Source organism: Crassostrea angulata, chromosome 2 (genome assembly GCF_025612915.1).
Source record: "Crassostrea angulata isolate pt1a10 chromosome 2, ASM2561291v2, whole genome shotgun sequence".
In the NCBI taxonomy this organism is placed as follows: domain Eukaryota; kingdom Metazoa; phylum Mollusca; class Bivalvia; order Ostreida; family Ostreidae; genus Magallana; species Magallana angulata.
This window is the reverse complement of record NC_069112.1, coordinates 73,436,643-73,500,358: the sequence shown is the minus strand read 5'-3', so window position 1 is coordinate 73,500,358 and position 63,716 is coordinate 73,436,643. Positions and strand designations below refer to the sequence as shown.

The 63,716-nt window shown below is 32.4% G+C and overlaps 6 protein-coding genes and 1 long non-coding RNA gene across 8 annotated transcripts; 5 read left to right on the top strand and 2 right to left on the bottom strand.

Annotated features, from left to right (window-relative positions):
• Nucleotides 1-4,986: 4,986 nt before the first annotated feature.
• On the top strand, nt 4,987-11,260 carry LOC128172166 (phosphoserine aminotransferase-like). Its single transcript, XM_052837945.1, has 9 exons — nt 4,987-5,143; nt 5,653-5,713; nt 6,010-6,079; nt 7,075-7,280; nt 7,660-7,832; nt 8,342-8,511; nt 9,306-9,434; nt 9,680-9,817; nt 10,134-11,260. Exons 1-9 carry the CDS (start codon nt 5,090-5,092, stop codon nt 10,249-10,251), a joined length of 1,119 nt encoding a protein of 372 aa, XP_052693905.1. The 5' UTR covers nt 4,987-5,089; the 3' UTR covers nt 10,252-11,260.
• A 938-nt stretch (nt 11,261-12,198) lies between these two features.
• Nucleotides 12,199-17,030, bottom strand: LOC128172184 (calmodulin-like protein 4). Its single transcript, XM_052837967.1, has 5 exons — nt 16,961-17,030; nt 16,843-16,873; nt 15,172-15,309; nt 14,045-14,227; nt 12,199-13,150 (listed from the first exon to the last, which is right to left on the bottom strand). Exons 1-5 carry the CDS (start codon nt 16,961-16,963, stop codon nt 13,053-13,055), a joined length of 453 nt encoding a protein of 150 aa, XP_052693927.1. The 5' UTR covers nt 16,964-17,030; the 3' UTR covers nt 12,199-13,052.
• Nucleotides 17,031-17,167: 137 nt separating this feature from the next.
• On the top strand, nt 17,168-27,844 carry LOC128172168 (mitochondrial coenzyme A transporter SLC25A42-like). Of its 2 annotated transcripts, none has more exons than XM_052837947.1 (8): nt 17,168-17,319; nt 18,997-19,250; nt 20,297-20,405; nt 21,169-21,355; nt 21,591-21,707; nt 21,998-22,149; nt 23,718-23,840; nt 24,258-27,844. In XM_052837947.1, the coding sequence occupies exons 2-8, from the start codon at nt 19,110-19,112 to the stop codon at nt 24,470-24,472; spliced, it is 1,044 nt and encodes a 347-aa protein (XP_052693907.1). In that variant the 5' UTR covers nt 17,168-17,319; nt 18,997-19,109; the 3' UTR covers nt 24,473-27,844. The 2 variants fall into 2 exon arrangements, with proteins under 2 accessions (XP_052693907.1, XP_052693908.1); XM_052837948.1 differs by lacking the exon at nt 17,168-17,319 and adding an exon at nt 17,337-17,552.
• A 2,342-nt stretch (nt 27,845-30,186) lies between these two features.
• LOC128172182 (uncharacterized) lies at nt 30,187-32,092 on the top strand. Its single transcript, XM_052837966.1, has 4 exons — nt 30,187-30,298; nt 30,987-31,214; nt 31,485-31,626; nt 31,876-32,092. The coding sequence occupies exons 1-4, from the start codon at nt 30,293-30,295 to the stop codon at nt 31,956-31,958; spliced, it is 459 nt and encodes a 152-aa protein (XP_052693926.1). The 5' UTR covers nt 30,187-30,292; the 3' UTR covers nt 31,959-32,092.
• Nucleotides 32,093-36,733: 4,641 nt separating this feature from the next.
• LOC128172181 (perlucin-like protein) lies at nt 36,734-41,202 on the top strand. Its single transcript, XM_052837965.1, has 4 exons — nt 36,734-36,892; nt 37,235-37,323; nt 37,644-37,731; nt 40,967-41,202. The coding sequence occupies exons 1-4, from the start codon at nt 36,829-36,831 to the stop codon at nt 41,185-41,187; spliced, it is 462 nt and encodes a 153-aa protein (XP_052693925.1). The 5' UTR covers nt 36,734-36,828; the 3' UTR covers nt 41,188-41,202.
• Nucleotides 41,203-49,122: 7,920 nt separating this feature from the next.
• Nucleotides 49,123-49,654, top strand: LOC128172192 (uncharacterized). The gene is made up of 2 exons (XR_008242210.1): nt 49,123-49,262; nt 49,413-49,654. It is a non-coding gene; the product is annotated as an uncharacterized LOC128172192 (long non-coding RNA).
• On the bottom strand, nt 49,437-52,701 carry LOC128172175 (putative nuclease HARBI1). The gene is made up of 3 exons (XM_052837961.1): nt 52,296-52,701; nt 50,427-50,757; nt 49,437-50,152 (listed from the first exon to the last, which is right to left on the bottom strand). Exons 1-3 carry the CDS (start codon nt 52,503-52,505, stop codon nt 49,803-49,805), a joined length of 891 nt encoding a protein of 296 aa, XP_052693921.1. The 5' UTR covers nt 52,506-52,701; the 3' UTR covers nt 49,437-49,802.
• Between the last annotated feature and the right edge of the window lie 11,015 nt (nt 52,702-63,716).

Sequence of the window (63,716 nt, the reverse complement as noted above, 5' to 3'; positions counted from 1 at the left end):
ATTGGTTCACACCATTGTCCCATATTAGGAAAATTCCTCCAAATATGGAAGCCATGTTTATTCCTAATATGGCACCGTGTTCACTCATACGTGTACTTGAATATGGTAATTTGTGGCAATTTTAACGAAGAGGCTGACATTTTAATGGGCAGATAGATTTTAAATATACTTGTAGCATGATCCTAGTGATTTATTTTTTGTCTGAGGCACAAAGTTTATGCACTCGAGACGTTGCATCATCCACGCTGGCTTGTTTACAAAGTCCTAATATGGGACAGGCGACCTTCAGTTGACAGATTGCAGCAGGCGGAAATTCAGTTCAAATTGAGGCCAAGGCAAGGCAAAGATTCGTTTACGGTGTTCAATATGGCCAGATGTTGAAAGACAGCTATTAATGTAAATTGCATGGAAATGAGGCAAACAAAAAAGTGTTATCACTTTTTTGGGGCGCGGGGGGGGGGGGGGGGGTGTTCATAAATTTATTAATGTTGAATGCACACACAAAAAATAATTCATTTAAATATCAAAAAGATATGTTTGAATTAAGTTTATCTTTAAATTTTAAGGAGGCCGACTTTAGTTTGCATTGCGCATGTTTTTGCGCATTCTAATATAATACAGTTGATTTATACTTCTTATGAATTTTTTTCGATATCATTTATAAAATTGAACACAATAAACAAAATACAGATAAAAATATTTAGATTGTTAAATGAAATTTTTATTTTTAACACGATTTTTACGTTGTGCGGTAGGGGAGCATTGCCATTGCGCTTTTATGACGTTATGATAAAATGAAGCTTTGTAGGAGTACGTTATAAGAAATAATTAACATAAAAGAAAAAGTAAAAACTGTACGATGTTGAAATTTTATATACAGAATGATGCTATCCTCGAGGACATTTTCCTCATTTTTGGAATGAATCCATTATACCAATCATCATTCGTGATGATCCAAATATATAGCAAAATTTGGTGCATTTTAATATTTTGAGATGGCCCCCACTAAAAACCAGACGGTAGAATTTTGTGTTTTTTACATAGGCTATAAGGTTGGAAAAGCTATTATACTAATCATATATAACAATTTGAGAAAAAAAAAGCTATTGTAGTATTTTTTTTAAAACTGCTTTGATGTGCGGAAAATGCAGTTTACTATATATTCCTATAGTAAATGTACCTCTATTTTGAGATTGTCCCTAAAAAGAACCAGACGGACGATTTTCATGAACCTTCGCAAATAAACTAGAGTTGATTTAAATTACATATGGTTAAAAAATAAAGAGTTATGCTATTGTAGTTTTTCCGCAAAAAAACCCAAATCGGCCTCCTTAAATTGAATTGAACATCGTTCATTGACCACTTGAAACATGTCAGCAGGGCTGGACAGAACTGATTGGATTTGGCCATATTTTTAAAAATTTTACCAAAATACATTTGGGATTGGGCACAAGTTCCATAACTTTAAACCGCCCTCTCCCAATACAAAGATATAATACAATATATATGTACACAACATAAATAAAGGGTCAATGGATAAAATGGCAGTTTACATAAGTGCAACTGACATGGATATAATCAACAGTGGTATACTCGTAGTTTTAAGATAAGTTAAATCTTTCAGTGTTTTTAATATAATCATGAACTTATGAACTTTATTATTAAAATTTGTATTGAAGAGAAGTCGCAAAATGCACACGATGTTTATCACATGACGCACCTTGCATACGGCATCTGGACTTGTATGTGTATATATATACAATATTGATCCATTTATTTTTCCGTTAAACAATATCCATTGTTATCATTTTAAGTAAATGTCGGAAATATGGAAGGAAGGAAAATTAATATCATACACTTACTAGTATAAATTACTTTTGTATAGTAGGAGTATTATTGGTTAAAAAAAGAGGACCTTGTGCCTCTGCTGCAAACAACCCGTTATAATGTATTCGTGCAAAACGGAAACTTAAAATCAAATTTATTTTATAAGCATCCAAATGTTAGAACTAAAAACATTATCATATAGGAATATACAAATGTACTTCCACAACAGAGAGAGAGAGAGAGAGAGAGAGAGAGAGAGAGAGAGAGAGAGAGAGAGAGAGAGAGAGAGAGAGAGACGTAGAGAGAGAGAGAGAGAGTAAAATGAGGGAAAAAGAGAGACTGATAATAAAAAATTGAGGTAAAGAGAGGGAGAGAATTGAATGGTTTTGAAGTTCCCAATATAATACTTAATTAAGTCCTTTACTAATTTAATTTCACTCAGAAGTTTGAGATTAATACAGGACCATGTTTTTATTTAAATTAAAAATTAGTAAAAACTTGTTTGATTAGTTGGACCGAAAAGAATCGCAGAATTTTTTCACCTGTCCTAGTTTACAAGCACGTGAAAGCTTCGTGAACATCAGCTCCAAATAAGGTCAATGGATGTACTCCAAATATGGCGTAGGCCCGGGGCCATGTCTCATTCATGACAGCGACGGAGAAAAAAAAACCCCGCGTTTATGACCATAATTATAATGTTCAGATTTGGAATACTCTTTACATCCAACATTCCATTTTACTTTCTTAAATTTACTGAGAGAGAGAGAGAGAGAGAGAGAGAGAGAGAGAGAGAGAGAGAGAGAGAGAATAATGGCGCACGTGTTAGTGTATTCCAAAGTTCATGCGTAAATCTGGAGCATATGTTTTTTATGCAGCCCAAAAGTCCAATTTTACCAGTACCGTGGGTAAACATCAATTTTCTATTCAGTTTGTGTTTGGACAAATTTTTTACCCACGATCGCTAAATTGACTACAAATATGATAAAACAATTGCAATATATACATTGAATAGCGCCTGCACAAGGGTTTGCGTTACATGTGTATAACATTTAATTATTTACACCCGGATGAAATATAAAATGTTATAACATAGATCGGCTAGATCTACGTAAGTTGTGAATGTTTGTATATCTGTGTTCATCAAGGATATATCAACATATATATACATATTTTTGCAAATTTGAATTTTCCCAAAAGGGAGGGGGATATCTAGATCCGCGCAAGCATAATATACAACTCGTTTAGGAATAATGCCTGCTGTTCAACCTTGTTCAATTTATTTACATATCGTTATTATGATACTTCTTATACCCCATTTATACGACAAAAAAGTTGCGTACGTGTGCAAATTTGCACATGAGTAAATTTATACACATAAGTATAAAAGTTAATTTGCTAAACGTTTTGACGAGATTTATATACACCGTAAGTAAATCCTCAAATTGTCATTTAAAATAAGGAGATGGACCACTTCAGACTCGTGAAGTTTCACAGAGAAAGGGTATATATATTTCCTTACTTTATAGTATATATAACGTTACATGTATTTGGGTATACCACTAGCACTTGGATGTTCACAATCACATAAACTAAGAGACAACCTCCAATCCATTACCGTATACAGGGAAATACTCGCCCCCGTTTTATTTTCGCCCCCTAATTCGCCCTCGTTGTCAGCGTGCGAATTCAAGTCGCCGCATCTTCCAATGAATGTCTTAAATCATGCAGCTCTCTCAAAGCAAACTGTCTGTGCGATCGAATTCAAATAACTATAAGGGCGAAAATTACACAGGGCGAAAATAACACTGTATACAGTAATTGATACGACAGAACTATACTTAGTACCTCTGAGAGGAGGAATAATTTGAAATTTTTTACTGAAGAAGGAACACTTCTTAAAATTATTGTGTAAAGACTGGGGAAAATGCTTTGGTCCCAACACTAAAGACTGTGTAAGACTGCCGTTGTACGTTTAATAGGAAAAAAACTGGCTATTGCCATCTGTAGTGTATACTTAGCATCTTCAGCAGAATATAGGGCAATTGAAAGTAATTCTTTGGTGCATGATGAATACAGATATGCTCAAAAGTTAGCACCTAGTCCTGACCAAGTGAAGATTTATTCAAATGTGCATAATTTTCAGAGCAAATCATGCATATGCAGTTCGTATGGCAAAAATTGCATATATGCATGTAAGTAACGCAATATACAGAAGACTGAAATATAGGTATACTAGTAGTAATGCAATTGCAATTTGTGTTTTAGATGGCACGTATACGTGTGTACATAATTATGCGATATTAATTATATAACCGGTATATATATACATGTATATGTACACCGCGGATTAACTCGATCATCGAAGCCATGGGTCTGCACCATTTATATCTAAAAAAGTTTCATAATCATATATACCTATAAGATAACAAAGTAAAATAATATAATAATATACATCAAAATTACAACAAGTATTTAATACATCGCTGATTTGAAGCAACGATTTCAAATTGCAAGTCATATATGTGGACGCCTGCAGCCCATGCAGTGCCTTTCTTGGAAAAAAATAATTTTTAAAATCTTTATTCTAAAATGATTGTGTTTGCTGCAATATGATTACTTCAATATTAATTGATGTGATATAAATATGTTGCATGCTTATACATGTTATATCGATCACTTAACAGCTGCTTAAGATATCATCCTTCAACAGAAGGAATTTATTGCAATTTCATGTCTGCGAATGATCGATCGAAGATCTTTAGCGCATGTGCACAAAATATGCCGCCAATTATATCTCTCTACATGTAAAATTCCTTAATTAAATTCCTTGATTAAATATATGTAATATTCATGAATTATAAAATTCCGTTACAAAGGATCGGTAGTTTTAAAAGAGTGGTGGTTGGGGGTGGTAGTCTGCTCGGATGTAAGCTTCGGCTGTAATGTTTCATTATATAACTTTAGATCGACACCGATTCAAATAATTCGTATTGCAGTTGCACACATGACATTTAACTATTTTCAGATGACCCACATTTTCAATGTAGCGTAAAAACAACAAAAACATCATCCTCTGGTAACGTGTAGCGAGAAATGACCCCGGTAAAATGTCGATTCTGATTGGCTGACCTTTAGACTGACCAATCAAGTTGCAGATACACTTTTGCAGATGATATAAAAGCTGTAAGCAACCTTCTCTCTGCCTCACTCGTTTGAAATCAATTTGCAGAGAGGAAGTATTAGTGATCGGATAAATATAAACATGACAGACCGAGTCATCAATTTTTCCGCTGGACCTTCTAAACTTCCAAGGAAGGTAATATTTACTATTTTCTTGTATGCATGGTGAGGGGCCACAAAATGTGTAACGTTAGTAGATCACTATTTTTATTGTCACTTTGAGGGAATTTTCCCTACATGCAGAACACGTCTGATGCATTTTTTTTTAGAACTTCAGAAATCATGTTATTTCTTTTTAAAAGCAACAACGAATTATTAATCTGGATATAAATTTTTTTTTGGAAAAGTTTATTTTAATTAAGTTGTTAGGTCACACATATCTTTTAAATAAAAAAGAGTATATTTATTAATATTTTGATTTAATTAAAAAAAAAAAAACAAACACACACAAAACAAAACAAAAATTTACTGTAATTAAAACTTATTAAAGGTTTCTTCATGAACAGGTACATCATACACATATGTACATGCATATATTTATATATACATTAAACTGTTGTCAATTAGTTATAATTTTGATTATAAAAATATACAATAGTGATCTAATGTTACAGATGTATGTAAAAAACTTCATTTTTTTTTCAGGTCTTGCAAACGGCTCAGAAAGAAATGCTCAATTATAATAACACAGGGATTAGTGTCATGGGTGAGGAATGTTTTAAAGAGCAATTAACCATGCATGTATTTAATTAATTGAGTATCAACAATTATTATGTAAACATTGATTAAATAAAGCTGAAGCATAGTATAATTAGTATTTTTATCATGTTTTTATACATGTACTTAACTACTTTTGAAAATTTTGAATTTTGAAAATTTGGGAAAGTGATTTTTATCTTTAATAAAATAATTTTTTTGATTAATAATATAATTATTTATTCTTATGCATGGGATCGATATTAAAAGTTTTTTTTTTAATTTGTTTTGTTTTATTTTCTTCAGAACTTAGCCACAGATCTGCAGATTTCACCAAAATTATAAACACAGCCGAGAGAAATGTGAGGGAGTTATTGTAAGTGTCAAATCTAAATACCCAGTCTCTCTTCATGCTAATTCTGCTCTGCCCCAATCTTGGATACAATTTTGAAAAACCCAAATTTTGGAGTGAGCCTTAATTATATATTTAGTTTTTCTTTCTCGATATATATATTCTTGCTCTATTGGTAGGAAATATATTTGTCAATTTCAAAGTTTAAATAGCTAAGAAAAATGACTTGCCTCCCTCTTTCGACTTAAAAAAGTACTTTGCAGATTTAAATCAAGAGAAATTGGGCTTCGAATTTCATATTTTTTCTCAATGGATAGGGATTTAAAAATCAGTCGAGAAATATATGAATGCTTGTAAGAAGAATTGCGAAACCAAAATAATTGTTTAAAAGCAAAGATTCTATTGTAATTTAAAGAGTCGGAAACCTTTACACTGATTAATACTAAACAAAAATTTGTTTAAGCCATTTTTTCCTGACTTAATGCTTTTTATAAGCTGAAGAAAAAATTTGGGATGGCAGTTTAGGATTTATTTTTGAAATTGTGCATTGCATTTGTCTTGATATACCATTATTCATTTGATTTAAAAAGGAAAATAGATCCTCAAAAAGCTGAATATAAAACAGATATCTTGAGCTGGATAATTTTTTGTCAATTTGTGATATGTGGTGGTGTGGTTCAGTCAGAGGGGAGCAGATCAGAGATCAAAAGCTGACAAAAACAAACTCCCCATAGTTTTCTGTATGATCCCCAGGACCCCTAAAAACATAATGTGATGAATGTATACAAGTCTAGCTATTCATCAATTATTATAATTTTGATCTTAATTAATTCTATTAATTTTAATAATTATATATTTTCAAGGCAGCTTGAATAAAATTTTGCACATTTGGACAATCATGTTGAATAAAAAAAAAAGTTTAATTGTAGGAACATCCCTGGCAATTTCATGAAATTGTGTATTTTTGATTTGATCGCGTCTAGTTGATTTTATTTTTTATAAAATTTGCGTAATTTTAGGAACATCCCTGATAACTACAAGGTGATCTTCAAACAAGGAGGAGGGACCGGTCAATTCTCAGCCGTCCCCCTCAATCTGATGAACCTCAGACCAGAATGCAAAGCAGATTACATCATCACAGGAAGCTGGTCAGCCAAGGCAGCCATTGAAGCTGAGAAATACGGGAAAGTGAACCGTGTCGTACCGAAACTGGAATCCTATTCAAGTAAGTGCTTGCCAGAGAAAAGGAAATCCCCTTCATGCGCGGATCCAGAAAGGTTTTCCAGGGGGGATCCAACTGTTATGCAATTTTCCAGGGGTGGGGAGGTGGGGGTTCCGAGGCATACTTTTTGACGTAATCTTATAATGTAATTAAAAGAAATTTGAATTAAGCAGGGGGGTCTGAATAATATTTCATGTTGAACTTAGGTATATTTCCCCCTCCCCCCCCCCCCCCACCCCCCCCAAAAAAAAAATTTAGAAAATGTTGGTAACTTGAGAATTTTCAATCACGGCAACTCCTTTCCCTTATTAACAAAGTTTGAGCAAGAGATCACAATCTGGCAAATGCAGAACTTTCATATTAAGATATTTTTGCATTACAGCAATCCCAGACTCGAGCCAGTGGACTCTAAGTCCGGACGCATCATACGTCTACTACTGCGCCAACGAGACCATCCACGGCGTCGAGTTCGAGAACATTCCGGACACGAACGGCATCCCATTAGTCTGCGACATGTCCTCCAATATCTTGTCACGACCAGTCGATGTGTCTAAGGTGAGAGGTCAATGATTGGATTTGAGATATACACCATTACTTGGTAAAAAAATTTTTTTCAGTTAAATGACAAGGGCTTCAATTGCTCTTCTTTCTTATTCCATGATGTAAAGATCAGTGTTGTCTCTGAGACCTGGGGGGCAGGGAACTCCCATGCCTATAATGCATTACTTATGCGGCCATTATTGCATTTCAAACACAATCTAGCTATAAGCTAGACCCCCAGATTCTCCTTTTACTTGTAACAATGTTTATTTCTTCCTTCAATAAATTTTAGAGACAACCCTGAAAGATGCTCTTCTTGGGAAATATGCCAGTTGAGCAGTTGAAAAAAATATTATTTCATGATCGCTTAAAAATTGCCTGGTTTTTTTTTTCCTGAATGAATACTCTCTAATTCTTGTGTATTTCGGTTAAACATCCTCTATACATGCGCCTGTTGAGTAAACACTCATTAAACACGTTTGTTGATATTTCTCGCACTGAAAAATGTCATCTGTTGTCCACAGTTTGGGGTGATCTTCGCGGGCGCCCAGAAGAACATGGGGTGTGCGGGGGTCACGCTGGTCATCATCCGAGAGGATCTCCTGGGCAAGGCCAAGCCGGAGTGTCCGGTAACCATGGACTACAAGATCCAGGTCGGAAACAACTCCCTCTACAACACAGCCCCCACATACAAGTAAGTCACATATATACCGTATATATGTAACAGAAATAGATATGGACTCTGCTGGGGTTTGAACATGGGTCTTCTAGCATTCATATCCAGCAGTCTACAGATCAATCTAAAGGGAAAACCCATTATAGTCGGAGCTAGCAGAAATGTCTTGCACCTGACTCTTCCACATATAGGTGTCTGCAGAAATCATTGTAGCTCCCTGGCAAGTCGTGTCATACCCATACTGACCCTGTGCAGGAATGTGCAACCATACTTGGGTTTCATTTTTAGTCTACCAATCTCCTTTTGGAGATACTATTAAAAAAAAAATCAAGCACTCATAGTTCCTATAATATTGGGAGGGGTGGGGAAGGTAAACCATCCATAATATTGGCATCTGTATTTGAATTTAAGCATTTTTAAATCAAAAATATTATACATGTTAACTTCTCAAAATTTTGCAATAAAGATTTAAATACATGCTTGTCACATTCTGTACTCAAGAATTGTTTTTGCTTTAAGGCCACATACAATTAATTTTTAGATCATCTTCCCCGCTCTCTGAAAATGGCCTGCTCCGATGTATCTTTATTTTTTTAATTTCGGGAAAGAAATTGGGCTCAATAAACCAAAAAATCAGAACATTTTTAAAAAATCCCCCCACCTGCTCCATTTTTTTTTTGCAAATCAGGATCAGAAAATATTAATTTTATCTGGCTTAATACTAAAAAACAAAAAGATTTTTGTGATAGCTTAAATTGGTTGTAAAGTTTTGTGAGGTGTTGACTTATTATTGTCTTCTTTTGTTTTGACAGTATATACATCCTGGGACTTGTTCTACAGTGGGTCAAGGATGAAGGTGGTGTGGAAAAAATGGAGGAGAACTCCAAACTCAAGTCCCAAGCCGTGTACGAGGCCATCCAAAAGTCCAACGGATTTTACCAGTATGTATATTATGACGTGCACGCACAAGAAATCCACCAGTCCAGATGTATGAATTCTATTCTATAAAGAAAAATTCACTTGTCGCAATTAACTGCAGCTTACATAATGCTTATAATCTATTGATCCTTTTTTCGGAATCATAAAACTGGAAAAAGGAGTTAGGCCAAAATTGTAAAGTAGTGCCTTACTAACCAACATAGCTAATTTATGACATTCAGGTTAATGTGGTATTTCTTGTTTTCAGTGCTACTGTTGATCCACACTGTCGCAGTCGAATGAACGTCCCCTTCAGAATCGGGGGCCCAGATGGGGATGAGGCCCTAGAGAAGAAGTTTTTAGAGGAGGCCAGTAAAAGGGGGATGATTCAGCTGAAAGGACACAGGTGGGTCAGAGACCTTGGTTTTTCCATATATGAAGTGTGCAAGAAATTTGAATGATTTCTTTTTAAGGCCGATCTACTATGAATAGTATTATTTTCTTCTAAATCCAAGGCCTTGTGCCTGATATAAAATTTTGAAACTCTAATATTGCTCATTGATTCAATATTTTATCATAGCATTTCACAAGAATTTTCAGATCGATTCAGTACTGGTGTTTTGACTTGTATTCTCTCTCTCTCCTCTCTCTGTCAATCTTTGTATCTCTCTCTCTAAGAATATTTTTGGTGTGAATCTTGATGTATATTCTGTGTTTAACAGATCTGTCGGAGGAATTCGAGCTTCTCTATACAACGCGCTGTCTCTAGAAGAAGCCAACCTTCTAGTCTCCTTCATGCAAGAGTTCTACATTCAGCACAAGACTGTGACCTCATGTTAAGGTCAATGTAACACCATAACCTCATCTGACCTTGAGGTCAAAGGTCAATAAACCAAACAAAGCAGCAGCATGTCATCCAGAAGATGGATCAGCCTTGACCTAGTAGTTAAACGGGGTCAAGGTCTTCATGGGATTTTTTTTTACATGGATGTCTAGATGTGAGGGGGATGTGTGACAGTAGAACATGGGAGCTTCATTTTGGGCTCTGAATTTGCATGTACAATGTACATATCATATTTTTTTGCTATGCAAGCAACCAGCAGTGTTCCATGTATAAGACTTTGTATTATTGAAGTGAAAAATCTCTAACCAAAGACAAACATCATTTATTTTTAGTTTATATTTTATTTTAAACATATTGGCATTTTAGCACTTCATAATCTATAAGTGTTTTTATCAACTTCTGTCTTGTAATGTTGAAATACAATTTTAAACAAATGAATTCATTTATCATGCTTATATTATGAGATAGGCTGAGAGTTTTAGTCATTTATGGATAATGCTGAAAGTGGTTTTATTCTTACAAATTGTATGTATGTGTTTGTGTGTTTTAATGTGAGATTAAATTACATGTGTGTAATTGTGTAAATCTGTGAAATTGTAATAAATGAGACTTTTTGAATGAAAAATGACGTATGTGTAAGAATGGATACAAATTTTCATCTTTGTGTTTGTTATTCATTGATTCTTGATCTTGTCTTATGGTATTGCAAAATAATTGTATACTTGACAGATGTCAGATCTGACAATGAATAATTGCCACTAATTGTGTGTGCATACAGTTTATGAATTTCATTGGCTCAGTGCTAAAGATTAGTCAATTTAACATAATGTTGTTATCATAGACCAATATAATATATGTACGACGAACAAATATGAATTTTTGTGCACTGATGCATTATACACTAGGTTGTCTTATCAGTTGGGTTTCTATGGCAACTGTTTGAAATGCATATAAATGTACCTGAAATGTTCAGGACCAACAGCAATAAAATTTAGTTCAAAACACCATGAATTTTAACTTTTTTATCTACAGCTTGAATTCATTATATTTCATATGTACGGTAAAACATGGTTATAGCGAACAATATTAATGTGGTTTAAAGTATTCATTTTTAAATCAAAATACTTTCACCCATTTAGAATTTTCAACTTTTAACAATATTTGACCACAAAATATGGTTCAAAAATTTTGGAAAGGTAAAATTTTTATGAGTCCGAGTAGGATTCGAACTCATGACTTACAGATTTCAATGAGATTCGTAGTTTACGCTCTGACTCGTTGCACTATGCTGTTATAGGCAACAATTTTGAGAAAGAAAAATTTATAAAATTAGACTTGATTTTATTGTTGATTTCAATTGCCACAATATGGGGGAGTCCCATACCACCATAAGTACTCAACGGCAAGTTATTTGCAGAAAAATATCTTTTACAGCCCCCTGAAATACCATATATCAGTTAGCATCAAGTGCTGTAAAACCCACATCAGTAGAACATCAGATAAACATTTCTGTTAAACCCACAATTACATTGCAAAGAGATTTAAAAGAAGCAGCAGAGATATCTAGGGTTTTACCATATTATATGTTAAATCCTCACAGCAAGAAGGTCATTGCTCATCCCCACAGTTGACAAGAGTTGATCATTGGGTGGGACACCAGTCTATCACAGGTTAACCCCCAGCATTACCTTAGTACCCAGTTGCAACTGAGTGGACTGAGACAATGTATATATTTCATACAATGCCTTGTCTATATAAGTGCACAATACAGAACATCAAACGACCACAGCAGGGTTTGAACCAGCGACCTTTGAGTTACTGGCCCAGTGTTTATGACCACTTATTAATGGCCCATGAGTTCTCCACCTCCCAACAGATGTATCTGCTGTCTAGTATTCACAGTACTCCAAAGAATAAAGCAACACTCTCTCTGTAGCAATAGCTCGATTTCCATAATTTAATTTCATATATAATACTAAGCTGTAACAAGTTATGGATACAACAACACACAATTTTAATCACAACCATACACATTATTTTTGATAAGTGATATATTACAAATTAAACTATAATTGCATAACTGTCAATGATATGTATATTTGGAATACTTATATAATTTTCATGTCTTAAATCACAACCCTGTTAATTCAATACACATATATATAGTCTATAGTCTAAAATTATTCAAGGTAAAATTTGTATCAAAATATCAGATATATATGTAAGTTTCTTTTTGAAAATCAGATGGGCAACATAAATTATGATATATATCAATATACTATATCAGCTATAGTAGTTAGAATTTGCTCTGCACTATTCTTATTCTCTTCTCAATATGGTGAGAGGAGTTGTCCCTCTTGATCACAGTGAAATGAATATTATTTTCATTTATTCTAATTATGAATGTACATGTACTATATGAAATGAAAAACATGTTCTTTATATTGGACATTTATTGACTGTTTCATATTGTTTACGGATGAAAAGGTTAAATGCCTAGCTCCTACGCATGAATCAGATAATATTTTTTGGATTGTTATTCAAGTCACTGAAATTCACTTTTTAATAGTCTCTTTCACGACCGACTCCTCCAAAGTTATCATTATAAACATGTCAGTGTTGTAAAATATGATTGTTTCCTTCTTAATATACTCCACATCATCAATGATCATATCAGTGTATGAGAAACTTTAAAGAGTTGAAGCTGATTTCCTTGGAGACAGTTCATACATGGAATAAAACTACGAGATGGTGATGCGGTAGGACCGATAACTCTGGGGCTGACCTGTAGATGGAGCTAGTAGTCAGGGACGGGAGTTAGCAGGGATTTCACAAAGTCATTGTAGCGTATCTGTCCTCCTTGTTGAACACCCATCTCTCGGAATATAGCGTCAACTACAAAAATAATGCCAATGTTCAAAGTTTGTCATACATGTACATGCCAAAAGTCATTATTATACTTTCATGTTAAATACTGAAATCTGATTGGTTTAGACACAGTTGATAAGCCGTTCTATTACCCTTAGTGTTAGCAACACACTTGGCAATGGGTAACATAACGAATTGTTACATGCACGTAAATTATGCGCGTACGCTTCGCGTCGGTTGACAATGGTTTTCTAGGTTGTCAATTTCAACTGTTACCCTCCCAAACAGGTACTATTTATATAATGGCACATTTTTCATCATATTTTCAGTAAGTGACTACGATAATGACATCAAAATAGTCATAAAGAGGAGAATATTTACAGAGAGTGACTTTGATAGGGATGTTCAATGTTTACAGTGTTTTAGATAAAGATAATAATATTTACAGTCCCTAGCTCTGATTTACATAAAGATGTTAAAAGTCAGTGATTAAGATAAAATGTCCAGGTTTACATTAAGTGATTAAGATAAATCTGTTTACAGTCAGTGCTTTATATAAAATGTCCATGTATACAGTTAATGATTTAAATAAAGATGGCCAAGTTAACAGTGGGCTAGGTTTACAATCAGAAGTCTAGGTTTACAGTCAGTGATTTAGATAAAGATGCTTAGGTTTACAGTCAGTGATTTACATAAAGATGTTCAGGTTAACAGTAAAATGCCCAGGTTTTACAGTCAGTAATTTACACAAATATGCCTAGGTTTACAGTCAGAAGTCTAGCTTTACAGTCAGTGATTTAAAACAAATCAGTTTACAGACAGCGGTTAAGACAAATCAGTTTACAGACAGCGGTTAAGACAAATCAGTTTACAGACAGCGGTTAAGACAATTAAGTTTACAGTCAGTGGTCTAAGCTCTACCTTCCTGGCGGCTCAGTCTCTCTCCCATACTCATCATGATGTGCTGGATTTCGGACGCGTTGACGTAGCCCCGCCTCTCCTTGTCGTGGGCCTTGAATGCGTTCATCAATTCTTTCTCCGGATTCTCCACGCTGGACTGGTCATGCATGGCCTCCAAGAAAGATGCAAACTCTATCTTGTTTTCTGAAACGAATCAAGAAATACACATATTGGATAATAGTAGACTGGTAAAACATGATTTTCTGGCCAAAGCAATCTTGGACTTAAAATTCAAGGTTTATACAGATTTTTATTGTCCTGTAATTGAAAACATTGAAATGCTATTTAAATGTGTCTTTATATTACGTTGATAATTACAACTATAAAAAAATTTAAGCATAGTTTAAGGATGCATTATAACTTTATCAATAATTGAAATCTAGACTTAAAGTCGAAAAAGGCTTAATTACGCTTATAACAAAGCAAAGTAGTCCTTCCCTGGCACTTCGTTATTATAACTGTGTGTTACTGTAGAATCTTTGGAGACTTATTGTAATACTTGGTGGGGAGAGGGTGGATGGGGGTTGCACTTTATCATTACTATTACAGGGTACTATTAGTACCAGGGTACCTTTGGTGTACTAATATAATTGTACTACTTGGGGGAGGGGTGGGGGGTTGCGCTGTATATATAATAACCAATACAATTAGTACCTTTGGCATACTTATTGTAGAGTAATACTTTAAGGGGAGATCATTACTATTAATGTCAGACCTTTGGTGTACTTATTTAGAGCTTGGGGGAGGGGTAGGGGATTGCTCTGTAAGTATCATCACCAATACAATTAGTACCTTTGGCATACTTAACGTAGTACTTGGTAGGGAGAGGATGGGTTGGATTTGCACTTAATCATTACTATTACTGTCAGTACCTTTGGTGTACTTATTGTAGAGCTTGGGGGAGGGGTAGGGGGTTGCGCTGTAAGTATCATCACCAATACAATTAGTACTTTTGATGTACTTATTTTAGAGTAATACTTTACGGGGAGATCATTACTATTAATGTCCGACCTTTGGTGTACTTATTTAGAGCTTGGGGGAGGGGTAGGGGATTGCTCTGTAAGTATCATCACCAATACAATTAGTACCTTTGGCATACTTATTGAAGTACTTGTTGACCTCCTTTGTGGTCGGGCTGTAGCCCAGTGACCTCATTATGAGGGACAGCTCCTGTTCGTTAGAGATGTGGCCGCGTCTGGCATGGAAGAAGAAGCACTCCCGGAACTCTGATGTAAAGATACAATTATATTATACTGTAAACCAACTTTAGTCACATGCGAGAATTATTGCAAGAGCCTCGTCATCTCTATAACTTGCCATTTAGGCACAAAAGTTATAACAACACAGGCTTGATAACAAAAAATAGTCACCGCAACCCAGTTTATCTCTGGTAAATCCTGAAACATTTAAGGTCTTTGCAAATAAAAGTTTGTTTATAGAATACTGTGGTTTCATTAATATTCGTTGATTACCAATTTTTGTGGATTTCGTTGTTAAGTTGATCCACGAAATTTAATGTTCATTGAAGTGCAATTTCTATTATTTAACATTTTGTATTGATAGGGTTATTGGCCACGAATTTACGTATCCTTGAAACTGTGATTTTCACTTTATCCACGAAAATTGATACCCTTGAATATTATTGAAACCACAGTTAGTATTGATTATATAGATGAATTCAGAAAAGAGAACAATATTAACATGACTTTACATTACGGATAAATATGATCAATATTACAGGGATTTTGAGGTTCCTCCAATCGACCATGCAATGTACCGTGCCTTTTCTCAATTTATCAGGTCCAGTACAATCACTAGATTTAGCTATGTAGCTTGATTTACCTACATAGCTTTATTTAACTGCCTGAGATAGGTTTATTTAGCTACCTTTTTGAAATTTTGCACCTACGTTTGTACTGTGTAGTTTTAAAAAAGCAACCCAGAGCAAAAACAGTTAAAACATCGGTGCTTTTGAGCCGTTTTAAGCAAACATGCATAATTTCTCTTGTTTGAGAAGGGACGTACACCTTGTGTGCGATGAGGCATGAATAAGTGTGATAACTTCACATTGTGCAGAATTATTACCACTCAATTATCATGTTATCCAGAACTGTTCTTCTTTGTTATTCCATTTATAAGTAGCTGTTTGGTAACACATAAACATAGCCTTAAAACTTTTAGAACTTTGACTGCAATTGTGCTGAAAGAGCATTATTTATTTTCAAGAGTTTATTATGAATTGTTTTCAGATCAGTTCAAAGTTGAAAATTACTGCTGCATCTAAGTGCGACTTTTTTAACAAATGCCCATTTAAGAGAAAAGTATGATTTGGTAGCTAAATAAACATACGTTTGGTTGGTAAATAAAGCTATGTAGGTAATTCAAGCTACGTAGCTAAATCCAGTGATTGTACTGGACCTGTTAATAGCTGGTATGTGCATTGAAAGGTTTGAGATTATTTTGATCATGAACTAAGGTGTATTAATTTTTGAAGATTTTATTTTAGCAAGGTAACGTTACATTAATTGATACATTTGTGACCACTAGAAAAAAAAAATCAATTTTTTACTTTGATTTTATTTTTTTCCCCTTTATGGGCATGAATTTGAACTCGAGATTTTATTCATTTTAAAAAGTGGGTATTTAATTTTGCGAACATATTATACATATTATAAATTTGTTATTAAAACGTGGGCGTGGTCACTTGTTCAACAGGTGAAATATTTACCAGGTGAGACATAATCAATTCCTTTACTTACTATCTATATCTGTCTGACTGAAGAACTTTGCCTGAAAAATACAAATATGGAGTCATATTCTCCCAAAGAATGAGTTTCATAATGAACTTTATTATTTTATCAAAGAGTGCACACTCACCATGATGTATCGGTATGAATTACTTCCCTTTGTAAACAATTTTGTGCGATACTACTGTATACCTAAATGAAAAAAAATACAAATGTTAGCACAAAAATACATGATTTAGAAAAGATTGATTTCTTGTTGAGCTTCACATTATTTGAGATTTTGTTTTTATTTATTTTTTCATGATTGTTTGTTTGGCGATATTCACCGCGTTCCTGTAATTTTTACGGGAAACAACTCTGAAAACAACCTGCCAAGTCAAGCTCGTGAGGACGAGTCCCTGCGTTTCAAAGTTTAGTTGAATGTAAACAATATCTATCTAGCGATTTTTGAATCAACAAAATCTCACAACAGAGGCAGTCAATGATAAAGTAAGTTTTAAAAGATCCAGCACATTGCTTTTGTAATTTTTTGCAAGAAAGTTGTCGTCTGCGCTGCGATTTTTTAAGTAAATATATTACGTACGTCACAAATCTACAGAATTTGGGGAGGTTAAAAAATCGGTCGCAACCGGGGACTATCATTGATTGCAGCTAAGTGAAGACAGGCATGCAGAGAGATGATTTTATTCAATATAGCAGAAAGCAGTTAATGTCACCGAGTGGTAAACAACTCAAGGATCTGATACAGTACAATTTAGAGGACATTGCATAAGCAAATGAGCTGCTTACTTAATATCAATAATGTGTGGTGTGACTTGTGTCACATTTTGCAAGTTTCTGGTTCAACCTTCAATGCATCTTTTAGGGATGATTTTATTGATGTTTTTTTTTTTCAAGTCCCAGTTGCTTGAATTTATATGTATTTAAATTTTAAATTTATAATATTTGTTATTTTATGCAAAATTAGCTGCTCGCAGTCTGAAAAAAATTAGATAGACGACCTGGGAGCTACAGTGCCTCCCGTAGTTAAAAAACTGCAATTTATGGCACAGAATTGAAAAACTTGCGCTAGTTTTGGACTGTTTAACATTATTTACACACAAATCCTTGGGGGAAAAATAATACCATTAGGCCTAAATTCTTCAGGCAATTTACTACTGTCATACTGATAACATTTCTTTACTTGCCTCAGACTTTATTCCAAACATGCCAACCAACCTTGGAAAATGAAGAATATTAAATTCACAATGAGATGAAGAGTCACCATTTTAACATGTAAACAAACTGCACCAAATCAATTTACTGTGTTTGTGATAGAATTTTTAAGATAATTAGAGGCAAGCTTCATGATGATATTTGTAGTAAAAAGTCCAAAGATTTTTTTTGGAATCAAGTATCAGTATAGAATTTGTTCGGAAATAAAATTAATCAGTCCAATACTAGCAGAATGTTTTGTAGTCAATGACTATCTACTGTATTTTCCTTAATAGATATTGACCTTCAAGACACATATTTCAATTAAATGTTTCTGATAAATTTTCATTATTTAGTTGCATGAGCAATACTGTATACAGTGAAGGTTATTTTTGCCCAATGTTATTATTTTGCCAGGGGGGGGGGCAAAATTTGAATGTATATCAGAGAATCGCGAGAAGCATATCTGACCAATTTTAAAATATCTTTTTTTGTTGCGTACAGATGTAAACTTTTTAGAATTATGCAAAAAATTGGCATTTTGCGATTTTATATTTTCACGATTTGATGCAAAATCGTTAAATAGCACAATTAAGTAATCACACGAATTAAGGAATCTAAAGTATCTGAAATGACTTGCCAATTTCACAACTCAGTGAATGATCGGTACATGTTTTTAAATTGTGAATGTGTGCACAATTAGTATTGAAGAAAATAACGAATTAAATCAATTCACGAATAGGTTTATTCATGACAAATTCACCTCATGCTCTCACGCATGCACATATCATCAGCATGGCTATTTCCCGTGCTCAATCCCGGGATGATACTCTCAAAACCCTACACACAAAGAACCATAACTCTTACTCACATCATACTCATACATTCATACACAAACAGTTACTTCCCTTAGGTCATATAAATATACTATAAGTATTGTGGTTAATTATGAATTTTTTTTTTTCATTGCAGGTAAAATAATGTGAAGAAAACAAATCCAGAACTTTTTTAGCAGAAATTGACCATATTAATTTGGCAAAAAGAGTCTTTTGCGGGTCATTGCGTTGTACATAGACAATGAGACAATGAAAGCAGAAAAAGCTGACCAAATTATTCCAGAAATTGCAATGCGAGGGGCGTCTATGGCAGACATCAAAGCAACAATGGCAGAACATACGAGCAATGAAGATGAGATAACTCACCAAGAACATCAAATCAATTTAAAAGTGAGTATTGCATTTCAGTTTGCATATAACAAATTCTTATAGATAACAAAACATTTGTTGCTTGATTTGGAGGAGTAGGAAATGAATTCATTTGCCTGAGAGACTTGACATTTTATTTACCTTGTCATGTAACCCCTTATATACATTGGAATCAGTGTTTGAAATAACTGTCCGCCTGACCACCAGAGAAGCATAACTTTTGGTACGGGCGAACAAATTTGTTTGTACGAGCGCCCGACTGGACGTGGATATTTTTTGAGCCAAGTGTATATAATATCTGAGTTTTGAGAATTTTTAACTGATTCTTGTAGCACTACCTTGTATGGTCATTGAAAAAGTCAAAACAAGCGTTTAATTCATGTAGACTGTAGACAATGCTTGACATGTGAGCATGGTGATGTAGAGTCCCTAGTCAGCTACGGAATAATGTAGGGTAATCTCAGCGAGATTCTTTTAGACTGAAAATTTTTTGACGTACGCCTCTTCTTTATCTTAGACCAGTGCGATACCTAGTGATTCAGTAAAATTTGCCCATACTTCAGCCGGTTGTTACGATAGAAGTACGCTGAATTAAATGAACTTTTTACTTTGAACATCGTTTTAATTCCCTATCAACATAAAATGTTAGTTTCCTACCGTTAAATGGTGAACTTAATTGTTTATATTTAATTCATTTCAACAATCAGAGATTCGGAAGAGACGTTAGTCAAAATTTTTCAGTCCTGACGAATTCCGCTGAGATTAGTGGACGATAACTTTACAACTAAAACAACTTTATGACGAAACAAAATCGAAAAACAGATTTTTGAATGTTTTACATGCAAAATAGAAGAAATAAACAAATGTCAACTATTTTCTCCGGACTGGTTGTATTTTTACAGGGCTGTCAAATTATACTACCGGTATCTGTCAGCCCTGAGTGCCTAGCTAGTTTTTTAACGAGTTTAAAACACTGATTGGAATTATTAAATTGAAGTATAATGAAATTGCTCATCCCTGGTCCTTTGCTTTATTAACCATACTGTATTCATTGCTATGTATTCCAGGTGCCTAACCACAACAAAATCATCACCTCACTGCTGGCTGGGGCCATGGCTGGGGCTGTGGCAAAGACTGTGATAGCACCACTAGATAGAACAAAAATCAACTTCCAGAGTAAGTCAGTGATAGTGCCGCTAGATATATAGAACAAAAATCAACTTTCAGAGTAAGTCATTGAATAGGTATAGACTGTGATAGTGCTGCCATATAGAACAAATATAAATTTTTAGGGTAAGTTATTGAGTATGTGATGGCACCATTAGATAGAACAAAAATCAACTTACAGAATAAGTCATTTAATATATATATATTATTACATACTTAGTAATAAATACGGTATTTTGCATATTTGATAAAGATGACATCCCAAAACTCATATCGGCCTCTGGGGCTGATACAGGTTATCAGCCCTAGGGCTAATACGGATCCGTATCACACCTCTTGCGGAACTCCTCTGCCTTTTTTCCGTTTCGGCATTTGTGCCTGTTTACGGAAGGAATCTAAAACATTTCTTACGTCGACATTTTTGGAGCAGTTAATTTTAAAACACTAGGAAATTCCGGTTCTGTAGCTACATGTTTGGTAAAACAACGAGATCTCATATTTTATTTAATAAGTGTACAGACTACTTTCAAATAATATTTAAAATCAATTTGTTCAAGTTTATGCCTTTTTTAATTTTTAATTACTAAGTATATAATAAATATAATAATAAATATCCTTTTCAATAACACAGCCTGTATTAGCCCTCGACCAATATCATCCCTCGGGTTGATATTGGAGTCTCGGGCTGATACAAGCTGTGATATGGAAAAGGGTATGTATTATTCTCTATATATATTGTCTATTTATCATGATATACTGTCTATGATTTCAGTTTCCAACAAGCAGTTTTCGGCGCGGGGGGCGTTACTGTTCCTGAGGGACACAGTGCGGAGTGAGGGTGTCACCAAACTGTGGCGGGGGAACTCGGCGACCATGGTCCGTATTATACCGTACGCCTCCATACAATATGCTGCCCACGAACAGTATAAACGACTGCTTAGTACTGACAAACGCAAACAGTAAGGATTTCTGTTTATAAGATGTGCTCAAGATTCACCATGAGTTATTTCACTTAATTAAATAAATAGCAATCTGCAATAGTTCACCAGGATATGAACTTTTAATTTCTATTATCATTTTAGCAATGTTATTTTTGTCGCTAATAAATTTTGTGCTCATTGTAATATATAGATGTATGTATTTTTAGAATAAGTGCATGTTTTCTGTAACTGATTCCATGTTTTGTATTTTTAGACATCTGCCTCCACACCTGCGGTTCCTGGCCGGGTCACTAGCGGGGGTCACCTCATCCTCCCTCACATATCCCCTGGACTTGATGCGAGCCAGAATGGCCGTCACCCTGAAAGCTCAGTAAGAGAGAGAGAGAGACAGAGAGACAGAGAGAGAGACAGAGAGAGAGAGAAAGAGAGAGAAAGAGAGAGAAAGAGAGAGAGAGACAGAGAGAGAGACAGAGAGAGAGAGAAAGAGAGAGAGAGAGAGAGAGAGAGAGAGAGAGAGAGAGAGAGAGAACAAACAAAACAGAACAGAGAGAAAAAAAAAAATTGGTTCATTTTTGCACAGACTAAAATCTTTTTCAGAATCACCATTCTTGATCATGACTTAATTGGTATCATTAAGTGTACCTGTATTTTTACCTGTAGATATAGCAATCTATGGTCAGTGTTCCTACACATCGTGCGGGCTGAGGGCCCTGCCACCCTCTATAAAGGATTCACCCCCACTGTGCTGGGATCCATACCGTACTCGGGTGCCAGCTTCTTCACCTACGAAACTCTCAAGAAGTGGCATGCAGGTAGCTTCAGTTTTCTGTTGACTTTTTATTGAGGATCACACAATTTTTTGTTGTTGTAAATATCAAGAAAATATATGTAGCATAAGATATGTCCAGTTTTTAGTTTTACAGTCTGTAAAGAAATGTGTGGCCATTAGCCGGAAGTTTGATTTTAATTATTAATACTTCCCCTGAATTAAGCTAATTTCTTAAAGGAAATTGCATTTGTTAAGTTATATAACATCCCACTGCAGTTCTATTTACAAATTCAGAAAGAGAAATTAAAAACACAGCTGATAGATTTGGTAAGTGCTAAGTATATATCTCCATGCCATTGATTATTTCATAAAAATCAAACGGATGGAAAACTTGTTTTATAACTCTACAAAAACATCAAAAGTATGCCTTTACTCTGTATAGTAAGAGTTATTTTCCAGTACCCATTTCTTTGTATATTTTAAATTGAATGACATTTAATACACAGTACATAACGTATGCATGTACACATTCCCACATTTATCAAATTTCTGTAGAACTGAAAAACTAAAAAGCACACAATTCTTACTGTAAAAATCTTCATTTTCAGAAATTTGTTATTCTTTCATCACACAAAGAAGTTCATTTATATATTTTCTTCTATGATAAGGGAAAAGAACTTGAATGAGAATTTTTAAAAGAATGTATTGAAAATTTTGATTAATTTGAAAAAATAAAATCATCTTTTCAGTGATGATAAAATACTTTAAGAAAAATGTTTCAGATTTTCAATAAATCAATATAGAAATATGTTTCTTTTTATAAGAATTACATTGAACTTATTGCTAGTACAAGTAAATGTTAAATTCTTTGAACATAACCTTAAGGTAATAATAAATAGAGTAGACCTGTTAAGATTTGATTAAGTAGATTTACCTGAAAAGAGTTCTTGAAGTAGATCTTTTTGTTAAGATTGACCTTTTACGATTATATCTACCTGTAAAGATTATATCTACTTGTAAAGATTATATCTACCTGTAAAGATTATATCTACCTGTATAGATTATATCTACCTGTAAAGATTATATCTACCTGTAAAGATTATATCTACCTGTAAAGATTATATCTACCTGTAAAGATTATATATACCTGTAAAGATTATATCTACCTGTAAAGATTCCATCTACCTGTTAACAAAACCATTTTATCTATGGTAAGACTACCGGTACCTGTTAAGATTAACATTGCATCTACTGGGTACCTGTTTACCTGTTACAGGTTATTGTGATGATAGAAATCCCACCTCCATAAAGTATATAAAGTAGATCTACCTGTTAAATTACATGTTAACATTTTATCTACCTGTTAACATTATATCTACCTGTTAACATTATATTTACCTGAGTGTTAACATTATATTTACCTGTTAACAAATATTTACCTGTTAACAATATATCTACCTGTTAACAAATATTTACCTGTTAACATTATATGTTAACATTTTATCTACCTGTTAACAATATATCTACCTGTTAACAAAATATCCACCTGTTAACAGATATTTACCTGTTAACATTATATTTACCTGTTAACATTATATTTACCTGTTACAGGTTACTGTGATGGTAGAGACCCCGCCCCCATAGAGAGGATGGCGTTTGGGGCGGTGGCCGGTCTACTGGGACAATCAGCCTCCTACCCCCTGGACATCGTACGGCGCAGAATGCAGACCGCAGGTCAGGAGTCACAAAGCTTTCCTTTCAATAGTGCAGGCATTTTTAATTAGTCTTATTAATTATTATTAATAAGAAAATTAGAATTACCCATTATACAGAGTTGTCTACTTACAAAATTGTTAATGAACAGTGTAGATACAAGGTGATCTACTTATTAATGCAGTTGTTTAAAGTCTGATATCTCCATATGAAGTTGTATACTTATTAATTACGTCTTATTAAGTTAGTCTACTTATTAGTGCAGTTGTTTTAAATCTGATGCCCCCATACAAAGTTGACAAGTCAATTGTGCAGTAGTTTAGTAATGATGTAATGATTTAAAGTCTCCATTACAAACCTGTCAAGTAAGTATTTCTGTCCCCTTTTTTTCAAATTCTACTGGAGGTAATGAAGTGTTTCTTGTTTATCTATGTTTAGGTGTGACAGGCCAAGGCAGCATGTACACTTCCATCTCCCAGACGGTCAAGGTCGTTTGGAGGTCAGAGGGCTGGAGGGGCCTCTACAAGGGGCTGAGCATGAACTGGATCAAGGGCCCCATCGCCGTGGGAACTAGCTTCACGGTTTACGACACCTCGCTCCACTGGCTACGGAGCTTCACCTACTTCCACATTGACGAGGACGACGGGACATGATGTGAAACTGTTGGTTATAGACACTTGTTGAAATTATTGATAGTTGTTTAAAAATATCCCCCTTAATGATAAAGAATTCCCCTTCCCCCACAGTATCAAACACACACACACACACACTTGCACTTCCAAATTTGTTTCGTTATATGGGATTCATATTGAAATTCATATGATTGCTAAGGTCACTGATATGTTGTTTTTTTGGTCCTGTCCATTTGTTCATATTTCTTCCTGTTTTCATTGAAACAATATTTTCACAGTTTTTATTTACAGTTGTTTTGTCTTGTTCATTAATTATTTTATCTACATATATTAATTTTCCACCTTTATAAAAGTCAAATATGCATACTTGATGATGTTACTGATATGTCATCTTTTTGCTTTGGACAAGGGGAATGCCCTGTCAAACTGTCAATGACTAAAATAAATCGAAACTTCTTTGGGTCCTTAACATAGTAAAAAATGTAGTTGTTACTGATTCTCTACCGAAATTTGTTTCGTTGTTAGAGTTTATACAAGGCTTGTCTTTATCAAGTTTTTATTAGTATTCAAACAGCCAACAAATTTTCCTAGACATTAATGGTGACGACAAGGTCATTTACTAAGTTCAAGGTCAACTTGATCGGTTATACAGTAAAACACGCTTATAACGAAGTCCCAGGGACGGGCAATTTAACTTCGTTATAAGCGTAATTCGTTATAACCATCAAGTTTACAACATGAAATAGGGACTTGGGGAATGAAATTCACTTCGCTGTAAGCGTCAATTCATTATAAGCGTGTTCGCTATAACCGTGTTTTACTGTATTATACCTTTGTTACTGAGAAAACTGAAAGTAATGTGTGTTAAGGATAATAGCCAAATGTATAAACTGTCCATGTACAAGTTTGTTTGAAGTAGTCAACACGTGTGATTTTAATTCCCTTACTCCTGTCTTTACTTTATAACCTTTTGATTGTTTGTGATCAACATATATTATTTTTCAAAACATGTTTAGTACAAGGTTTTGTTGGAGTCATTACATTAATATTTTGAAAATGTGATTCTTTCATGCTTGGACATAGTCACATGGTCAGATTTGACCAGTAAGGTGGTATAGGACACCTGTCATTAATAATAAAGATACTCTCACCAGGTTTTTTTTTTAGAAATTTCAAATTTTACAATTATATTTGACCGAAAGATATTTTTAAAAACTTTTTGGAAGCTCATAAAGGCCCTTGCAGGATTTGAACGTGTGACTAACAGTAGTGAACGCTCTAACCCATTGCATTTAAGGTAACAATGTTGGGAAAGAAAAAGTTTATAAAATTATGCTTGAATTCATTGTTTATTTTGATGGTACCGGTAAGTTCATCCCAACATAGAGGTGTCTTATACCACCTTAAGCAATTTTTTTTCACTAAATTATAGCATCATTTAAGCTATGCACAAAGGATCAAAATACATATTAATACACAAAAATTTCATATCTATATGAACATTTACATACATGATACTTTTATATTTAGGTTTCTATAATTTATTAAGTGATTTTTAAGTTAACACAATTTTTTATTGTTTCCATCTATGATACTTAAGAAGTTTGATAGGTTTTCATAATTAATTTATGAAGTGATTAGAATAATTTTTCTTGAAAACAATTAAAAAGTCCTGAATGTTAAAAGCATTACATAAAATTGTGATAATTTTGGAGAAAATGTTCAAAAGATTGTTACATTACAACAAACAGTCTCGAGAGAAGAGCTATTACATGTTACATTGACTGTAAATATATAATTATGACTATGGAAACAATGCAAAAATTGGGCATTTTATTAAAGTACAGTATGGTGATTAGGACAAAATGTATAATTATTTGTTTGTTTGTTAAACACTTTGCAACATGCATTTGAGTGAATGTCATATTATAAAATGTGAATTATTTCCCTTATGATAGCCTTTTTCATGAAACCTCTGTTAAAAGCTGATCAGATTTTCACCATCAGGCTGAGTGCGGAATGTTAAATCATGTTTATGTTTGATAACTGAACACAATGATATTTTTTAGGTGCTTGTTTCAGATCAGCCAAAATTTTTTTTATTAGATTTCAGATTTTAAAAAGTTATTTAGCTATATTTTTTCTGTTTTTTAAAGATAAACTATTTTTTTTAATTTAGTATTTTTTTTTCGCTGGGAAGGAGATTGGATGCTTAGATTATAGATAAAACTATTTCACTACTCATTTCAAGCTTGTGTCACTGGCAATAAATACACAAGCACTCTTTTTTAATAAAAACAATAAATATCTCAGTCATTTTTTACATACTAGTAACTTTAGTGCTTGGAAATTAATAAAAAGGTACTTTAGGTATTGATTGATTGTAAATGATAATGTGTGCTGGTAAAAATTGCTGTTTGATAGTTTTGACTTTTGAAATTTACATGCTTTGATAAAGTGCATGCTATATTAGCATTATAAAGTGAGTGTTATTCAGATAGTGCATAATTTGTCTGTTGAATTCATTGAATTTGTAATGTATACATGTTCCTTGGTATATAAAACAATATAAAATGATGAAACTAGAGAAGGTTTTCAAAGTCTATTTGATGAGAGATGATCCTGTTACAGTATTTGTACCAGTTTTTTTGAAATGTGCAAATGAGGCATGAGTTTTAAAGTTTTTGTTAAATGCTAAGTTGATTCTAAAAGTTAATTCTACACACGGAGTTTAATTTTAAATTAGTCTTTCACGTGTCTTGCAAAATTCAGACTTTTAGTTCACAATAAATACTTAACTGCTAAACTGTCACAGACGGTGATGAAGTAGGCAAGCTCCAACTTGTATACATCTCGACAAATAATTTGCACATCTCTCCCTCTCTTTTCTCTTGCTTTTAATAAAGTGTGTCTTCTGAAAGTGTTAACCGTAGCTTCAACTTTCTAGATTGTTTAAAATAATTCTAGTAATTGATTACCGAATAGCTTCTGTATGTAATAGTTCCTCAAGGCCAGACGACACATTCCTCAATTTAATATAACATTTTCCAGGAATTTGTTATTGATTTACCACTATCTTGCAAAAAAAAATTAGGGTACCTTACAAGGCATTTGTGCAAGGTACTAGAGTATGCAATTTCCTATTTAATCCTATTGGAAATACACTTCAATTGCTGATAAAGAAAATTTAAGATTTGAAAAATAATCATTTTTTGCGGAACGTGTCGTCTGAACTCACACAAATGCTAATCTGCTTAAAACGACATCACATAACAATGCCCACGCGTCACAATTATGTACTTTATTTACTCAGGGTAGTAGAGAGTGAAAGTAACTTATAGATGTGTTCTTGACTATTTGTGATCCTTCCATTATTAAATCAGTGAAAATGTTGTGTACTTTTCATTCCTTTCATTCTAGGTATACTGACCTCTCGAAATGGTTCTTTTTTCAGACATGTCTTTTTATTTCAGTAATAAAATTTTTTGGCTTGGTATGCCTATTGGAATTAAATATTTGGAAATGTATTTTAAAATAATGATGAACAAACTCCACAAAGGGCTCCAATTTTTCAATCAACACAAAATGTTTCATGATTTGAAAAAGTTGTATTGTTTATTGGTCAATACCTGTACAGCTTGAAGACATATACAAGACAATTAATACACACATATTATGATTAACATACATATGAATGTATTACTTGAAAAATCGCATGTTTATACATGGAATTTTCTGATAACAAAATCATTCTTAATATATTTACCTTAATTGCACAACTTAATTAAGTTAACGTCAGGTTTGGTACTCTGGTTTCATTTTGTAATTTTTTTTTTATAGATTTTGAAAAATTAGTTGGATGATATGATATACGCCGTTAAGTGGACAATATGTATGGTATTATAATCTTTCTTCGATGGACATTCGGAGTGAGAAAAAAAATGCACAAAGTGGAAAAAATATCATTTTTTTCTGTACAAAAATATAGTTCAATCGGCTCAAAAATGAATAAACAGAAAAATACAACTCCAAATATTTTGCTATGTATCAATGACATGTCAGTATTTTCAGAAAATCGTTTTGTGGTGTTTTCGTAGGTTTATATATATATATTTCATATACATGTATGACCAAGCCTTTTGTTTTCAATATTTAAATTAAAAATTTTCCCACTCCTTTTATTGCCGGCTAATTCCATTTAGTTACGGAGATCATACATCAATAATATACGTAGCGAGGACGATTTGGCTTTTTCTTTTATTTAACGTACTGATGTACATTAACAATGTTTTAGTTAATTAAACTTATTTTTTTTTTACGACAGATTCATTAATTGGTTAAAAGAAAGATGAAAATTTAAACAATAAAATGCTTTCTTGGATGATTCATGCGGGTTATGAAGGCATAGCAATCATTGCAGAAAAAATACACAACCCGCTAAGCGTATTACATCGTATGTATTTTAGCATCTTTTCATTTCATTGTTTAATTATCTCTTGAAGAGCAAATTTTACAGACCTTTTATTATTGCCATTATACATGTTTTCCATCGAGTGACAAAGATCTCTTGTTGAAAACAGACAACAACGGATCTCCTATTAAAACAAATGTAACCTCATGTCGATATTGTGCATCATTTTAAGATTTAAATTCGGTTTTTGATCTTTCAAGATAAAGATTAATGTTATCATCTGGGAAGCAAACTTTGCATTCAAGTACAAAAAAATAACCACGATAATACTTAACAAGAAATGATAGTCTATTGCTCGATCGAGAAAAGTAGGATTCTTTATTCAAATTTTATATGAATTCCTTGGTTTAAAGTAAAATATTAAAGCTATTTTATCTTAAGCATTGGGCAATGTAAACGTAAACCAAATGTGCAAGTTTTCGAAAAACTGAATAATAAAACAAATTATTTATAATATCTGGCTATTATGAGAAAAAATAAGCTTTGTTGAGACAGTAAATAAATATGAATAATAAAAAATAATGAACTTATGATATTATTGAACATTGAAGACCTTACATTTGAAAAAAATAATGTACGATACACATGTAATATAAAAATTTTTAATCATCATGCATAAATTATTTTTGTTTAAACCCTGATAAAATGTTTTAATATTGAAGAAATAACACGGTGATAGTAAAAACAAACAAACTAACACACATAAACAAAAATTATAGAAACACTCCTTCATATTTTCCAAAAGCTAAATTTGAAATGAAGAAATAATCAAATTAATTATTTTGTGAGAAGAAAGGGAAAAAAAATAAAATTAAAAATCAATACAACAATTTACATTAATTAATCAATTAATTTTGTTTGCATATTCTTTTGAAAAGAAAACTTATAGTTGAAATCAATGTTGTTAATCCTGATTTCAAGAGCAATTTACTAATAATTTAAACATAGGTTATTGATAATTCATTAATGTAGGATTGGGCAGCAACAGGCCATGTAAACATTCTCCAAAACTTTGAAAAAGTAATTATAAATTTTATACAAATATAATAAGTTCTTTAAAAACAAGGTTAAAAGAGTACTAAATGACAACTGTGTCGTTCAGTTTATTGGTTTTTCCCCCACTGACATCTTTGTTTTTGTTATACATGTTCATTCATGTGGTAAAGTTACACCTTTTGTGGTTTGCCCTTTTTATTTTTCATACGTCATCAAATCTTGTATCTTATTTATAAATATGCCTGTTTGGGGAACCCCCCGATTTTAAATTTACGTCAAGGTTGGAATGTATATAAACAATGGCTTAAGTTACATTTCACAGTGTAAAACAAACTTTGTTATAATACTAACATTAACACAGCCAGTGCAGAGAAATGCAGGTAAGATTATATACCAAACTACCTATTTTTTTAAATTAATCATCTTTTATTGGAAAGGAAAGGGGATAATTTATAAATGCAAAAGCATTGGTTAGCATCGGGGAACAATTTTTCCCCTGTTACTGTGGAATCATTAGATTTCGTGGCTCAATTTTCGTGGAATTCGTGGGTACCTCTCAACCACGAAATAACATCCTCAACAAATTGATATATTAGGGTAGTAAAGTCATATTTCCTTTTGTAGATGTATAAGAATACACGAAATTACGTCCCCTCGAACCTGTAAAATTTAAGTTCATTTTTGTAAAAACCATTTTTAATTACCGGTATGTGACCTGATCTGCTAGGTCGACACTTATATTGAAAACAATCAAAATCGATGTTGATCTTGCATATCATACGTGATTAAACACAAGGAAAAATGTTTTTCAGTCTAAAATTTTCACCCCATTCGCACCTTCATTGATGATCAGATTTAGATATGCTCCTAAGACCACAGTTACATTAATTGATTGTTTTGAAGAATAAGTATGAATCAATATGACAATTTGGCGGTTTGATACAAATATATCAATCTATTTAACAACATATAACATTAACATTAAAAAAATTGGCAAAACACTAAACAGACCCCAATGAGATGAATTCAAATAAAATTTTGATTTAAATATAATTTTTGAACTTTTAGCCTTCTCTCCTACCGGTTTTTTTCTTGCTCGCTCTTCTGGTTGTTGCGCATGCGCAGTGGAAAGGGGCAGCGGACTTTAAAATCGGAAATAAAGGACCCAATTTAAAGCTATCGCTTGCACGAGATGTTGGTAGATGGAATTTCAAAGGATTTGGTGCCACTGACTTTAGAGGTGGTTGGTCCGCTGGAATTGGAGTAGCATTCAAGTTCAAAAGGTCAACTGGCGAGGTAGGTCTTCTAATATTTTGACTTGTAAAGCAATTGTAATACAATTATAATTCAAATTGGCATATCTTTAATACTTTTTTCTGACGGAAACTTTCAAACCGATGTTATGTTTTTTGGCCAATACTGATAATGATATGCTAAGCCTACTTAAGTTAATATTCTTTTAAACATAATTCAGCATTTATTATAAGTTCATAGTTACGGACATATTTTCTGCAGTATACTAAACATCGGGACAACACTTACTTCTTTATTCATTTATATCCACAGAACTCTAGAAAACACGTTATGTGTCATTTCTTCGTTTATGACGAGAACAATGATGGTGTCATCACAAAGGAAGAGATGATCGGCCTGTTTGACGACAAGACACGCGGCAGTAATCTATACGATGATTTCAATACAACCAAAGGTAACTAGACCAATGCACAATAAACAGGCCCCAATACCATGAACTGACAAGAAATCCAAGTCTTTTTCTCAGTTTTTGGTCTTTTGATTTATAAAATAAAAGTAATGAGGATAAAATATGACGAATTTATGCTTTAAAAACAAGACCAAAATAAATCATTTTATTATTGAACAAAAATATATATGTGGAAAAAGAAACATTTTTTTTGTTTTAAAACACAGATTGAAATCTTTTTATATTTTTTTTCAGAAAATCTTGGAATCACAAAGTCAGATTTCTACAAAAGAGTGGCATCCGTTATCAAAGGCTGCGATAATGATATACAAAAGTAAAATTATTGGATTCCTGAGTGGATTTGAAAGCGGTGACGTCATAAGAAGGCGTAACATTTTTAAAATTGTCAGTTAGTCCCACATTTTTTGTTCATTTATTTTGAATTTAAGTTCCATGTTGTTTTTATATATGTATGAGCAGTTTATTAAAATTTTTAAGATATAATAATTTTTTATTGTCTTACACATGCCACATACATATATTGTTTGTATACAGGTATTGATTTACATAATTAATACAGCTATGAAATAATATAATGGCATAACAGAAAAGGTCACATTTAGAATTGCCTTTCCGAAAAAGAAAAAAAAATGTTGACAAATCCAATAGCTGCCAAACTAACATGTTCTATTAACATAAGTAATACAAAAACATGCAGAATAAGAGCAGAAGTGAAAGCTATTCCCGAATATTTGCGTCGATGTGTCGTAGAGCTACAGTTAAAACCATGAGTAAAAACCTTTCATTAAGACTTCAAAAATTTCCGCTAGTTTAGACATTTAAACCTTACACACCTTTTTTTAAATACTGAATATCATTGGACATTTTTCTACTGATGTCATGTCGTCACTTGCCGTATACATTTTAGCTTACATGAGTTGAAAACTCAAGTGAGCTATATGATCACATTTCGTCTGTTGTCTGTGTGTTCATCTGTCTATCCGTCTGTCCGTCGATTTTTTACTTTTTCGACATCTTCTCCAGAACCACTGAGCCGATTTCAACCAAACTTGACACAAAGCGTTCTTAGACATAGGGAATTCAAAGTTCAAAATTAAGGACTACGCCCTTTTCATGGGGAGGTAATTGGGAATTTTTGAAATTTTTTGAGAAATTCCAATTCCACAAAGGGAAACATTTAAGTTATACACAAAAAGTCAAATGTTAATATATACGGTTTTACTTATATGCAAGCAAGTTGACAGACCTTGGCCCCTAGACAATTCTGTTGCCTCATATGCTTAGGTGAGCGATGTGGCCCATTGTTTAGTTTGTCAGTCTTTTACCTATTTTGGAAAATGAAATGCATTATATTGACGATTGCGAGTCGCCACAAACATTATTAATTTTCTTTATGAAACGGTAAGAGTGTTTGAAAGTTTTAAAGGAGAAAAATGCAATCAGATTTTAATCGATACATTTTAGATGAAATATTCTTCAGATTTTTTATCGTGTAGGATACTAATCATTCAGGGATGGAGCGATTGAAAAAGTAGTTTTAATTGAGCATAACTAATTACATTTCACAAAGTAATTTGAGGTAAGTAACTGAGTCTGCTTTCAGTTATTAAATGCATTTAAATACAATAATTATTTCAAAATGTCATGTGTTTTCAATTACTTTTCTATTACATATCAATTACCTTGTCTCCCGAGCTTAAAATTTACAAACAGGTTTTTTGTAATGATGTATAGTTTGTATACCTGCTTGTGTTTATATACAATGATAAAATGACTCATAATGTTTAATATGTTTATACAGCACGTCACAGTACCCAGGGTAATAGGTAAAGGTTCATTTTGTTTAAGAAGTGAACCCTCTCATACAGAAAGAAATTAAAAAAAAAATATCAGATTGGGAAAATCTTGTTTAGAACTAAACAGGAACTAAATTATTCTGGACGAATTTAATGAATGTCATCTTCTTTTAGAAATTTTGAATTAAAATATATAAAATAATGCTGTTTAAATAAAATCGAATCTTTTAAAACATTTCTGCATATATAAAGATTTGTGTATCTCAATGCTGTGTATACATGTATTTGTTCTAAATGTTTTTGAAACTAAAACTTATTGATACATAAACAATGTCTTTGATAGCATTTAATTACATTTCAAAGTAAATTACCCCAACTCTGAACTCTGCCTCATGATACCGATGATTTTTTATCTGTGTGAACGTATGGCATTTTAATATGCGAAATATATATGCCGACCCTTACAATATGTAATATGAAGGTATATAGCAAGGATTATGTAAATATACATGGACTTATGACTTGTTTAGATTGTAAAATAAATACTTCTGAGAATGCTTTAATTTTATTATGTATGATTATATCTGATAAGTAAGAATTTGTCGAATAATTAAAAAAGCACGAAAATCCACAATCGGTGTTGTTCTTGCTTTATCTATAACGCAAGAATTTTATGCGGTAAAACCATTTTGAAAATCGATTAAGAATATCGTTTACAATTTTCCCCCAAAATATATCGTTTACAACACGACTTACAGTATATAAAAATATACCTATAGGTGTATTTGGCTTACATTTAGGCTTGCAAAACTTTACCAGAGGTTGTGACATTTATTAAGACTTTCTGTCCTACTTCAATACAATATCCATGAAAGGTTTAGTCACCTCATAATTTCATGTAAAAAACATATTTTTTTTCTTTACAGAGTCATATATAAACTTATACTACTTAATATATTACTAAGTCTTTCAGACAGCTTTCAGCTAAAAACCATTTGACGCAACTAATCGTTTATTAGTTTGAAATATTGTCTGTTGGTTTTAAAACTATTTTGTAATTGAACATTTCTAATTTTACATCGTTCTTATTGCCATAGACTTATTGAATTTCAAGATTCTCTCAATAACATTGACATTTCAGAGAAATTTCGGAGAAATTTCTTTTTATATTTCATCTTTCATTGGGTTAACATTGAAAAAGCGATCTAATCAAAATCAGCTTCCAAAATACTTGACTCGAAAGCACTATCATTAATACGGAAGAGATATATCAATATATAATTATATCAATTATTATTATCATAGCAATTATCCTGGTTGCTAGCTTTTCTAGTCGTTGCTCATGCGCTAATGGAAAGAAGAAACCGAATTGGATCTTAAAGTAAAGGATCAAATGTTATTTAAGCTCTCGATTGGACGATATGTCGATAAATGGAATTTCGGAGGTTCCACTGACTTTGGGGGAGGGTGAACGGCTCGCGTCATGTTCAGAAGGTCAGTTGGTGAGGTAATTATAGGCACTAGTGACCACAAAAACACAAAAAGGATTGGTGATGTGGGAGAAGGGATGCATTTGTGTCAATGTGAGAATAAGAACGTTTCATTTTACATATAGTCGGTTGGCTATAAATTAACAAAAAGTAAGTGAATTTTGATATTTCTATCTACTTTATTATGTATTAATGTAAAAAGATCTTTAGACGCTAAAATGTTGTAATAAAGGCAACCAGTGTCATCATAACAAAAGAAGAAATGATCAGTCTTTTTTACGGTGAGGCACTCGACATGAACACTAACAGCGATCCACATATAAATTTTAAGGAAGAAACATAGAAACGGAAATAGAATAAAACTTCAATGATCACAGACCAAACTATATAAAATTTACAAATAATATATTATGAAAGAAAACACTATTTATGGCTTAATTGTGTTATTGAATAATGTTCAATATCAACATCTGATTCTCGGGAATTCAAACTAAATGATACATCTGCAAAATATAATCTGATATGAAATAAATCGATTCGAAAAATATATCCCCAAACTGTCGACAAACATTTTCTGTTTTGATATAAGACACCAATGTGTGTTGATCGGCAAGTAACAGATTTTTAAAGTCAAAGTAGATCAATACATATATGCGAGGTTGTATATAGTTAGCTAAACATGAACTAATGATTCTCAAAACTATACTGTATCATATCTGCAAATGTCAAGATTGATATAAATGGGTGGATCAAATATAGCTTTTTTGTATACTATTTTTTTATTAGTTTACCCCTTAAAATCAGTAAAAATGTTTTTTGCCTTTTACAGGAGTACACGTTTTTCTTATTTTATTTTAAAAGAAAATATATTTCATTTTTATAAAGATTCATTTAATCACATTTATATGAAAAATTTCACACTTTTTTTTATCCCTCGAGCTTTTCTTCTGTAAAATGATATGCTGTACAACATTTGTCCATGCTTATCAAAATAATCTCTACGATATTACTTTTATATTTTAAACAAATATGTATATTGATGAAATAAACTTTGTACTTTTTAGGCCCACCTATTTATTTTATAATTTTTAAAAGTCTATAAAGTTTACTTAGATTTGACAGATTCAACGCAAGGATATCTATAGCAACCAATTTATAGGACATAGCCACTTTCTATATTTATTTATATCAATTATTGTAATGTTAATAGATTCGGATTCCTTTCAAAAGAGCTGGATTGTAACAACTAAGAAGACTGAGAGCGCTGTAACATACTCATCGGAACTGCCTTAAACATAAAAATTATATTTCAACCAAGAAACTGTCATTAAACAGAAAAAAGTCTAAAAAGATTCTATCTTATGTTTAACATTTACCAGAAATTTATACAGAGCTCTTCGTCCAAAAGGAGGTAAATATAGCCTTACAATGTTTACGACCATCCATTTCTCTTAAGGGTTAATTAAATAACTATACCACACACAATGTCACATGGCATTTAAGTTAATAACTTGATCAGACAGACCTGCATATTTACAATCGTAAGGGAAAGGTCTTTGTTCGAATGTGTTGTTTCATAAAAAAAGATTATTGAACGGCTAACATTTCTTCAACGTTTCTTTTTTTTCCTTGACAAATTTAAATTTAATATAAGTGTACGATCGTAACTTGAAACAGAAATTTGTATGATGGTATTCTGTTTCGAATTTGATACCAGGCTGTCGCACAAAGCATGAGACATGTTTTAATATCAATACAAACCAGTCACGAAAAGCATGTTACATTATATAGTGTGGACATATATAAGTCACTTCGTAATATGAAGTAACTTAGAACATTTAAAGAACTTATAAAGTATTTTCTGTATAGTTTTATATCTGAACGGGTCGTAAATATTTAGAATGGGAAATCTTGTTCGTTTAATGGTGGCCGGAATTATATCTGTTTTCTTGCAATACGCAGCAGGTTCTATAATTTGAGATCTATAATATTAATAATTTTTAAAGTTATATTAAGATTTTAATCATTCTGAACATTATCAAAAGAATACCAGATCTAGATTTTTTTTACAATGTAAATCGCTTGATGTTCTGCAGCAAATATTTTTACATAGTTACCCTACAAGAATATAATAAAAATTATAATTTTGATGACTTATAACTAAAAAAAATTGCCGCGAATAACACTTCTTTATATTTCAATGAGCTGATAACAACAACGTTGGTTCGTATTGCCATATCTTACTTGTTAAATTAAAGATAACAGAAAATAAAAGGTACAAGTTTAATTTTCTTATTCATTTTTCAGGAATACGTTGTCAACATCCGTGGGTGTCTTTTGGAAGGAACTGTTATTATTTTTCATCGAAGAAAGAAGTTAATTTCTATGTTGCAATGGTAAGGTGTTTGTATTTTGATTTGTATTTTGATAGACTTTTTCTAGTTTTATTATTTATTTTTGATAAACAATTCTTGTTATAGTTGACAATAATAAATTGTGCTTAAAGTTTACAAAGCAGAATTTTAAGTATAAACCCCCGTCATTTTTTCTAAACATTGCAAAATAAAAGTTATAAATAGATGAAACAGCTTTTACCGGCATTGCTTTACTAACGTGTTTGACATATGGGTATTCTTTCTCAATGTAAAAGTAACAATACCTACGCAATTTTAAAAAAATGATATCTCGCCATTTATACACTAACGTTTCTATGAAGAATGCTTGCAACTCGATGGGAGGTCATCTTCTTGAAATACAAAATGCACGTGAAGACAATTGGATAGCTTTACAAACAAACAAACGAGGTAGGATTACGAACTACATGATTGCTTTCAAATTAAACGTTGGCATGAGAAATCTAAATTATTTGAAAAATCAAAATTAAGAATTAAAACATTTTTGTTCATGTTAAAGTCTGAAAGAACTATATATGATAAGAGTTAAATTTTGCCCCCATAATTCGCCATTTTTTAAGTGTTTCGGGTACAATAAAATGTTAAATAATTTTTTAGAAGAGTTGATATAGAATATATTTTTCATCTATTTATTTGATTTTTTTGCACTCACTGGCAGTATATGACGTCAGAAGTGACGCCATTTCTATAATTCAATCAAAATCAGCCAAAAATTGACATTTTTCTTATCTATTTACGAATGGGAAATATAGAGCGCATGCTTGAACAAGGAACATTTTTTTGTCACTTATTAGTCTTGGCTAGATACATCTCTGATGAAAATATTTTATTTGTTCAAGAATGCGCTCTATGTTTTTGGAAGGAAAAACTGCTTGAAAACAAGCTGTTTTAGCTAAAAATGCAAAAATGACGGGAAAAGGTTGTCTTTACAATGTCATATTTCTAAATTGTGGGCACTTGAATTAAAATGAATATTATGTAAACACATCACATACATATCTGTACTAAGAAAACAAAGAATGATAGTAAAATAATGATGTTCATTTTAGGGGGCCATTTTAGGCCCTTATCATATATAGTCCTTTGTCTATAGTTTTTATTATGGTCACGATTGTGATCAAATTTAATATTTCTGTTTTATTGTTTACAATAATATTTTTGCTTTTGTATTTTAGAGCTTATGATAGGTTCACATTGAGGGATATACGAACATATAAGAATTGTTAATTGTTTGATTTATAAAATAAGTCCTAAATGTTTTATTTAAAATGATTTTTAAAAAAAAGATTTCCATTGGTTAGATTTGTAAACCAATGCTTAAATCTTACGTGAAATCAGCCCCAATTAAATGTTAGCTAAACAACCTTTCGATAATTATTTTATAAAGATAATCATGCACAGATATTCCAACACTATAATAAACAAACTAACAAATTCTTCCACTTTAAAGTCTTACTTTTTAGTATTATGCTTTTCTACATTCATGTATAAGAAAAGGAAAATTCCAATGTTAAAAATAAAATGGTAGAATATCTGTTTGTACTAAAACTGTCTTAAGTTTAAAGAAATTTTAATTATTACATATGGCTAATTTCATTGTTTTTTCTGTAATTTGTTTAATGTGTTTAGTTTTGTTAATTTCTTTGGAAGTATAATAATTACACAGTAACAAAAAATTCATGTAATAAAACATTATCAAAAAAATCAATGTCTTGTATTGATAATGAGATAATTTCCACAGGGCGAAAAACCATCTTTAAGCAAGTCCTTAAAGGTGGCTTAAAGGTGACTTAAAGGAGCTTAAAGGCTATACAACCTTTAAGCCGCCTTTAAGTCACCTTTAAGCAAGTGCTTATAGGTCCTTAATGTCCAAACTTCTTTAAGCTACCTTTAAGCCACCTTTAAGCCACCTTTAAGCATCTTTAAGTGGCATTTACGCTCTCTTTACACTGCCTTTACACTGTCTTTAAGCGGCCTTTAAGTCAATATTGATCAAGCTGAACAATAAAAACATATATTAAATGCAAAAGATCTTTTATAGAGATGGAAGGGGGTCATCCGAGTGATAATATAATTTCCAAGGAAGGGGGAGTGGGGTGTTCCAGGCGGTTTTAATCGTCGCTCCATTAAACACAGATCGCTATCATCAGCACCGCTCTGATGGACACAGATTGCCGTTATAAAATTCTTTATAATTTTTGGGGGTTTCAAAATTATTGTAGGTATGAGCGCAGTCTCTGTATCTTAATATGTGCATAAAACTAATTAAAGTATGTTTGTTTCCTATTATAAATTAATCGGTGAAAAAAATCTCATTCTCTCTGGGTTTCAAAGATGTTACGTCTACAAATTAACGATACATGTATGTAAGAGTAAAATCTTGAGGCTAATTAATTAATGTACCGGTGATCATAAATAGGGGTTGATTATTTAAATATATGTATAAGGGTAAATATGTCAAATATACCCGGCCTGGCACATCATTCAATTGTATGTACAAGTCATTTGCAATTGTCACATGCAGTAAATACGTCACCGGTAATTGGTAATTTTGTTTGTTATAGAATTGATAGTTTGAAAATCATGTACATGTACATACAATTACATGTAAATATTTTAACATATTGGAACGGCGCCGCGATCATGAAACCGGGAAATTGCGGGAAATTGAACAAATACCCTAATAGTATCAATGCATTTAATAAAAGAAATGATTTCATTTTCTTTCTTACATTTTTATAGTTATAAATTAGATGAACGTATATCTACTCGGTTTAAATTTATTAACTAAGAAAGCCTACTATAGTGAACCTAACGGTTTCCATTTAGGTATAATATATTTTTGTTCACTGAAGACCAAGTTCCGTATTTCATTCTAAATACATGCATGCATGTAATTTATAAATTATATATAATTGATTGTTACAAACTGAATGCTTTGTCAAAATCTTTTTAAAGTAAACACATTCAATACAGTGATTCAATATCCACTGATATATAGGATATAAAAACGCCCATTTATATGTAAGTTGCCGTGGCGCAGAGGATGTGTGGAGATGCTAGTAAACTAAGGGTCCCGGGTTCAATTCTCGCCGTGGCCGTTTTTTTTTTTGTGTTTTTTTTTCATTTTTCTTTCTAGAACAAAAACCGTTTTAATACCTTTTCTTTCATAAAGTTAATACATTTTGTTGGAAATTAAGCACAATATTGAATTAAATTTTTTTTAATGGCTTAAAGGTGGCTTAAAGGTGGCTTAAAGGTAGCTTAAAGGTGGCTTAAAGGTGGCTTAAAGAAGTTTGGACATTAAGGACCTATAAGTTGTCCTTAAAGGTGGCTTAAAGGTGGCTTAAAGATAGTCTTTAAGCTGCCTTTAAGCCATCTTTACGCTTTCTTTAAGCCACCTTTAAGCAATACTTATAGCTTAAAGGTAGCTTAAAGGTGGCTTAAAGATCGTCTTTAAGCTACCTTTAAACACCTTTAAGCTATCTTTAAGGAGGACTTAAAGATGGTCATTCATCCTGTGTTCAGTAATCTATCGAATAACAAAAAAACTAACAAGTTCTATACAATAGTATAGACATTCTAACGCGAGTGTTGGCTACATGTGTATATATACTGTTTTCAGGCTATAGATATGGGGTGTGGTTAGGGTTTCATGACATGCACCAAGAGGGAAATTATGTGACCTTGTCCTCTGGCGGTGGAAAGATTTGCTACAGCAACTGGCATAGAGGGGAACCAAACAATTATGGAAAAAGTGAGCATTGTGCAACGTTTAGAAGTACGACAAGAACTTGGAATGATGCTCATTGTAAAGAAATAATGAATTATGTTTGCAAAAAATAAATTTTTTACAGAAAACTAAAGATGTTCAAAAAAGATTCGATATATATTTTTTAAACACCAAAGTTATTAATCAGTAATGTTAAAAAGGTTGTTTCTCATTAGCATGGTTTTATTAGAATGACAATTGAATTTGGGTTGCATCAATGAAAAACGTACTAGATTTCATTGACGTTAAGTGTAAATGTATAGTACATCCTTAAAACTGATGCATGCAGGTATTTGCGGTAAGCACTGATTAAAAGGTTCGTTAATGAAAGTTCCCAAAATTTTTATAAACCAGAAAAATTAAATCGACAAATAAAACAGCCTAAATGAAATGTTTACTCAGCATCGGTGTTTGAAGGTATTGGTACAACATTCTGTATGCGACATGCTTTCCATACAATGCACAGAAAACAACAACGATTTGTAATATATAACTTATACATTTTGTTGGAAAAACTAAATGAATGGGACACCATACCTAACACAATGTTGACAAGATTAATTTCAGACGATTGTTTCCCTTTCCTTATTTGATCAGTGTTGATATACATATAATAGGAAAGAAAAAAAATAGGTTAAGTTTTATTATGTTTTTAATTCCATACTTTCTCGCCAGTATCGCCTGAAGACAAAATTGAAATTTAATAAAAATATAATATCTGAAAGGAAATATTGAGAATAGGTGTTAAGAATAAGTGACACATATTTATGCATTATTTCGAATCATATGGAAAGAAAACCGGATGAAGAGATATTGTATGATTGTAAAAATTGTATGAAACAGACTTTCTGTATTACTTGTTGAATGAAATGGGGGAATCGAATACAAGGAAACCTAAAGACCTCGCATGATTGTTTGACGATTCAGTAATTCTCTTAGAAAACTTAAGAAAGAAAATGAAGCATCCAATATTTCTATTCAAAACGTTTAACAACCGGTGTTGGTGTGTAAATAAACTTGTCCATCATCCTGGTTTCCATCCACAGTATATATCACTTCATTTGTCCGCCGTGATTAACAGACACTTGCCAAGGCAGTAAAAGATGCTATCACTTACCATCAACTATACGCTGTGTAAGGAATCAAATTATCTACGAGAAAGTCGCTCTACTTGATGTAAAAATTGAGAGTTATACCTGTGTCACAACCATTGTCCTTGTGTCTTGTATTTTTACTTTTGTTTTCCTGTGTTGATCTCAATACACCGAAAGGTCACAACACAAAAGACCAATAAACAGGCCCCAAGGCCATAGACTGACAACAAATCCAGACTGTTCTTTGTTTATGGTTTTTGAGGTATACAATAATACTAACGAGGAGACAATATGCCAAATAAATGCATTAAAAATAAGACGAAGATCTGAACCATATTAATAATATAGATAAATATGTGCAAAAAGAGAGTTCCTTTTTTAAAACACACATTGAAGTCTTTAAATAATATTTTTAAGAAATATATCTTGGTATCACAAAGTCAGAATGAAAGAGTGGCATTCGTTATCAATTGCTGCAATTATAGAAAACAAAAGTAGACTTGAATTATGCGATGACGTCATGAGATGGCGCGATTTTTAAAATTTTCTGTTTAGTTCCAGATTCATTGTTCATTTATTTGCATTCAAATTTCATGTTTTCATATCTATTCAAATTTGAAATATGATAACTTTGCATGTTTTACATATGCCATATGCATACATGTATATTGTTTGTACACATGAGTTGATTTTCATTAACCTTCAAGTCTTTGAAATGATATAACGGCATAATAGAAAAGGTCACATTAGAAATTACTTTCTATAAAAAAAATCACCGTTGACAAATACAAGGTCTTCAAAACTAACATCTTTTATTTAGATAAGTAAAATAAAAGCGTGCAGAATAGCAGCAGAAATTTAGCACGTTGTAATCGATGTTGTGCCGTATAGTTACAGTTCATTTCAAGAGAAAAAAAACCCATTTTATATATGGCATCCAAAACATACACTATTCAGTGTAGTAAAAAGATTAAAAAGATCCACTTGTGAAATAAATGGGTCTACTAGAGACCCCTTCCCCCTCAACAACGCTAGAGTTGACTTGTGGTTGGAACTCAATTGTATTTCTTTTATGTAAAGTACTGGTGTACATTTACAATTATTTAGTTAATTTTACTTACCTTTTACGATCAATTCATTAACTTGTTAACAGAAAGATGTAAATATAAAGAGTAACATGCTTTCCTTGATGCATCCTGTGGCATATGAAGGTAGTGATCATTGTAAAAAAAATACATAACCCGCGTTAGAAAAATATACATAAACCGCTAAGGTGGATTATGTATTTTTTCTGCAGTGTTGCCACTTTCAATAAAACCCACATGAATGACCAAATATTTTTTTTTTATTGTTTAATCATCTTAACTTCTAAAGAACATGCTAGCAAGAGTGACGGTTGTCACAACTTTATTAAAAAAGTTAAATTATTATATATATTATATCTTAAACTTTCAATTTTCAGCTACATGTAATATACCTCTTTACTCTGGAAGGAATTCATCATACAGTTTATATTGCTGTTTACTTATGTACGATTTTCTAGATAATTCTGACAGACAATCTGTTTGTATTGTCGAGAGAGGTCATTAAAATTCACAACAAAACCTCAACACTCAATGCCGAATAATTAATGAGATATGTGAATTTTATATTTCCATACGGTTTTCAGAAAACGATTTTAATATAAACAAATATCAAAATATTAATACTTAATGTTAATTCTTTATTAAACACGACAGCATGGTGAGTAAAACTTATAATGTTATTAAATTTGACTTTTAAAATTGTACTTCTGCAATATGTCATTTAATAATAAATTTTGATATAAACTGTTTTAAAGGGTTTTTTTTTTATTTATAAAAAAAAAACAAAAAAAATTCGGCGGTACAAATTTCAGATAATGCGACTTAAATGGTTCTAAAGTATATGGATATATAAGGAATGTTTTAATTGTATTGCTAAATAATAAATTGTTTTTATTTTCATTTTAGTAAAATTTTATTTATCGCATTCTGGGTAATGTAACATTGGGATAAGTTGTTATTTCTTTAATGATAATACAGAAATAAAAAAAAAATATTTTCAAATAGATCAATCTTAAACAAATGATATCAAAAAAATCACAAAGGTCTTGAAAAGAGAGAGAGAGAGAGAGAGAGAGAGAGAGAGAGAGAGAGAGAGAGAGAGAGAGAGAATTGCTTTAAAGCTTTAAGATACCTAACCCATTTATTTTTCTTATTCCTTTTTTTGGTAAATAAATCTTGTTTTCTCTGTTGGCTTAATTTGCATAGAGATTATTAATCTTTGCAAATCTATAAATCCTCTTGATGATAATATCTTCTTGATGATTTCAATGTCTGAAAATCATAATAAAATTGGCATTTTTTCGATTTTCCATTAGAAAATCACGTTTTTCCTTCCTTATGTTGGCGGTATGTTCCACTCAGAAACAGTTTTTCGAATTTGAGGACGAAACGGGAACTAGAAGTGGAGGAGGGAGTTTCCCACGATCTAAAAATAGACAATCGGTGTAGCATTCTCAACTAAAATTACTTAAACCGGCATAGAACCAAACGTAAAGTTCGACTTCATGTATAAACGAACTGATATCAGTGACAACAGATGATCGTCGGACTTGGAAAGAACAGCTGGAATATAAGCGACCGAGAGCAGAAATAACTCTGAGTGGAATAAGGGATCCTAATGGAAATTCCCAAGCCAGTATTACAGTGTAGTTTAATCTTGGTGAAGGGAATCTATTTAAAAAAGTGGTTAAAACTATCAACCAAGAAAATAAAACAGAAAGTAACTTTGTTATATAGAATGCTTATATGGTTAACATATATAAAATAAAACCTTTGCTAAACCTCGTCCCGCAGTCTGCCACTACGGATAGTTAATAATGCTGTTTTGAGTATTAACATTTACCATGTTTACGAAGGCTAGTTGTTCATAATATAATCATATGATCTACCTCAAAAGTTTAGATAAATAATTCTTTAAGTCATTGACTTCTCCCAGATGAAAAAAGATCTCTTTTTCATTTTAAACTATGCGCTCCTTACAAAGAAAACCAATTTTTGAAACGGCATCCACCAATTAGCCTTTTAAAATATTGATTTAGTTATATGCATGTATTTAATTTGAATTGTATTTCTGATTATAGAATATAGTGTTTGTTCCTTCACTGTTTTATAACTAAACACTTGGAAGTTACCCTCCCCCCCCCCCCCCCACTTTTTTGCAAAGTTAGACCTAACCATTTGGAACATAGCATCAAGGAGGATTCAGCCCCCCCCCCCCCCCTGCCCACTTTTACTAGCAGCAAACAGAATTGTTTCTAAATATACCTGAAAAAGATTGAAATATTAAAAGCGATATTGAAAATTGGAGTAATAGTAGGTATACTATCCCCCGGAATAGGAATTTCATGATTTAAAAAAAATACACCCCCTCCACCACCACAGATTAGGATTTTCATGATTTTTGGAATTCTTGTCAAGATTTTTGGAATTCTTGTCAAGATTTTTGATGATTAGTCTAGCCCTCCCCCTTAACTTTCAATTTGCTTCCGATGCCACTGCTATTACAGATACCTTATTTTAAAAGTGAGTTTCTCTATTGCTATAAATAGCTTTCACATATCTTCTTTCAAATTATTTTGGATTTTTTTCTTTTTAACTTAAACCGTTTTTCGTCAATTGTTTCCTCATCTAAATATATATTTTAATGCTACATCACATTATTTATAAAGAGTGTACTATTTTACTTGTCATATTTAGCACTTTATATGCATTACCTTGTACCTTATGGAAAAATCTTACATAGGTATTGCCTGCTGCCTTGTCCATTAATATAAATATGTATTTGCATAATATTTGCATTATAAAATATGTTTAAATCTAATTTTTCGTTATTGAACCTTGGCAAAAACCTTTGACATTCCTACCACCGCCTCTGTAAAAGAATGGTAGCAGAGTTTTTCATTTACAATTTTTGAAGCACAAATTATATCTATATCAAACGGAACTTTCCATGCAACAAAGATGTGGTAGGACTGATTTGCAAAGAAACCTTTTGCATGTATTACTAATTTAAAACAATATCAATATTCAGGCAAGTTCATGATCAAATATCGTTTTTACGCATGCAAACATTTGACTTCTGATATTTTGCAAAGAACATATTTAAATCAAGAACAAACGTATGACATCTTGTCGACTTTCAAAAGTCGGGAAAAGCAAAATAATAAACATAATATTTATGTTTTTAAAAAGAGCAAAGGTGGTAATCGTAAAGTTTATGTCCATCCAGCATATTTTTGTGATTTTGTGTTTATTTCCTTCCTATGAACATCAAGGTTATTTTGTATGAAAAAACACAGCTTTTTAACATTTTAGACAGAACTTTCTAACCAGATCTTAAAACAAATAACTGCTAAAAGAAAAGATTTGTGGTGAATTTTGCATTTTTACTTTAAATGGTTCATAAAAGTTTCACAAGATGCATAAAGGTTATATTTCAAACGATTTTAGCATTCTTAATTAAATAACATTCATGGCATGCAGTCAGTAAATATAGAAGTATCTCAGTTAAAATTGGCTTAAGTAGAAAAATATTTGTAAACAACAGGTACTAGTATTTTTTAGCCATTTTTTCAAGTTATTTTAAATGTTAAATAAATCTTAAAATATGAATGTATTGACAATACAATTAATATTCTCTGTTAAACAAGTACATTTTCTCCGGAAAACTTATGCTAATAACGTAGAAATATTAAAAATAAAATCCTATGGAATGTGTTAATTTCGCTCGCAGTGTCACATTTATTGCGCTTAAAAACAATAATTTGTGAACTTTTATTGCAATAGTATCTTTCGTCAGTAACCTTTTTAATAAAGGGGTTTTCTGAAATATTTCCATCAAATACTTTTTTGAGAATGAATCATATAAAAGAAGACATAGTGTATTGAGTGTAGGACATTTAACAGCCAACAATATTGGCGATGGTGCATGTAAGTAGTAGATTTGATTAAAAGCGGCTAGACTGTCGATTTCACTTTTGTATATTATCACTTTTTTCTATAAGAAGAACTCTGTATATAGATTTAACAATTTATTCAAATTGTAAAACTATAATTTTTAGATTTTTCCCATGAACTTTGTTAATTAAAAATAAAACTTTTGCTGTTATATTAATCAAAATGTTTGCCCAATCTTTTCTTTTTTTGCGGATGACAATTGTTTTTATTTTAAATATATGGCACGAATAACTGTCATCAGGTACAGGTGAATCAATGACGCGTAAAACATATGTACTAGACTTATTTGCTCGCTTTCTCTAGAGTAATAATGCGACTTTTAACGCAACAATGATAATTGTTCACTACATATGTTGACAAAATGACCCGTTGAAGTGTCTAGATTTGTTGTATTAAAGTTTATTGTCTTGTCAACATATATTGGATTAAAAACTATCATTTATACTTTTTATTGTATCTCAGAATTTTAAATATCTATTATTGTTGATCTTAATGATTTTGTATGGTCTAATAACAATGCGTTAGATAAAAAACAAAATTTGGACTTAGTGTGGATCCTTATACGCTTGTGAATAATTCTAATGATACTTCTATAAATTACAAAATTGGCAATTTTCTGTATTATTCTATTTGTATACATATCTATCAAGAATGAAAAACAATAACTATTTTCGGGCCATGTATAAATAGAAAATAAATCCTAAATAATAATTTATAAATTATAGATCATCATTTCATGATAATAATTTTTATTCATATTTATTTACAAAATTTCCTCTTTAGGTAAAAGCGATTACCCTCTGTGTATTATGGACTTTGATCTCGACAACAAAATCTCTGATCATAAATCCAACACTTCCACCGTCTCCGCTTTTGGTCACTGATACAACAGACAAACTCTCTCACAATGATTCTCTATCCAATGCTTCAAGACCCCATTCTTCTCTTAACTTGGATCCCATTGTGGGCATCGATGAACCGGAACCTTTACACACTTTAAATGAGACAACAGGGAAACAAGATAATACTACATCGAATGCTACTGATTTACAAAGGACTTTAAATGGAAGTACCAGAGTTTTTAAGCCGATTGTTCTTGTGGATGCAAATGGAACCACAGTTATCAACGGAGAGAATCTAGCCTTAGTCGTTGGAAGTATACCTATCCATGAATCGAGCTCAAGATCGAGATCCCGTTCAAGATCCCGTTCCAGATCACGTTCAAGAACACGTTCCAGATCACGCTCAAGAACACGTTCCAGATCACGCTCAAGAACACGTTCCAGATCACGTTCACGCACCAGCCGACATACCAGCTCACGTTCTAGATCAAGTTCTAGTTCAAGATCGCAGTCACGATCGCGTTCTAGTTCACGGTCGAGATCAAGTACAGACCCTATTCGAGTTTACACTCCAAGTCAGATTTGAATAAAGAACATGTATTCGAAAGTTAATTACGATAAGCTTTTTTTTAATTTACAATATGAGAACTGTTTTTCAACTTCTTTTAATTTTGAAGAACTCATAATATTAAAAATTACAATTACAAACTCTCCCTAAAAACTCTATAGCGAAAACAAATTCAAAGCAGAGCAAACACAAACCTTAAAAAAATATAGAGGTGGGATCAGGTGCCTAGAAGGAGTAAGCATCCCTTGCCGACCGGTAGCACTCACGAGTCACCTTGTTCTCAATGTCATGATCATGAAAAACAGAATAACATCGACAGACAGTATATCATAAACAACTACAAAATACCATTGAAACAGATGACCTTAATAGTTAATTAAAAGAAAGATTAAATTCCATTTGAATATGAAAAAGTTAAGGAGTCTGAGATTTATACATTTCTAAAACCAGGTAATACTTCCTTCTATGCACAATGCGGAAAAGGAAAAGGAATCAGAGTTGGGGACCAAGGCCTGCACTTTAAATGAACCCTCAGTATCGGATTCTCGACCCAAGAAACGAAAGAAAATTTCAATTGATGAATTGCAAAGAATGCAGTATGAGGTAACAAAATAAATCAAATTCTTGCATAAAATATTAAAGGAATCAACAATTTTGTTCGTGCATGGATTCAAAGAATATCAGAATAGTTTCCTACACAGATAAATACCGGCATGTTCTAAGCAGGTTTAATATTGATTTCATTTATTTAAGGTTTTATGTTGTCAAAAGACACACATTGGACTCAAGAATGCGAAGATTCAGAAGGACATTGAGCGGTCAGAACTTGAAACTGAAAACTTGAGGCTGCGGAATGCCAAGTTGACCCATGAAATTGAGCTCTTAAAACAAAATCTTGCGCAAAATGAAAATGCCTTGCTTGCATTGCAAGCTTTATCTGATGAGTAAAAAAATTATGAATTAAATAAGTACACAGGTCATGTGTTAAAATGTAATTGTTTGTAGGTTTTTATTTTTATTTGTTACGTTAGAAATATGTTCTTGTAATGAAGTTCCTGACTGCCCTGCCATCCTCCGGTCCTTGATAATTTAATTGCCCAGCGGCATTATCCTGTTGAGGATTACCATCCTCCATCTCTTCCTTTAATTGTGTAGAATTGCACAAGCGCCAATGATTCTACAGACTTTCGCGGGCTTCATTCTAACCTCACTATGCAACACATGAAATCTTCGTTTCCACCAACCAAACACCCTCTCGATAGAGTTGCGCGTGCGACAATGGGCCGAGTTATAGCCCTCCTGAGAGGCGTTCGATGGATGAAGATACGGTGTTAACAGAAATCTGGAACAAGCATACCCGCTGTCACCTAGCAAATACCCATCGTCTACTCCTCGATGATGATTTTCGAGGTATGCGCTGACTTCTGACGCCCGAAAAATGTGGCTGTCATGCGTACTACCAGGCCAGTGGGCATCAACATTAATGAATTTCCCTAAAGGAGAAAATACACAATCTAATTATAATATCATACAAAGTCATATTATAATATACTGACTTTTTCCATATAATATTGTTTCCTTAAAAACAGTTCAGAATTAAGCTTCAGTAATTAGTGGAAATATATACTAGACTATAATCAAAATTTAAAATTTTAAAGTAAATTACTATTCTACATACATCTTGTTGTCTTTAATTGTCGTTAAATAAGAATTTATTTATGACAAATTAATATAAATTACATGCAGTGTACACTCAAATTAACACACCGTCATGAGAGCAGATTGCTTGCACATTTATGGAGTGCCATCCTTTCCTGTTCACGTAAGTTGGTTCGTTGTCTGATGGTGCTTGTATTCTCACATGTGTACCATCGATACACCCAAAGACACCCGGGAACCCACCACGCAAATAGAAGTTCTCCTTTGATTTTTTAATTTCCTCTTGCGTAGGCCAATTTAAAAATTGGTCTTTTTTGGTAAGCAGTGCATTTGTTACGTTCTCCACGGCTCGGCTCACCGTACTTTTATCATAGCCCATGGTGTCCCCTATCACTTCCATAAAACTCCCAGAAGCAAAGAAACGAAGTGCAAGCATCACCTGTATAAGATGATCATGGTAATCTTTCTTCACACAGAATAAAAATATGCTTTTGTAGAAAAAACTTGAGCAATTCCAAAATTTAAGATCGATGTGTTAAGTTTCCGCACATTACATTGTTAGATAATACTACCAATTGTATCTGAAATTTTACCGCAGATCTTTTTATTATTGTCAGTCGAGAAATACGATTTTTAAAAATGATTTGTAGAGACGAATGGACTGCATAATCCGTGATATATTACGCATATTGGGAAAATTAAACAAGAAAAAAGTGTGTTACAGCTCATTTTTTTTTAAATCTAAAATCAATTGAAAGGGGGGGGGGCATGCCTCAAGTGTCTGTGATTTAAGAGGACTCGATGGTCGTGGCCAGTTAAAGAAGAACTCTATAAAAATATAGGGAAATACACAACTTTAAAAGGTGAATTATACGGATAATTTCTTTACACAACAATAGTTAAAATCTTAAAATTTAGGTAAATTTCGGTAGATCTTAATTTGTTGACCGCCCAGCCACCTTAACATTTCATTGTGTGTAGATTTTATTTTATTTTTCGTTTCGTACTCAACTAAAGCTAGTAGAATGCAATACTATGGTTGATAAACAATCATAAGAAATCAGTTAATAAAAATATATAGTACACAACATGATTCATATGAGGTTTTCCGTCTGTAGTTCGAAAAGCCCTATGTTCAGCCCAATTATCATATAAGAAAATAATAAGCGTAATTATTCAAGTACATCTAAGAAACTAATCGAACAGTTTGCCATGCGAAATTACATATCGTGGAGGAGTTTAAAATGATTACTAATAGTTAATATCAATTCCCGTTCATACTTCATTATTTTGATTTTTAATGATCGGCATAACACATGTACATAAACATTACTTATCACGTTTTCATGCCAATATTTTCTACAAATTTTTTTCCAGGAGATTTCAGAATATTACAAAAAATTTATAGTAAAAATGCACAGGCGTTATATGTATTTTTCTAGTAATAAAAATGAACACCCTCTATCTATCAGGTAAATGGTATAAATGTCTACCTTATATTTACATGGTTTTGAAATTTTGAGAAAACATATAATATCAGGATCCCGTGAAAAAAATAAAGGGCACTTATTTTATGACGTCAAAGTAAAAATGACGTCATATTCGACGTTCGTTTAGAGAAAAAAGTAAAACATAATAGCATACATACATGCAAATACATCCTATTTATATATATATATATATATATATATATATATATATATATATATATATATATATATATATATATATATATATATATATATATATATATATATATATATATATATATGTTTTGAAGAAATATAATATACACATATTGCATTACTTGTAGCTCTCTAAAACAATTTTTAAGACATACAGTTTGTACTTTTTTAATTCAATGAGAGAAAGAGAGAGAGGGGGGGGGGGTATTTCGTAAACATGTAACGTGTTATGATTACTTAGCCTATCCATGAAATAAAAATAAAATAAAATAGATATAACCGTATGACATACCTGCGTTTCCACGGCAATTGACTGGCTTCTTTTAGTAGCCCTTTGTAGGTCATCACGCAGCAGGTTTGCGATAAACAGAATTGATTCTCGTTTGAAACGAAACCTGGATCGGATTTGATCGTCACTTAAATCGTTCATCTCTATTCTCTGCCTGTATACTCTCACTTTTCTTCCAGCAAACAAATTACCAAACAACAACAAGTTCGCCATTTTGATTTTAATGCTTAGTTAAATATTTAATGTACCTATGTAACCTGAGTTAAATCTGTAAGTTAAATTAGATACTTAACTAAGCTTTAACAGCTTGTTAACTTTTGAGCAACCCGTTTAACTCGCCGTTAATTTTAACGTCACGTTAACGTCAAGTTAACGGCTAGTTAAATTTAACTGACGTTCGTGCAACCGGATCCAGAACGATAAGTGTTTCAGTCTCAAATATTTATAACATTGTTTCTTTAAGTAAACACAGAATCAAACATTATCTGTCACGCTGAAAACTAAAATGAAACGATGAAGAAGGCAGACCACTGATTTTTGAACCTCACACGCAATCGCATTTGTAGTAAAACATGATTTGGTTACGAAATGTTAAGTCGTTATACATTATTTATTATCATACAACTTTTTATGTGTTGACAAAACAAAATCCTTTTCTTTTGCAGTAACAGTATCATCGATTTGAAGTGCTTTTGAAATTTAGAAATCCTAGTCTACAAATTGCACATAGGTCAAATATAAACTATTTCAACTGCTCACAATTTTTACTCTAGTTCATGATTGCTGAAGAAACAGAAATGGAAGTTCTAAGCCTAGATGCATTCGTATTTATGTACGGGCTTCTCAGACTTCAAATATCAATAACAAAATGTATTGACTTCAGGTTGAAGATAAGAGCTAAGAAGAGATCTCTGTGGTTGAAAGATCCTGCGCATTGGTATTGTGAGCGGCCGACTTTTACATCGCACCAAATGTTTGCGATCTTTGAGGGGTGAGGCGTCAGATATGCATATTGAGGTTAATTCCGCTTCTTATTAGCTCAATGATAAAACAATAGTTGTGAAATAGATAGCAGAAGCAGGGGACACTTTTAACTCTGCAGACATTTTATAACACCCACAATCAAACTTGCTTCTTACTGCTTTTGTGATTGTTTCACCAGTGCTTTTAGAGTTTTTACTATATATTCCTATATAAAAATGGTTCCCTTTATTTTACATAGCCCTACCCTACTCCTGGATATCATGATCTAAAAGGACCTGTATATACACATTACCCAACGATTCATTTACACAAGTTCCAACTTTTCATGCCGATTGGACTAAGAGATACTTTTTTAATTACAGTTCCTATGTAAAAATTCACCCAATGGTGGCCTTATTCTATCCTCGAGGATCACAATTTTTACAATTTTTTTTCTTATATTTTCCCCCCTACAAAATACTATGTAAAATATCAGCTCCCCTAATGTGGTCTAAACCTGTGATAGTAAAGGTTTAATAATTGTATAGAATAACTTTTATAGTTCACAGAGAGTAGAACACGCAGAAAATCAGGGAATGTTCTCTGAATATCAATGATTTTGGAAAAGACGTGAAATTCATGCACAATAATTGTTGCAGTTCAAAAAAAATACTCTCTCTTATTACTAATGAAAATATGAAATGCATAAACAATTCGTTAAAAGTTTGACTTCATATATTCGATATCATCATCTATTTGAACACGTACAATGCAATTAAATTAAACAACTAAATAGACAAAAATTATTTCATGATATAAAATGACGATGATTATAGTTTTATACACAATTAAATAAAAAACCCGAATGTTTTAGCATTTACACATATAGGCAATCATTTTTGAGATATTAAAAATAATAGAAATAACGAAAATATAGATCCCTCTTTAAGATAACAGCAATGTGCGTATAAACAATGTCAAAAAAAAAATATTTTCTGTTAACAATTCGTACAATAACTAAACATACAATAACAGGCGCATTTAAATAGTACGTTCACACGAATTTTGGAAAGATACGCATAAATGATAATGAAGCGCGAGCACTGCTACACTATTCAGATTCTCGAACGATTTTCAAAAAATCCAGTCATGCCAAAAAACCATTATAAAAGGCATGTTTGTTTGTTTAGATGCATATCACAGCTGAACATGGCGAAAAAGATACGTATTTTTTTGGTTCATGAAAACAACAATCAAGTACTTTTTCTTATATTATTTAAATAATAGATATCAGTTGTTTTTTTAGCATGTACTAATTTTGATTTGTTTGAATCAAAAGTATTTTTATTTACCTTTCAAATCATGAATACGTATAAAAAAATGAAACGATAATTTTTTTGACAGCAAGGATTAATGATAATGCATTAATTATGGCTTGTACTTTAAGTATATATATATAAACCGGTAGAGTTTTGAATCGGCTTTCTGTTATTTTTTATTATTTATTACATGTGTGGATTAACTTTACTCATTTTGGATTTTATATATATATATATATATATATATATATATATATATATATATATATATATATATATATATATATATATATATATATATATATTTGTAGCACATAAGAATAAAAACGGTCCTTATATGTTGCAGTTCTTTATTCTTGATGGTTTATTATATGGTAATATTGGTAATATTTGGTAATATTGACAGTGGTCCTAAAATAAACAATATAAACAATTGAAAATGATAGTCATACATCAACTGACATGATTTCATAAAAAATGTTTATGACCTCTTGCTAGTACACTTTATCATACAACATAACATCTAAGCAAGAAATAATATGAAGTATAAATAATGTAATAATAATGTACACAGTTTACAAACCTAAGTAACGAATGCTGTATTAGGGCTTCCGGTCACTGTGACTGTGACGTCAGCATATGAGGACTGTTCAATATAAATATAAGGTCTTACTTCTCAATTTATAAAAACTAAACATATTTGATAAGGAACCACTATTGTAACAAAAACGTTTCGTATCAAACAATCATTTATAACATCGGGTCACCTATTATTTTAACCTATAAACGTAGTTATACACAACTGACTAGATGTCAATATTACATCAATTCTCTGACTAGAAATAAACAACTTTCGATCTGTTAATTACACAGAACTTATAATTCCACAAAATATAGTTATAAATAGAATAATCAATCCCTTGTAACATAAGTATTTGATCTAATATGAATGCAAGACAAAAATATCATTACTTACATCTATTAGACAAAAAGGTCTTTCCCCGTCAACATCTACGATGAAAATGCCGCCAAAAGATGGCCTACTGCCTATATCGTAAATTGACCAATCAATGGACAGATTCACAAGTGTAAAAAATTAATAATATAAATTACTTACAACCGAATACTGGTATTATAACAGTTATTCAATTAGGATATAAACATAAAAATACTTTTTCATTTCCAAATTTTAACTTTTATAGAAAATATAAATGTGAATCTCGAACCCGATGTTAAATATACTTTGCCCTCTTACACATTTCCCCCCTTTTTATCATTGCTTTCCACAGCAATGAAAAGGTTGCATAAAAACATAATAAAAAAAATTTAACTAACAAAAAGTACAGGTATATATGCACAAAGCAATGAAACTATATAATTTCATCTGATTTCGTTACTACATAATCACATCTGATTTTGTCTTGCCCACGAATCACTTAAAGTAGCACTTAATGTAGCACCAAGATTCACAATCGCATCACTGAGTTCCTTGAATTTTGACGGTTGGACGGAAATTTGATTGCACGGTACAGTACTTTTAGGTAAGTTGAACGGGTTGGAATGTTTTCCTGCGGTCGTTCTCTTACTTCGTCGAGGCTGTGTCACGTCTACCGTCTCTTCCTCTGAATCGTCACTGTTAGCTGCAGATGCACATGGTTTTTCTATCCCAGCTTCTTCTTAATCCTCAGCGGTTGTGGAGTGTTCTTCTTCGTCTTGAATTTGTATGGCCTGTTCTGGAATATACTCAAGATCCGATCCTTCAGAACTGGAATATCCATCACTCGAATTCACTCTTTCACCTGTGTCTAAGATTTCTTTCCTTGTCACGTTCTTGATCGGGCCAGATCCATCTGCCAGCTGTATAGAATACACATTATCACCAAGATATTTCACAACCTTGTATGGAGTGGAACACCAGGTATCTTGAATTTTATTCCTTCCAATGGTGCGGTTTCTCGTAAGAACTCTTGTTCCAACTGGAATGAATGAAACACTGGCTTTCTTGTTTTTCTGATGATTTCGCTGCTCTGCAGATTTTTCTGTATTTGACAATGCTAACTTTGATGCTTCCAACATCTTCTTTTTATGGTCTTGAATCCAGTCATCCATAGGTAAGTTTTCAATGTCATCATCTGAGGACTTGTATAATCCAAGCATCAAGTCAATGGGAAGAATAGGTTCTCGTCCAAAAAACAAGAAATGTGGAGAGTAACCGGTCGATGAATGAACAGTGGCATTGTAAATATACACCAAGTATGGAAGATATTCAGGCCATTTCTTCTTCTTTTCCGGAGGTAATGTCCTTAGTCTATCATGCATGGTTCTATTAAATCTCTCACACTGTCCATTCCCTTCTGGATGGTAAGGTGTTGTGCGGGATTTTTCAATGTTGTAGTAATTACACAGTTCTTGAATAATGAAACTCTCAAAATTACGGCCCTGATCACTGTGAATACGTTTAGGAATTCCATAATTCACAAACCAGTCTTTAACAAGAATTTTTGCCACAGTAGTTGCTTTCTGGTCTTTACACGGTACAGCTTGAGTAAATTTAGAGAAAATGTCTGTCATGATTAACACATTCTCACGTCCATCCGATGATTTTTCTAATACAGTGAAGTCAATGGCGAGAATTTCTTGAGGTTTGTAAGCTATTAAATTACTCATTGCAGGATTAATGGCTGGAACAGGGGCTTTCCCTATTAAACACCTTTCACAAGATTTACACCATTTCTGGACATCCTGTAGCATCCTCGGCCAAAAACATCTTTTCTTCAGCAAAGAATATGTTCGCTCGACACCTTGATGACCTGCATGGTTATGAATATTTTCCAGAACTGTCTTCTTTAGGACTTCCGGAAGTAATAACTGTCTCTGTTCACCGGTCTCATCTGTGATCATCCTGTACAAGACACAATTTTCAATGAAAAGTTTATCCTTCTGATTAAGAAGTTTTCTCACATCTTTGTGCTCCTTTTTCAAGTCATTAACTGAAGGTTTACGATCTTCCTCCATCCAGTAACGAACTCTTCTCAACTTCGGGTCATGGTCTTAAAGTGCTGATATATCTGCAGGAATATACTCTGGAAGCGTTGTCATGGCGCTCACTGTCCGCATTTGAAAGTCTGACATCTCTTCTGAATTCAACTGAGTCGGTAAACGTCTATCTAACATCTCTAACGATGTGCTCTGAGTAATCCTATTAAAGGAAACTTTCAATTCTTCTTCTTCCAGTGAAGTAGGTCTACGGCTCAACGCATCCGCGTTGCGATTAACCTTACCAGAACGGTATTTCACTGTAAAATCAAACTGAGCTAGCTCTCCTATCCATCTCATCGTCGTTGCATCTACTCGTTGTTTGGGTTTGTTGATGTAACTGAGCGGATTATTGTCGGTATAAATGACAAACTTCGATCCAAGAAGGTAATCACGAAATTTTTCACTAACTGACCACTTGAGTGCCAAAAGTTCAAGCTTCATAGAACTGTATTTTTCCATATTCCTTTCAGATTTTCTAAGTGATCTTGATGCGTAAGCTATCACAATCTTTCCGTTTGGTCTTTCTTGAGATAAAACTGCTCCGAGTCCTTCAAAACTTGCGTCTATTTCCAAAATGAATTCTTGTGAAAAATCAGGAAATCCAAGAATTGGAGGTGAAATAAGTTTCTCATTTAGGGCGTTGAATGACTTGGTACACTCGTCAGTCCATAATTTTTGAAATTGCTCTGCTTTCAGTTTGGTATTCTTTGGTCTTGATAGTAATGCATGAAGAGGAGCTGCTATGCTAGCGAATCCTTGGACAAATCTCCTATAATAACTAGCTAGTCCGAGGAATGAGCGGAGTTGCTTTTCTGTAGTTGGAATAGGCCATGACTCAATAACAGCTGTTTTGTCAGGATCTGTAGATACACCTCTTTCAGAGACTATATGTCCAAGAAATCTTATTTCTTTTTGGAAGAAATGACACTTTGTCGGTTTAATCTTTAATCCATTGGATTTAAGTTTCGTAAACACTTGATCTAATCTATCAATATGTTCTTCTATTGTCCTTGAAAACACTAGGATGTCATCCAAATAAAGAACTAGTATGTTGAAATTTTCATCCCCTAAACATGCCTCCATAAGTCTCTGGAAGGTGGCTGGGCTATTACACAAGCCAAACGGCATTCTGACATATTCGTAAAGTCCACCAGTACCTACACGAAATGCTGTCTTAGGAATATCTTCTTCTCTTACTGCTACTTGATGGTATCCTTGTATCAGGTCTATTTTACTGAAATATTTGGCTCCATTTAGAATATCCAAACTGTCTTCAATGTGCGGTAGTGGATATGCGTCTTTGACGGTCTTTGAATTGAGTGCTCTATAATCTACACAGAGTCTTATGCTTTTGTCCTTCTTTCTGACGATCACAACAGGTGAAGCGTATGGACTGGTACTCTTACGAATAACTCCTTCGTTTAACAGTTTTTCTATATGTTGTTTCACTTCAGAAATTTGATTTGGAGGAATTCTCCTATGAGGAATTTTCACTGGTTGACTATCTGTCACAGTTATAGGATGAGTTACAGTTGTCGTATAACCCAAATCTTCATCACTTTTCGCAAACACATCTTCATGCTTAGAAAATAGTTCAAGCAGTTTCTGTTCTTGCTTGGATGTAAATGGAACATTTCCAAGATCAAGTTTAGATGTTAGCTCGGAATTATCAGAATTTAAAGTTTTGTTCGACACCGAGACACTACGAATGTTCAATTCTGTTGGTTCAATATCAACTGTATATTCTTGGTCTGAACTCTTCAAAATTTCTATCTGATGTAGAGTTCCAATACGAGTCTTTGGTTGAATCCAAACATCTTCTTCTCCAATGTTTAACATTCTTACTGGAATTCTTCCACTTTCAACAACACTAACAGTATCCACCACCAGTATATTTCGAGGTAGAGATCCATTCTCAATAGAAATAGGTTGGACGGCTGCTACGTATGGGTGTTTTTTCTTATTTTGTCGTGTTGATCCCACTATGGTTTTCATAGAGTTTGCTGGAATTCTTATTGTTTCTCTTCCTACCACTTTGACAAGTCCAATCTTCACTTATATTTTCTATAAAAGTTAAATTTTGGAAATGAAAAAGTATTTTTATGTTTATATCCTAATTGAATAACTGTTATAATATCAGTATTCGGTTGTAAAAAATTAATAATATAAATTACTTACAACCGAATACTGATATTATAACAGTTATTCAATTAGGATATAAACATAAAAATACTTTTTCATTTCCAAATTTTAACTTTTATAGAAAATATAAATGTGAATCTCGAACCCGATGTTAAATATACTTTGCCCTCTTACATACACACACACACACACACACACACACACACACACACACACACACACACATATATATATATATATATATATATATATATATATATATATATATATATATATATATATATATATATATATTCCTGCATTAAGTATTCATAAACGTATTTTAATAACGCTTTACAAAACTATACGAATGATACATCACAAGCTATGCGCACACCTATTGTTTTACTAGCACACAATCTACCTTTCACGCAATAGTATACCATATGAGACGGACAAATGTGATAATGTGACAATAAATGACAAATTTAATCCAACTGGTACTCAATGAGAAACAAAATCAACATCTGATATATATTTGTTCATTTCAATTACTTCAAGTCTCACATTTTTAAAATTTACTGCTGGCAAACTACGCCTTAAAATAACAAAACCACAACAAATCACATCTTTAAGGTACCTCGACGGTCAAATAATATTCCTTGTTTTTCTTTTGGGAAACGTAATGTACATGTGTAAGTTCCTTGTCATCAAATCATTCGTTCCATACTAATACATCCTTAGAATTAGATGTTTTTTTTCATAAATTGCAGCGGTTCCAAACTGATGAAATGTATTATCTGCATCCTTGATAATTTGATTGTTATATTTTTTAAGGAAAAAAATGGAATACTGCTTGTTTTGTCTGCATTTGTTATCAAGTCAGGATCCCAGTTCAGTTACCGAACAACCCCGTCGCTTCTTGCACTTTCAAAAGGACCAATATTCCATAAATATCCACCTATATAAGCCCATTTCTCAATTTTGGACCCACTCATAAAATTCGCCCTGGACTTTTTATACCATTTCAGCCGAGGAAAAAAACCCTCAGATCTTTCAGCAGGTTTGTTTGTAGATTCAAAGGGAGGGCTATGCGGGAATTTCCAACTAAAAATGTCGAGATTCAGTGTGAAAGCAACTGGGATTACAGCTTTTAATGGAGATAACAATGTGATATTTGGAATAATAAATCCTAGTGGTCGAAAATGCTCAAGTTGTCGTTCCGGACCAAGTTCAAGGTCTCGTTATATAATAAAGTATAAAATATAATACATCTAGTTATTCTTGAGTATGATACAATAAAAGATTTAAATCTTAAAATGAAAATTGCCAAAAATAAGTCTTAACTATATAAACAGCTCTTTTCTCGTAATTACGATATCTTTTTCTTTTAATAATGAAATGATTAACTCGTACTAACGAAATAATTAACTGGTAATTACGAGATAATTAACTGGTAATAACGAGATTTTTTCTAGTAATCAAGAGATCGTTTTTCGTAATAACGAGATAAAAATATTTTTGTGGCCCTAATCGTCTTCCGTTTAATAGCCACTTATATTATGAAACTAATTCAAGTTTTTTTTTAAATGAGCAGAAAATTGATACTTATTCTCGCAGATTTAAAGCATAATGTGAAATTTATATTTTCCGTTTATCCTCCTTTTTGTAGAAATCACGATTTTAGACATTGCAAACCATTTGTATTTGACTAAGAACCTAGTTGTTTGAACTTTTGAATATCATATTACAATGACATATTATTAATTACACTTTAACTACGACAATTTCTATTGATACATATATATTATTGTAACAGTAACAGTAACAAGTCGAGTTGTCAGGCGCAGATCATCAGATCAAACGAGACGTGTAGCATCTGATGATCCGCGCCTGGAAACGAGATGTGATTAAAATTAATTAAAAACCGTTAGACAAAACAAATAAGGACTTAAGAATGGAACAAAGTTAAAGAAATGCATTTCTTACCTACATGTAACATTATATACATTCATAAATAGTATAAGAGAAAGAATACATAGCGTTCTGTGATTAATGCTCAGTTAAGTTATCTAATTATACTATATTTTTATGAAACATTCCGCCATAGGTTTTAGCCATTGAAATCTTTATAAAGGCATAACAGCAATCTTTACTGTAACAATTTATAAACAAAATGAAAATTAAGTCACTACTCTAACACCTCTAATCTGCATAATAGGTTTTAATCTTTTTTAAAAAACCTGCACGTTTATTTGCAAGCAATTTATAATGCGGTGCGTGTTTACGAAAGTAATTCTGCATAGACATGACAAATTTCATCCCGCAGGTGTGTCATGCGAAAACAAAATCATGCCTAATCCATCACACGATATGTAAATAAGATACACAAGTAATATTTCCAATCGATTGTTTGACAATTTTCTATATAAACACACGCTTGTATTAGTATGTGAACATTGTTCAACACTAACAACATTATGGTAAGTAATTTGCTTTATATTAAAACCGGATTTAAATGATTTTTGGACAAGACCATAAATTGCGTCAGATATCTCCCACTTCGAAGACGAAGCAATGAAGACGAACTATTTTCTTATTAAGTTAAAGCATTTCCCCCCTTTTTTAAAAAAATTAAATTAGATAATGAACTGACATGCTTATATACGAAAATACGGTAAGTGAAAAACTGTCTTTTGGTGTAACTCAAATAAAGCATTGCTTTCAGAAAGTAAATTGTTAAGTTTTACATGAAAATTTCTACGAAAAATGTATAACTCAGACCCAAGATAAAGCTGACTATCTTTATTACTCATATAAACTCAACGTAGCCTTTTAATTTATCATTTTTATAATATAACATTACTCTTGTCAATTTAAGGAAAAGGAGGCTTTACTATCATATCATAAACATTTATTACTTGATGGTGAGAGAAATATTAAGATTTTTTCCCAAGAACAATCATATATTTCCGAGGGCATCTCCCAAGGGGTGACTTTTCTAAGGGAATAAATCTTTATATTTTCCAAACATTCATGCATTTTTTTTCTAAAACTAAACAACATTCGATTCTACAGTTACGTTGAGTTCTTTAAGTTTTAAACATTTAAAAAACAATACTTTCAAGTGTCACCTTTTTGTAATTTTACCGCAAACAAACTATGCCTTAAAATATCAAAATCATAACAAATATCGACGGTTAATTAATGTTTCTAGTTTTTTGGGAAAGAAAAGTATGTTCCATGTCATCATATCAATTGTACAATACTAATCCATCCTTAGAAATCGCAGCGGTTCCAAACTGATGAAATGTATTATCTGCATCCTTGATAATTTGATCGTTATTTTTTTTTTTAGGAAAAAACCGGATTACTGCTTGTTTTGTTCGTATTGGTAGTCACGTCAGAATGCCAACTGTCGCTTCATGAACTTTTAAAAGAACCACTTCCATCTAAACATCCGCCTTTAAGCCCGTTTCTCAATTTTGGACCAACTCATCAAAATCGCCCTGGATCTTTTATACCATTTCAGTCGAAGAAAAAAAGCTCAGATCTTTCAGCTGCTTTGTTTTTAGATTCAAAGGGAGGGCTTGGCGGAAGTTTCCAGCTAAAAAGGCCGGGATTGGGTGTGAAAACGACAGGAATCACAGATTTTAACGGAAATAACAGAGTTATCATTGGAATGAACATTCCTTTTGGTAATAGACGCTCAGGATCACGCTTCGGATCTCGTTCTACAGCGAATTTTAAATCTCCTTGGAATAATGCTGATCATTAAATGAAGTGTCCTTTTTTTAAAAAAAAGTGATACAAATGCAATTTCGTATATGACAAGTTTTTCTTGAGTTTGATATAATTATAATTGGTGATCTTATTATGAAAATTGCCTTTATTATTATATGTTAAAAGAACAAGGGGCAGTAAGCATATATTATTTGCCCAATATTTTTTTAAAATTTTCAAACAAGCTCAATCATTGACT

Bases quoted from the DNA above. Each gene is read 5' to 3' on its own strand.
- LOC128172166 (XM_052837945.1), top strand. From the start codon at position 5,090: ATGACAGACCGAGTCATCAATTTTTCCGCTGGACCTTCTAAACTTCCA. The intron at 6,080-7,074 runs GTAAGTGTCAAA...GCGTAATTTTAG, and splicing joins AGAAATGTGAGGGAGTTATT to GAACATCCCTGATAACTACA. The intron at 7,281-7,659 runs GTAAGTGCTTGC...TTTGCATTACAG, and splicing joins GAAACTGGAATCCTATTCAA to CAATCCCAGACTCGAGCCAG.
- LOC128172168 (XM_052837947.1), top strand. From the start codon at position 19,110: ATGAAAGCAGAAAAAGCTGACCAAATTATTCCAGAAATTGCAATGCGA. The intron at 20,406-21,168 runs GTAAGTCAGTGA...CTATGATTTCAG, and splicing joins AACAAAAATCAACTTCCAGA to TTTCCAACAAGCAGTTTTCG. The intron at 21,708-21,997 runs GTAAGAGAGAGA...TTTTACCTGTAG, and splicing joins GCCGTCACCCTGAAAGCTCA to ATATAGCAATCTATGGTCAG.
- LOC128172175 (XM_052837961.1), bottom strand. From the start codon at position 52,505: ATGGCGAACTTGTTGTTGTTTGGTAATTTGTTTGCTGGAAGAAAAGTG. The intron at 50,758-52,295 runs GTATGTCATACG...CATCTTATACAG, and splicing joins CAATTGCCGTGGAAACGCAG to GTGATGCTTGCACTTCGTTT. The intron at 50,153-50,426 runs GTGTGTTAATTT...TTTCTCCTTTAG, and splicing joins AGCAATCTGCTCTCATGACG to GGAAATTCATTAATGTTGAT.
- LOC128172181 (XM_052837965.1), top strand. From the start codon at position 36,829: ATGGGAAATCTTGTTCGTTTAATGGTGGCCGGAATTATATCTGTTTTC. The intron at 37,324-37,643 runs GTAAGGTGTTTG...GTTTCTATGAAG, and splicing joins TTAATTTCTATGTTGCAATG to AATGCTTGCAACTCGATGGG. The intron at 37,732-40,966 runs GTAGGATTACGA...TACTGTTTTCAG, and splicing joins TTTACAAACAAACAAACGAG to GCTATAGATATGGGGTGTGG.
- LOC128172184 (XM_052837967.1), bottom strand. The intron at 15,310-16,842 runs GTAAGTAAAGGA...TCTTTACATCAG, and splicing joins CAGTCAGACAGATATAGATA to AGTTCCGGGAGTGCTTCTTC. The intron at 13,151-14,044 runs GTAGAGCTTAGA...TTATTTTTGTAG, and splicing joins GAGACTGAGCCGCCAGGAAG to TTGACGCTATATTCCGAGAG.
- LOC128172182 (XM_052837966.1), top strand. The intron at 31,215-31,484 runs GTAGGTCTTCTA...TTATATCCACAG, and splicing joins TCAAAAGGTCAACTGGCGAG to AACTCTAGAAAACACGTTAT. The intron at 31,627-31,875 runs GTAACTAGACCA...ATTTTTTTTCAG, and splicing joins TGATTTCAATACAACCAAAG to AAAATCTTGGAATCACAAAG.